The 72,089-nt window shown below is 35.5% G+C and overlaps 2 pseudogenes; both read left to right on the top strand.

Moving 5' to 3' along the window:
- Nucleotides 1-39,052: 39,052 nt before the first annotated feature.
- LOC145788946 (neutral/alkaline invertase 3, chloroplastic-like) lies at nucleotides 39,053-54,442 on the top strand (annotated as a pseudogene).
- An 899-nt stretch (nucleotides 54,443-55,341) lies between these two features.
- On the top strand, nucleotides 55,342-59,627 carry LOC114295806 (alkaline/neutral invertase E, chloroplastic-like; annotated as a pseudogene).
- Nucleotides 59,628-72,089: the final 12,462 nt, after the last annotated feature.

Genomic DNA, 72,089 nt, shown 5'->3' with positions numbered 1-72,089 from the left:
AGTGGCATATGCGTCTAGGCAGTTGAAGCCATATGAGCAGATTATCCTACGCATGATTTGGAGTTGGCTACAGTGGTGTTTGCATTGAAAATCTAGAGGCACTAATTGTATGGGGTGAAATGTGAGATATTCATTGATCATAAAAGTCTGAAGTATATTTTCACTCAAAAAGAATTGAATATGAGGCAAAGGCGATGGTTGGAGCTATTAAAGGACTATGATTTAACTATCAATTATCATCCAAGAAAAGCCAATGCAGTGGCTGATGCCTTGAGTAGAAAGACCCTGAGTAATTTGGCTACCTTGATCACTGACCAAAAGAATATCTTGGAGGACTTGCAAAGGTTGAATATCAAGATTAGATGGAATAACCATGGAGTGCAGTTGGCAAACCTTAGAGTTCAACCCACATTAATTGATAGAATTAAAGATGCTCAGGGAAAAGATCCTCAGTTGCAAAAACTTAAGGCTGAAATGGAAATAGGGCTACAGATGGAATTTTGTATGCATAAAGATGGAACCTTGAGATTTGGAGAGAGGTTGTGTGTGCCTAATGATTTAGAGCTCAAGAGAGAAATCCTGAGAAAAGCTCACAGTTCAGGGTATATTGTACATCCATGGAGCACTAAAATGTATAAAGACTTGAAGATGAACTTTTGGTGGAATAATATGAAGAGGGAAATTGCTCAGTATGTTGCTCAAGGTTTGGTATGTCAACAGGTGAAAGTTGAACATCAGAGACCTACAGGTAAGTTACAACCTCTTCCTATTCCCAAGTGGAAGTGGGAATATATTACCATGGATTTTGTGATGGGGTTGCCTAGGACCTAAGGTGGTAACAATGCTATTTGGGTTATTGTTGATCAATTGACCAAATCCACTCACTTTCTAGCTTTTATGGTAGGGTTTTCCTTAGAGAGGTTTGCAAAATTGTATATCAAGGAGATTGTGAAGTTGTATGGTATTCCAGTGACCATAGTGTCTGATAAAGATAGCAGATTTGTATCTATGTTTTGGAGGAGTTAGCATACAGCTTTGGATACTAGTTTGAATTTTAGCATGACCTTTCATCCTCAAAGTGATGGACAGTCAGAGAGAACTATTCAGACTCTTGAAGACATGTTGAGGGCCTGTATTAATGATCTTGGAGGTTCTTGGGATGAGCATTTGGCCTTAGTGGAATTCTCTTATAATAATAGTTATTATGCGAGCATTCAGATGGCACCATATGAGGCTTTATATGGACGAAAGTGTAGATCACCTATTTGTTGGGATGATGTAGGCGAAAGGAAGTTGTTAGGGCGTGAGATTGTGCAACAAACAGTGGACAAGATCAATCTTATTAGAGAGCGACTTCGCATTGCACAGAGTAGACAGAAAAGTTATGCAGATAATAGGAGATGCGATTTGGTGTTTGGGGTTGGAGACCATGTGTTCCTTAAGGTGTCTCCTATGAAAAGAGTAATGAGGTTTGGTGTTCGTGGTAAATTGAGTCCTAGATTTATTGGACCATTTGAGGTTTTAGATCAAATTGGAGAGGTAGCTTCCAGACTTGCCCTACCACCTTCACTAGTTAGAGTTCATAATGTCTTCCATGTTTCGATGTTGAGGAAGTATATACCGAATCCCAATCATGTGATTGATTATGCACCATTGCAGAGGATTTGACCTATGAAGAACACCCTGTAAGAATTGTTGATAAGAAGGAGTAGGTTTTGAGGCATCGAGTCATCCACTACGTTAAGGTTTAATGGAGCAATCACTCGGAAAGAGAAGCTACTTGTGAACTTGAGGATGAAATGAGACAAAAGTATCCACAACTTTTTGAGACTACAGGTATGTCAAATTTCGAGGACGAAATTTCTTTTAAGAGGGGAAGAATGTAAAACCCAAGTTATGTGTAGGATTATTTTATTGGATAGATTAGTAATTAAATTAATTTATATGGGTCATTTATTAATATCAAAGAATTAGTTATGAGATGGCATTATATTTCCTATTACTTAGATGGGTAATTTTGTAACTTTGTGAAATTAGGTTAATAAGCCCACCTATTGTGGCTTTAAGTCTTGGAAAACAAACAAAACAGAGGCTATGAATTGCTCCATAGGCGGCTAGGGTTTGAGAAGGTAAAAGAAAAAAGAAAAGAAAAAGAGAAGAGAGGTTCAAGCGAGGCTACAATAGGGATTGAAGGCAGCACGTTGGTGATTTTGGGACACCCATTGGTTAAGGTAAAATCTGTCTTTACTGTTAATTATTAAGTTTATGTTGAGGAATTTAACAATCAATGCATTAAGGAGATTTGGAAGATCTATAGGTGCCTACTTAGGTTTTGAGAATTGGGTGCAATGTGTAAGTGTAACTTTGGGTGGGTAATAGAAACAACGGAGTTTTGTATCATGGGTAAAGGTGTGTTTGGCTATAAAGTTGGGTTGAATGGTTTGATCTCTTGGATATTAAAGTAATACATTAATCTAATATAGTGGTGCTTTTGTGGGTGTTTGTAACATGTAAAAAATATTAATTTATTTGAAGTTTTATTTATTAGGTTTGTGTGATTGAAGTGGTGAAATTGGGTGTTTGGAGTTGGTGTTGGAGTGTTATTTCTAAGCGTTTGAGGTAAGTAACCCTCTATCACTGTTGGTTCATTTTTATTCCTATCGAATCGTTTAAAATCATAAATATTTATTTATATCCTTCATGTTCTCTTAAAATAAAATATGGGTCAAGTATAAAACAACATCGAATATTATTATGAAAATTATTTGAATATTTGATGAAACTATTTTGAAAATTGTACTAAACATTTATTCTGAAAATATCGAATGTTTTATTTGAAAGTTGTGTATTGTTTGAATTTTGAACATCACTCTAGTCTGACTATGATTTGGACCCTAGCCAATGGGGGTTATTTATTGGCACAGAAACTAGTTTCTTTTGGGGCTTTACCACCGGCCTACGTGTGGTTCTGGGCCTTGTCACGGGCTAAGTGACCGTAGTCACCAAGACTTGGGTTTTGTGAATTGCATCATTGAACCATTTGAATATCGAACCATCAATTTTGAACAACGAAATTTCATCGAATTACCTCATTGTCTTTTCAATTAAAATGTATTGCTACACTGTTTATTTTCAACTACGAAACCATCTTACAAAATAATTGTTCATTTATTGAATGGTAGCAGAAAATATATTTATTGGTTATCGACTATTTTTTTTGTATACTTGATCCAGCTAATAGTGATGGTTGGTTATTTACTGGGCTGTCTAGCTTACCCTTATTTTATTTTTCAGATTCTGAGGAGTAGAGCTGTGCAGGGTTTTTACTTGTGGGAGTGCCGAGAGTAGGACTATGATTTAAGTATTTGGATCATTATTATTATTATTATTTTTATTAGTGGATTTGGTGAACAATTTCATATGATAAGAATTATCTATTTGTATGGTTTTTAGCATTATGATATTTAAGGATTTAATTTGAGTATTTTACATTGTTGGTTATGTGTTGGACTCTTAGCCTTGCATGCTCACTTAAATGAGTGTGCGGCGTTGTCACGGAGCTTGGGGCGTGACACGTATTCATTTTATAATGCTTTAGTTGCTAATTATTCTTCTTGTGATTACACCCGTCACTGTTCAAAGGTGCTTTCAATTCTTCATGGTATCAGAGCTACTCTCTCTAACGAGTTGATTCACGGCTCCTTCCAATTCTGTATCTTCTCTCATGACTTCAACCTCACTTCCTCCAAATCTCTCATTACTGATTTCAAACCTTTCCTCGTTTATCACCATCAAGCTTGATGCATCAAATTTTCTAATCTAGAAAAATCAAGTGCAGAACATTCTTATTGCTACTAGTCTTCTTGGATTTGTTGATGGAACTATATCATGTCCACAAATGACAATAACGGATTCTTCTGGTTCAGAAAAGGACAATCCTGAATATCTGCAATGGAAGATTATTGATGCACACTTGCTCAGTTGCATTACTGTAACTTTGTCACCTGAAATCTATTCATCTGTTCTTCATCTTCATAGTTGTGCTGAGATCTGGACTGCTTTACATAAGCGATTCACTTCGCTTTCTCGGTCACATATTCATCAGTTAAAGAACAAATTAAACAACATTTCTAAGAAATCAGATTCGATGGAGAATTATCTTTCCAAGATCAAAGCCTTGGTCAGTCAATTGGCTCTTGTTTCTTCCTTTATAGATGATGAAGATCTTGTTTTGCTTACTTTGAATGGTCTTCCTAATGAGTATGATGCCTTCAAGACTACCATTCGAGCCAGAGCAGAGTCAATTTCCATGGAAGAATTGACTGCTCTTCTTCTTTCTGAATCTGTTCATATTGAATCCAAACTTCAGACACTTTCTTCTGAACCTACTATGGCCTTCTCTTCGGTTCGAGGTTCTTTCAATTCTAATCTCAGAGGACGTTCGTCTACCTTCAGAGGTCACTCTTACAGAGGCAATCGAGGTCATTCGTACAGAGGTACTCCTCGAGGCGGTGGTAGATCTGGATCTAATTTTACCACTAACTCTGGTTTTTCACGGAATTTTTATGATCAAGGAGGTTTCTCTCGCAGCAGAGGTAGATCTATAACTTGTCAGATTTGTGGAGGTTCTGGTCACTCTGCATTAGACTGCTGGTATCAGATGGATTCTCAGTATCAATCTTCCTCTAGTTTTCAGCATCAGTATCCTTCTGAGTCTAGCTCCAGAGCATTTGTTGCTGCTACTTCATCAGCTACTCCATCAGCAGCTACTTCTCCTCCTCAAACACCTTGGTACTTGGACTTTGCTGCTACAGATCATATCACACATGATCTTCATAATCTCAGTCACTCACAGCCCTATCCAGGTTCAGATCAGATCACTATAGGTAATGGAACTACAATTCCCATTCACAACACTGGTAAGGGATTGCTTCCTACACCTCATTGTTCTTTTCGATTAAAACATGTTTTACATGCTCCTTCCATTTCTTCCAACCTTCTATCAGTTCACAAATTTACTAAGGACAATAATTGTCTCATTACCTTTGATGATTCAAAATTCGTGATTCAGGACAAGGATTCGAAGAGAACTCTTCATCAAGGTTCTAATACCAATGGCCTCTACCATTTTTACTCTCCTTCTACATCTGTGCCACCTGCCGATCCATTTGTTCATAATTCATACTTTACTACATCACATACACCTGTTTCTTCCTCCATTTGGCATAATCGATTAGGCCATCCCTCATTCGTGAAATACAATCATCTTAAACCATTGTTGACTGTTTCCCAGAATAATGTTTCACAGAATAAAATGGCATCTTGTACTGATTGTTGCATAGCTAAAAGTCATAGACTTCCTTTTCAATTGTCTAATACTACTGTGAATGCCCCGCTCTCTCTTATCCATAGTGATGTATGGGGGCCATATTCTTCTACTTCTGGTTATAAATACTACTTACTTTTGTGGATGACTTTAGTCGATTTACTTGGCTTTTTCCATTATCTTATAAAAGTGAAGTGTGTGATAAGTTCATAGAATTCAAGGCTTATATTGAAAAACAATTTCATACTTCATTACAAATTCTAAGAACTGATGGAGGATCTGAATATTTCACTAATAAAATGAACTCTTTCTTACGTACCCAAGGGATTATTCACCAACATTCTTGTCCTCGCACTCCCTCTCAGAATGGTACTGCTGAGAGGAAACATCGGCATATCACTGAAACTGCTACTGCTCTTCTTCATCACTCATCTGCACCATTACACTACTGGTTTGATGCTGTTGCTATTTCTACTTTTCTTATTAATAGACTTCCCTCTTCAAAGCTTGGACATAAATCTCCTTTTGAAAAGCTTTTTCACTACACTCCAGATTACTCATATTTTCGCGTGTTTGGTTGCCAGTGCTTCCCTTGGCTTAAGCTTTATCAACCTCTCAAGCTCCATCCTAAATCTGTCTCCTGTGTTTTTTTGGGTTATCATCCGTTTGCTAAAGGTTATCGTTGTCTTGATCCACTCACAGGTCGGATCTATTTGTCTAGACATGTGGTCTTTAATGAGCATGTGTTTCCCTTTGCTCATTTGAATACTTCTTCAGTCTCTTCACCCTTACCAACCTTACCTGCTATTCAATCTTTTTTCTGGCCGTCTTTCTTTTCTTCTGTTGTTTCTCAGACCTCTCAGACCTTATCTGGTTCAGTATCTCCTAGTTCCGTGTCTCCTCCTACTTCTTCTTTACCACCTGCTATAGTTCCTATTCAGTCCATTTCTATTGAGTTACCACCTCTACCTCCTTCTAATTCTAATCAGCATCCTATGATTACAAGATCCAAATCTGCTGCTCCTCATCACTGTTTGATTGCTTCCCCTGCAACTGCTACTTTACCTGCTTCCTCTGCTCATTCTGTACCTGCCACTGTAACTGCGGTTGATTCCTACACTTATTCTGAACCTCCTTCTTATAGCGAGGTTTTACTATCTCCTGTTTGGCATCAAGCTATGCTTGAAGAATTCTCTGCTCTTCAGCAACAACATACTTGGTCTTTGGTGTCACTTCCCCCTAACAAAATTGCTATAGGCTGTAAATGAATTTTCAAGGTGAAAAGAAATTCTGATGGCACTATTGCACGGTATAAGGCACGCTTAGTTGCCAAAGGGTACCTGCAGAGAGAGGGTATTGATTTTCATGAGACTTTCAGTCCTGTGGCTAAGCAACCCACTATTCACATCTTACTTTGTCTTGCTGTAGACGCGCCCGAACACCCCGGGGGGATGAGTCCCATTCTGTTCGTTTTGGGCTCACTACAGTTCGGACTCAAATTGTCACGATTCTCAATCTGAACCAAAGAGTCCAAATCCGGCAAATCGTTTTTGAAAATAGATTTTTTGTAAAGAAGTGCCAAACATGGACTGCTTTGCCAGATACAGAGTCGCCACCTAAATGTTTTATTTTGGGGAAATTTAGGAAACCCTGACTCGTTGCCTAAGGCCACATGTCCGTCATCACCAAAGTTGCCTCAGCTCGGGAACTTAGGTACGATTGGGGAAGGTCACTTCGTGAGCACCCCCGCTCGCCCGATCAAAGATCGGCCTCTACTAACCATGATATCTAGTTTTGAAAACATTATGCGTTCTTATTCCGGTTATTAGCCTAGATTTACTATGTAATGCGCACAGTATACAAGTATAGACTGGATCGCCTGAATTGGAACAAAACGTTTCATGTTTGTTTATTTTGAAAATGGTTTGATGGCGCTACCCGCAAGTAGGCTAAGACGTGGATTTGCCACCCTCAGGTGGGGTTAGAAAACATGATTTTGCCACTATCTAGTGGGCTTAAAACTCATAGCCAATGATTTGTTCCAATCCAAATAACCCAACCTTCACCCACAGGCATTCAGGCAGGTATATCACATAAGCATATAGCCGCATGGTAATCATGCTATCATGGCAGTAACTCACACGCATGCAAGGATGCTAAAGCATAAAACTTATCGAGTACTCCAAGCCAAAACAGAAGCTAGGTTAGAAATCCATGCATGATCCTAACTATACAGAAATGCCTAATGCAACACATGCAAAAATGCAACTATAGCAGGCTCGGCTATTCTAAACATGGCATATGAAATGCTATAGCTAACATGTATTCAACTTGAAATTGAAAATACAATGCAGTTAGTTTGATGCGCCCAGCCCGGTGCATGCAATACAGATGAATGCATGCAAACATGCTCTCATACTGTATGCTAATTGAAACATGCCCTAATCTAACCATCATAAGTTGGTAAATAAAAGGGAGAAAGACGTGGGGTTGGAAGACATACATCACACACACGCACACTTATTACAATATTGCCCTCGCGCAGAGGGTTCGAATAAATAATATACAGTCCCGAATAAATAGTACAGTCCGAATAAGTACAAAATCCTAATTAATTAACAAATTAATCTAGGAAAGCAGTAAATTAGCATGCAAGCTAGGGACTGCCTCAACTCTGCTACGGACGATGAATGATGCATGCTCGAGTTGCCTTCGTCGGGAAATTCTCTACGATGCCCCGGTTTGCCTCTGTTTGCAATTGTTCTCGGGATGCGTGCCAAGCTCTGGAAGGCTGCCGATTTCTAATTTGCTGTAACAGAGAGCAACAAAGGGGCATGGTAAAGTATTTTCACATATGTATGCATGACTACTCTTCAGGGAGTGTAGTCCTCGATCCTCGTGCCACCAATCACGCATCTCGATGCATGATGGCCGAGGAGTCGATTTGCACGACTCAATATGAAATGAATGCACATATGGACACAACAAGGCCTAGACTCCATCATGGATAATCCGGAGTGTCGGTGACCAGGAATTGAGACACGTTCCGTCGCTCGGAGTACGAAACGTACCTCGTTTCCTCATGCTTGGGTTAACTCCTATCCCAAACACTATGCAATATGCATGATATGCATGAATGCAACCCTAACATGCAACCTAGCATACACAATGCTATGAAATAGCATACACAATGCACGATGGACTTACACCAACATGAGTGGACCTCAGCCACACTCACATCAGTAGCCATGGTGTGAAAATGAGACTATCGAAATGCGTGCACACATGCACGCAAACCGAGGACCAAACCTAAGGCATAGTGTGCAACTCTAACAAGGCATGGCAAGGCATGAAATATGACATACAAGCATGTAATTTCCAGCACTAAAATGTGATGCAAAATGGTCCCGAAACATGGAAACATGGCACCTGATGCATGGAATGGTCCCGAAACACAAAACTAGGCACATGCATTGACCTATAGCTCTACAAAGCATGCATTATTTGATCATGAAGTCTAAAGATAGAGCCAAGGCAGTCCCAAAACATGAACATTTATGGTTCAAAGCATGGCCAAAAGATGCTAGCATGATGAACTAAAATAGCATGCAAGATTGGCTAGCAAACATGAATTATATGGCAAGTATAGGATGCACATGGAATCTTACCAAACCAGCAAAAATCAGTGAATAAAATATGTGAAAACATGCCCAAATAACCATGGAGATGCAACCAATACATGCAAAAATGATGAGCTCCTTTAGAGGGCCATGCAATGGATTATTAAGCACATACAAGGTGGACACTTATCATGGCATAAAAAACTATGAAAATCAAATATGGTAGTCTTAAAACTCACCAAATTGACCCTGGAAAATGACTTCAAAGTATGCAAGATAGGGTCTCCCTGGAAGGCCAAAAATGACCACCAAACAAGTCAAGGTGAGAGGGGGTCACCCCTCTGATTTGGAGGCTCAAAATAGTGTGCTAGCCACTGAAATTCCACTGGATTTCAGTGGCTAGAAGGCCAAACCAAGCATGCAACAAGAGCTTAGGTGTAAGGCTCAAAATAAGGGACAATCAAGCATACAAGGAAGCATATGACCTCAAAAAAGAAAATGCCCTTAATCAAACATGAATATGATGTCAAAATGAGACTTTTTCTAGTTTATAAAAAATCTCAAAAGTGAACACAAATAGGGCTAATCTATTATGCAAAAATGGCCCTAAAAGAGAGATTAGAGACAAGGGACAGAAGCTGGCCCCAAATAGCAAAGAACCCTTCAACAAAGTTGAAGAGGGGCTAAAAAAAAGGTACTTTACAGTTTATATCAAGTCTCGAAAATAAACACAAGTGAGGCTAAAACAACATGCAAGAAAAAGGCCTAAGAGAGGGATAAAGAGACAAGTGGTAGCAGCTGGCCTCAAACAAGGGAGATCCCTTCAACAAAGTTGAAAAGGGGCTCAAAACAAGACATTTTAAAGTTTATGACCAAGTCCAAAACAGCTCAAAAATAAGACTAAAATACCATGCAAAAATAGGCCTAAAAGAGAGATTAAACACAAAGGGTAAGGAGAAGACCTCAAAAATAAAAAAGTCCTTGATCAAACATGAAGAGGAGCTCAAAATATGACTATTTATAGTTCAGGTAAGAGCTCAAAAATGTAAGCAAAAGGGGCTAAGATATAGAACAAAATAAGGCAAGAAAGAGGGAGAAGAGGACTCACCCTTGTAGCACAAGTCTTCAGCAGCTTTTGGACCAAGAAAAGGTGCTCCTAACCTCTGAAAAATAGCCTCAAGTTGTTGGAATGGAGTGTGGAGGTTGTAGGCTTGGAGGTGGTGTGTAAAGGGTGCATGAACCTTAAGGTTTGGAGGGTTGAATGAGAGATATAAAGGGTGTATGTATCAATGCCTCAGCTGGTTTTTGTAACCCTTCAAAATGGAGCTGGGGTGCTGGCTTTATAGAGGAGAGGCCAAGGGAAAAGGGGGGGGAAAAATAAATTCCAATTTCCCCTCCAAAAGGCAGCGCCTCGAATACAGAATCTGGGGAAAAACAGCTGGCACAGCTGGAATACACTTGGAGAGAGGATCATGGTCGGCCAGGGGTCAAGAGGGTCAATCAAAATTGCTGGCCGGCCACCCCAAAAAGGTGGCCTTCCATGTGTGCACAACACAAATATGTGGTCAAAACCCAGAAAATGTGAACCAGGAGAGAGAAAAGCCAACTTTTTAGAGGGGTTCAAAAGGGTCAGAGACAATTACTGGCTGGCCTATTCATATTGGTGGCCTCCCAGGTGTGTATAACACAAATATGGGGTTTAGGGCTAAAGAAAGTGGCCCAGGAGTGGTCAACATTAGCTTTCTAATGAGAAAAACGGGCGACAGAGAGTGATGAAGAAGTAAAACTGGCTTTTCAGAAAAATTGCTGGCCTCCCACCCTCCTACAAGCTTTCTAACAATGAAAATAAGGTCTCCACCAAAAATGAACCAAAACGGATGCAAAACGGAGGTTCGGGGACCGAAACGCGCGGCCCGGGGCCCTGAAAATGGGCTGTTAAGCACCGGAGGTGGCATTCAACCACGAAGTTGGTCTCTCGGGCCACAGTGTTCCTCAAAAGGGAGGAAATAAGGTCTATACCAAAAATCGGAGCAAACGGAGGTGGTTAGGCGGTCCCGAACCGAGGCACACGGTCGTCGGCTCCGAAAAAAAAAAATCGAAAACAGGGCTCCAAATGGGAAAAATGGCCTACGACCACGAGACGTAGCCTACGGCCACTGAGAGATGATCTACGAGACCTTTCCCTCCCTTCGGGAAGAGAAAACAGAGCCTGGTTCGCAAACCGAGGCAAGGCACGAAAGAGTCCGGAAGTCCGAAGGCAAGGCTTGCAGTCGAGACTCTGAAACTTCTGAATGAGCACAATATGCGATATCACCGAGCCCTCAATCGGTGACGTCTGAGTCTTAAGGTCGGTCAAAAATGGGGTGTCTACACTTGCACTTCACCATAAGTGGGCTCTTAAATAGTTAGACATTTCCAAAGCATTTCTTCATGGTCATCTTGAAGAGGAAGTCTTCATGCTTCAGCCTCCCGGTTTTGAGGATTCTTCCTCCCCTCATCAAGTGTGTAAACTCCACAAGTCCTTATATGGATTGAAACAGGCACCCCGAGCGTGGTTTTCCACCTTTTCTCAATACTTGGTGTCTCAAGGCTTTACTCATGGCAAGAGTGACTCTTCTTTATTCATTCAAAGGGCTGCCACCTCAGTCACTTATTTGTTGGTATACGTGGATGACATCTTGATCACTGGTGATAGTTCTTCCCACATTCAATCTCTCATTACAAAGATGCACAATGTGTTCTCCATGAAGGAATTGGGTGATATTGCTTATTTTCTTGGTATTTCAGACCAACCTACTAGCTCCGGATATCTTCTATCTCAGTCTAAATATGCCAAAGAAATTATTCTGAAAGCTGGTTTGTCATCTTGTAAACCCTGTCCTTCACCTATTGCTGTCAAGCCTAGTGTTCTGCCAAATGCTTCTTTACCATTTTATGATCCAGCTCTTTATCGAAGTATTGTTGGTGCTCTCCAATATCTCACCATTACCAGACCAGACCTTTCTCTATCTGTTAACCAAGCTTGTCAACATATGCATGCCCCTACCATTGAACATTTTGCTGCAATCAAGAGAATTCTTAGATATGTTCAAGGGACCATCACTCATGGCTTGTTCTTTTCCTCAAGTACTTTTGATGTTCATGGGTATTCTGATTCCAATTGGGCAGGTGATGTTCATGACAGAAAATCAACGTCTGGTTATTGTGTCTTCTTGGGTTCCAATTTGGTTTCTTGGTCTGCCAAAAAGCAGGCCACAGTGTCACGCTCATCCACTAAGGCTGAATATCGAGCTTTAGCCAATACTGCTGCTGAGTTAAGTTGGATTTCCATGCTGCTTACTGAAATGGGTATTACTTCTCCTACTACCCCTATTCTCTGGTGTGATAACCTCTCTGCAATAGCTCTAGCTTCCAATCCTGTCTTCCACACATGTTCAAAGCATATCGAAATCGATTGTCATTTCGTCCGCGATAAGGTTCTAACTAAACAGTTTCAGTTGCAATATATTCCAACAATTGATCAGCTTGCTGATCTGTTTACTAAACCTTTTAAGTGTCTCTCGGTTTCAATATCTCAAATCCAAGCTCATGGTTCTTGATCGCCCCATCAGCTTGCCGAGGAATATTGAAGATCCTAAGCTGAAGCAGAATAGCAGTTCAACTGCTTCAACTGATTCTGTTACAACCAATGCTGCAACTGATTCTGCTATAGCAGCTACACCAACAACTGATTCTATCAATGCTGCAACTGATTCTGTTATAGCAGCTACACCAACAATAGAGTCTGTCATATCAGCTACTCTAAGAAGATTCCCGAAGCCTCTACCATCTCAGCTATACAGTGGTCACTATCACTCAGTTGTAACAACTTAGAGCTTACATACAAGTTTATAAATAAGCATTGTAAATCAACATTTATGTATCTCTGAAAAAATATAATACAAAAGGTGCTTTCAATTCTTCAGTAATTGATTTGTTTTGATGTCATTCTCAATGATCCAGTAGTACTATCAAACTTTATTATAGCTAACAGTTGTTTTCACTTGTAGCAAAACCTATATAGAAACTAATGTGCTATTTTTTTATTCGACCATTATTTATAATTAATGCATTCATTTTCTAAACCCTTCAGTTACTGATTATGCATCTTGTGATTAACTCTGTTGCTGTTCAAGCTCATACTCACTGATTTGTGTTAAATTCATTCTTTCTCAAGGATCTGGTATTCTAATGCAATTCTATATGTTTTCTTCTTTCATTGTTTCAAACAAAGGAAGGATATCAGATCAGTTCTCTCCCCAGCTTGATAATTGTTTATCTGCATCAGAATCTATTCAAGAGCCGTATATCCACAGTGGTGTTCCCCCACATTCTACTACCAGTTCATGCAATAATGTTAGTTCAGGAACATGTTCTATAGTGGAAGGGGAATCAGAAAGTACTATTGCTCCTCATAAAGATGATAAAATGCCCATTCCTGCAAAATCAACTTTTGAAGCCACTAATAATGTGCCCTTTGGACAAATTGGTATGCTGGGAGACAAATTCAATAAACAGCAAATTCCAAGGTGGTGCTTATTTTTGATTTCCTATGTGCTATATGCAAGAAACTGCTCTACGAACCTGTAGTTCTTAATTGTGGCCATGGTAAACTTTACTACTTTAAATCGTTATTGTACACAGTTGAAGTCTGAAAAATTATATAATGAAATGTCGGTTTGTTGTCTTCCTTTGTGTAGTATATTGTGAAACTTGTATCATCAGTCCTGACGACAAGGTCCCCGTGTGTCAAGTATGTCTAAGTGAGCATCCAAATGGGAACCCAAAAGTTTGTTTGGTACTGAAACATTTCTTGGAGGAGCAGTTCTCAGAACAATATGCATTAAGAAATGAGGCTGCATCCAAATAGTCTGCTAGTCAGAATGGGAGTCCACCCGCATGTATGTTTTAAGTTTTAGCTGCTTTTTTACATTGAATTTTTGTTGATCTTAGGATACTTCTAATTGCACAATATATATATATATATATATTGATAACCAAGAGTGCAAACTTGGGATAGGTGTGACCACCCCCTAGCCTCACTTATTAGGCAAAGTAGGACGTCAGGACTCTAACCTTATTGCATAATATTTGGGAGAAAATTGTACCAATGTCAACATGATATTTTACATATTCCCCTGTCGATACTGATAGATTATTCAACAATACTCTCTAGATTTTAGTTGCCCATTTATATTCCATTTTGTTATTTTTTGCATGATTAAACCTTGCTGCTGCTAATATGATCAGCAAGAGAATATAATTTTATATTCTCTAGTAAGATGAGATTTTTGTGGATGTTTTGCAAATTTACTCACGTTTTTAGCTTGTTAATGACACTGTATCTGTTGCAGTTGCTAAGTAATCTAAGATACTGTGTAGATCTTTTTGTAGTATCCACTATTATTTTATCCGTGCCTTTATTTTTCTTCTACTCTGATGGGTCCTCAAAGTTGCACTCAAGATCTGGTTGCTGCATGATTTGAAGGAAATTGTATTGCGAATGAATATAACGTAAGCATTTGTGAATCCACTGTGAAATTTTTGTTATAAAAAATTGTATTGGTGATCTTTTCCTGAATGCTTATAGGATAGTTTAGTAGTGGATTGTACAAACATCCACTAATAAGTATTTTTGTTTTTGGGAACACTAAAATTTTATGGAATTGGGTTGGAGTCGGAGGATGCTGCTGCCACAGAGAACAGGCAAGTAAACGAAACAAAATTTATTTTTCTACATTCCTTCTTCTATATGCTCCTTATTGTAGTAGCTTTTATTACATAACATCATTAAAATAAGAACCAAAAAAAAAAAAAACTTTGAGATTTTTAGTTTTCTACATGCTGAAAAGTATTTAATATTCTCAGAATAAACACATCTTTTTTAGAAGTATAAATTAATCCACTGTCATCATTTCCTGCATAACAGTAATAAGACTTGTCTTTATATAAATTTGCATGGGTTAGTTATTCGAGTACAAAAATATGTTTTCACTTATATTCCCTTCTTTGTCATTTTGTATCCTCCAAAGGAAGCAAGATATAAAAGATTAATCATTATGCATCAACCACTATTTTTTTTTTTTTATAATATATTTTTGTGCACTTTACATTTCTGTTACGGTAACTCACAAATACATAAAAAGTTGGATTGACCTGCTTTACCCACACACAAATGCGCCATTAAAAGTTAAACATGCTTTACCCACCTTCTTTGTCAGAAAAAGTAAACATGACGTATAAGATGTGCCGTTAAAAGTTTTTCAGGACACATTGGGAACACTTGACACATTGTGTTGCGGTTATAATTTTTATGAATCCAGAACAAACGTTATGAAGTTGTTTATAAGGAGAAAAGACCTATCTCAATACATGAAGGCGGGTCTCAACTAGATTTTTTTATCTAAAGTTCAGCCAAAGCAGATAGACTATTCAGAAGTAGAAAGACTATTTTAACTTAGTTTCCATTGTTGAAACATAGGTCAATATTGGCATATTGTGGAACAATAGTTAGAATTGATATATACATATGAATGATGTTTTATTTACAAAATGATATTGATAGTCATTTAATTTGTTAATGTTTCCTTTACTTTCTATGTAGAATTTATATTTTTTGTCCAATTTTACAATAAAGTGATGTGCAAATATTTTCAAGAAAAATTTACCTGACATTATTTCTCATTTTCTTTGGTACAGATGGATTATCTCGTGCACAAAGCTAAATTGTATATGACTGATTGGCACTATAAGCATTTTTGGAAGGAATATATATTTTTGGATAGATGTGTATGGAAAAGATTTGGGTGGACTAGTAGTTATATTTTTGGAAAGACTAGTAGTTATATTATTTGGATGAATGTATATGGAAAATATTTGGATAGACTACTGGTGTGCATATTTTTTGATAAATGCGCATGGATAACAATTTAAAACATAATAACAACTAATTGTTATGTTTTAAATTATTATGCTAGATGGATGTGACTTAGATGATTATATAGATTACAAGTGGATTTTTAATTGGAGGAATATGTAGTTTGAAATTACTTGTGGATGAAAACTTATAATAGTTGATGACTTTCATTAAACAGGTTCAATTTGGATGATTTATATTTTGTCGAATGTTCATGATTCAGTTGATTTGAATGATTCTTGTAAATTACATATTATATTGAATGGATTGGATGAATTATTATGAATTATAAGTTTATTTTGTTGGATGTTGGCGACCAAATGTTGATCTTGTATTTTCTGTTTTGGCGACCAATTGATTAGTTGGGAAAGATAACTAATACTTTTGCCAACTAAATAATTAGTCGTTAAAGTCATTAATTTTGGCGACCAAAAAGGAATTCGTCGCTAATAGGTCAATTGCCGACTAAAGTTTTAGTTGCGCAAACATTCTTTTTCACGACTAACATGTTTGGTGGTTGAATGTGACAATTGCTGATCAATCTTTTTGGTCGTGGAATGTGCCATTTGTTGACCAAACTTGTTGGTCATGGAATGTATTGCTGACCAAACTTTTTGGTCGCGGAATGTGACAATTGGCGACCAAATTTGTTGGCCGTGGAAATGGGCCACAATTGCCGACCAAACTATTTGGTCGTTGAATGTGCGAATTGGCGACTAACATGTTTGGTCGGAAAAATATGACTTTTCGCGACTAAAGTGTTTTAGCTACTAAAAGGATTAGTCGCAGTAATTATATATTTAGCGACCAAAAATTTAGTCGGTAAATATAACTTTTTCGCGACTAAAAAATTTTTTAGTCGCTAATTACTTTCCGCGACCTCAATTGGCGACCAAAAAAATTAGTTGCGAATAACTTTTGACGACTAAAACTGGAGTTTTGCCGATCAAATTTTTAGTCGGCAAAAGTGCGAATTCTTGTAGTGATTTAAGACAGATTGTTTTCAAACTCATTTCTAACAACTAGTTGACGCGATCCAACTCGGTATTCGACCTATTAGTTGTGTAATATCAATTATTTATTTATTTATTTATTTTTATAACTGAGTATCCGGTTCAACTTACGCGAATCTTAACTAATTCTGGGACTTACACAAAGTGTCCTTTTATGTGAATCGGGCAAGTGTAACACCCTTTATGATGTGAGAGTTTAAGTTCAAGTCCTACGTCCTATCAATTGATAGTTATATTGCGGACTATTAGTCTGTTTGATCATTGATGATGTAATATTTATCATACTTGTAATTATTCTCTTATCGATTGAACCAAAAAAAAAAAACTCAACATATATGTACACAAATTGTGAAAATAGGGAAGATTCAAGAATTGTTTAATTTATAACAACGTTTTTGTTGATTTTTTTTTAGGTCTTTTAGTGAAAAAGTTTCAAAATTATTTTTAAAAGTAAATAAATAAATAAATTAAAAGAATTTCTTAAATGTTTAAAAAATTTCCTGACGTAAAATTTTTAAAATTTGACACAAATTCAAATTTTTTACTGAAGATGAAAAATTGAAATAAAACGTGACTTGTTTAGCTATTGCAGAAGGGAAAAAAATTTAGTGGTGGTTTAGTGAATGATGAATCATATGTTGGTGCTCAGAATGGAAATCGATATTTCATAAAATTCAATTTAAAAATTACTTTTAAAATTTTGTCATGTAATCAATTTTGACTGTAAAATGTTCTTAAATATGCTAACGACATCTAATATAACCCTTAACAATTCAAGTAGGTCCATATACATTTTTGCCACAAAAATGTTTTGGAACTAGTTGGGCTTTGGGTGGATTTGGCTCTAGGAGGTTTATCAACATTCATCACTGCTTGAAAGGAAAAATTATTAGGTACTTTTTTTTTTTTTTTAATTTCATTCATGTCTTGTTAATTACCAGTCCCATATTTTTTTAATTTCATTCACGTGCGACTATAAGATGTTTGTTGTGTGAGAAACAACCCAAAACTACAAGTTTTAAGGTTTATTTTTGGGTGAATTACACCTGAAACCTTTTTAACTTCTAAAAAATATTATTTTATCCTCTTTATCTATAAACTCATATATTGATCATCTCAAGTATGAAAATTGTAAATACACCCATTTTGAAGGTGGTTTAAAATAGGTTTGTATCAGACAATATACTGATAATATGGTTAAAGATCGGTCTGTATCAAATAATATACCCGTAAACAATGGGTATCGATAGACCCAAATGTTTTCAAATTAAAGCATTTATCATTGTGACTCAACTTCAAAAATACTACAACCACTAGTTAAAATGGAGATTTCTATTTTTTTTAGATAAATTACAAATACACCCTTTAAAATTTGCTTCAAATACGAATTGGCCCCGTGGTTTGAAAAATTTAAATACTCCATTGTTGGAATTTTTTTTTTAAAGTAGAATCAATTGAAAAAATAAAATTTTTCACTGCTCTTCTATACAATAAAATTACATGAATTATTAATTAAAATAAATTTCTGATATCATTAAAACTGTTAAATGATTTGAGGATTCAATAATAAAATGAGTTATTTGTTATGAAAGTTTTGATATTTTTTTTTGGGTACATTGGAATGTGAAATTTCTGATATCATTAAAATTGTTAAATGACTTGATAATTTATTATTAAAATGGATCATTTGTTATGAAATTAGAAACTTCATGAAGTGAGATGTAATTTTTAAAACAACAATGTTAGGTGGCCCTAAAAAATGTGGCTCGAAACACCCAAAACGACGTTGTTTTGGGTGTAAAACAACGTCGTTTTGGCATATTCGGGCCATTCGAGCCATAGAAATTCGGTCCACCAAACATTTTCCTTTTTCAAATTAAAAGGGACAATTCGTATTTTAAACAGATCTTAAGGAGTGTATTTATAATTTATCCTTTTTTGTTTGCTTGGTCATTTTACACTTATTTATACCACCAAGGATCCTCTAGAGTAAAATTTTCCTAAAGTTTCCTAGAGTGCTACATTGTGTGGTTGAGATTTTTTGATGTGACTTGCCAGTAAATCTCAACCACACAATGTAGCACTCTAGGAAACTTTAGGAAAATTTCACTCTAGAGGATCCTTGCTCTATTTATACCTACACAATTTGGGTAGAAGGTTGGTCTATCACAGTTGCAAGAGACTCTAAAAACATTCCTAATAACATCAAACTAACTTCTTCCATCAATGGCATCATCATCACCAGCCTCAATCAATTCCAAATCCACCTCATCTGCGAACAAGTACCCATACCCCGGGGAACTTGACGCGTCGAAGCTTGTCCCCGACAATCTGTCTGCAACAGCAAACAACTACGATCAGTGGAAACAACAAAGGCTCCAACTCATTAAGAATGAAGGCTTGTTCCATTTCATAGACAGCACCAACAAGGCTCCTTCTAAAATTGTCACCGTCCTGAAAAAGGACGTCGAGAACCAGGATTACATATCCTGGAAAAGATCAAACGATCTTTTGCAGAAATGGATCCGAACCAGACTCACTGAAGAAATCGACGAAGAAGTAAAACACTTTCAAAATGCTAGAGTGTTATGGACATACTTGGAGAAACTGTTCAGTAGTAAGCTGCCCAAGCTCGATGTCAGTGCTACTGCAATGGCTTCCTCGTCCTCCTCCTCAATCAATTCCTTCAATGTGTCAGACTTTGTCAAGAAAACTCTCTCAGTCTCTGAAAAAAACTACTCAGGGTGGAGAAAATAGATGTACGAGTTCATTAAGAGTCAAGGCTTTGTTGGTCACATTCATGGCACTGACAAGCCTACAAGTGTCCCTTTCTGGTCCTAGAAAAGAAGAGACACTCAAGTACGGGGGGAATTGATCCGAACCAAGCTTGCTAAAGATATACTCCAAGAGATGGCCGATATAATGCCTGATAGAACTGCTAAAGCGATGTAGGTGGCGTTGAACAAAATCTTTGGTAAAACTGATGTTTTTTTTTTCTTAATTTAAATTTTGTAAATATAAATGTTTAGCACCACCGACTTAAAATTTGGAATTTATTTTAAAAAAAGAATAATATTTTATTTAGATTCATTATAAATGTTGATGTCATGATGTGAGAATTAAATATGAATTACAAATCTAAATTCGAGATACCTGTATGCCTCATTGTGCTGTTGCTGATCGAACTAGTACTGTGGGCACATTAATGTACTCTTTTATCTTCTTTTAGTAATATTGCAGAACTGGTGTAAACTAAATGTCTACACAAATAATCTTGTCGAATCAAGTAAATTTGTGTTGATTCTTCTTTATGTGGTTTATTCGAATAGCAAATTCCTCACTAACTTCATATTTATTACCTTTCTTTATTTTCTGTCGAGCTTTGTTGTAGGTCATTATGTGAGACTATACAAAGCTACAATTAAAGGTGACTGGGAGAGAGCAGAGGAATTTATAAAACAAGAACCAGATAACCTTGCAATGAGGGCTGCCATAAGGGATAACTTAGAAATAGTGCTCATTGTTGCTGTGAAGTCAAAGCAGAGAAACAATTTTGTGAAGAAGCTGTTGGAGATAAAAATGAAGAACACTGAAAACAGAGGCAAAAGCCCAGAAAACAGAGGCAAAGAAATATATAAAATCTGAACTGTTGGGTCCTCTTATTCAAGTTAAAAATACTGAAGCAAATATGCCTATATATAGGCTTACAAACTAAGCTACCAGAACAGAATTTTATGTACCACTAAGGCACTAACTTAGACCACTACAACCACTAGCATAATATCAGCAACAACTACCCAATTGACTAAACAAACTCAGAAAAATACGAACACTACTAACAACCTGAAAAGACCAAGTCAGACTTTGAATCATTCTTCAACACTCCCCCTTGATTCAAAGTTGCAAACGCCAAGGAAAGCTCTGAAGTATAAAAACTTTTCTTTTGACAAAGACTTCGTCAGTATATCAGCCAGCTGCTCATGAGTGCTACAGTACTTCAAAGTTACCTCCTCCTTCACAACCAAATCACGAATGAAATGGAGACGCATATCTATATGTTTTGTTCTGTTATGAAATGCTAGATTTTTTGTCATAAAGATGGTTACCTTGTTGTCACAAAAGATCTCCGTTGCTCCCTCTTGCCTTTGTTGAAGTTCAGTCAACATTCTTCTTAACCATATGGCTTGACAAGCTGCTGAAGTGGCTGCAACGTACTTAGCTTCTGAGGACGACAATGCTACTGTGGCTTGCTTCTTTGAGCTCTATGTGATTACTCCTGATCCAAGAGTAAAAACATTTGCTAAAATACTCCGCCTATCATCCAAAGAACTTGCCCAATCGCTGTCCGTGAACCCACATAATTTGAAATTGAAAACTTTTGAGTACCAAATCCCATAATCCATAGTTCCAGCGATGTAACGCAAGACCCGCTTCGCTGCTCCAAAATGAAGCTTTGAAGGATGTTGCATAAACCTGGAAATCATACCAACAGAAAATGCAATATCAGGTCAAGTGTGGGTTAGATAAATTAAACCACCAACCAAGCTTCTGAACCTGCTAGCATCAGCCATTTCTACCCCATCTTCACACTGCAATTTTTCATTGATATTCATGGGAGTAGTTGCTAGTTTACAATTAAGCATGCCAAATTTATTAAGAAGATCCTTGGCATATTTTCTTTGGGAAATAAAAATCCCATCTTCTGCTTGTTGGACCTCAAGGCCAAGAAAATAATGCAGCAAACCCATATCAGACATTTCAAACTCATGCATCATACGTGATTTAAACTCAGCCACAAGAGAACTAGAAGAGCTTGTATAAATGATATCATCAACATAAAGACAAATAATGATGAAATCATTTTTACCTTCCTTCTTCACGTAGAGAGTGGGCTCATTCTCACTTCTCAAGAATCCATTTTGCTGAAAGTATCCTTCAATTTTGCTATACCATGCCCGAGGAGCCTGCTTTAATCCGTACAACGCCTTTCTCAACTTGTACACCTTTGTTTCTTTGCCTTCAATCATGAAACCTTCTGGTTGAGTTACATAAACTTCCTCTTGTAGATCTCTATTTAAAAATGCTGACTTCACATCAAGTTGATAAACAGGCCATTGTAATTGTGCAGCCAATGCTAAAATAATTCTCACAGTTTCAAACCGAGCTACTGGAGAAAAAGTTTCGTCGAAATCAATGCCATGTTGCTATGCGTATCCCTTCGCCACAAGCCGAGCTTTGTGCTTTTGTATACTTCCATCTGCACCAAATTTTGTCTTAAATACCCACTTCAAACCAATTGCATTTTTGCCTTCCGGCAAGTCCATCATCTCCCATGTTCTGTTCTTTTCAATTGCTGTCAATTCTTCCATAATCGCTCTTTGCCATTCCTTTTTTTTAGATGCTTCTCCATAAGTCATAGGATCTGAAACAGTAAGAGCAAATTGGCAAGACTCATAAATGTCTCTCAAGAATCTAAACTTTCTGGGTGGTGTTTCATCCGAAGACTCTTCTAGAGTGGATGAAGAGTCTCTCCTTGGTGAACTTGGTGACGCCATAGAGGAACCGAATGAACTTGTAGGAATTGGCACTTGACTTTCATTTGGAGAGATTCCAATGGACATAGGAACCTGCTGTTGCATTTTCTCATTAATTCCACGCCAATCCCAACTTGCATTTTCATCAAATACTACATCCCTTCCAATTAAAAACTTGCCACTAAGAGGCTTATATAATCTATATGCTTTGGATTGTGTACAGTAACCAATGAAAATACATTTTTCAAATTTTTCATCAAGTTTATGACGAAATTGAGAATTTACCAAAGCATAAGCAATACACCCAAAAACTCTTAAGTGACTTACAGATGGTTTTGTGCCACGCCAAGCTTCAACCAGAGTTCGATTCATGACTGCCCTTATGGGAGAAAGATTCAATAAATAAACTGATGTTGCCACAGCTTCAGCCTAATATTCATTTGAAAGTCCCTTTGCTTGTAACATGCCTCTTGCCATCTCCACAACAGTTCGATTCTTCGGCTCGGCGATGCCATTTTGCTCTGGAGTGTAAGGAGTTGTCAACTCCCTTTGAATGCCATTTTCTTCACAAAAAAGATCAAAATCTTTGGATAAAAATTCTCCACCTCTATCAGTGCGAAGAACTTTGATGCAAAATCCACTTTGCTTTTCAACTTTAGCTTTGAAGTGCCTAAATTTCTCAAAGGCTTCGGATTTGTTTTCCAAAAAATAAACCCAACTCATGTGACTATAATGATCTGTAAATAGCAAGAAATAACAACTTCCACCAAAAGATTTAGTTTGCATAGGTCTACATAAATCAGCATGAATTAATTCGAGACATGTTGAAGCTCTCCAGGCCTTTCCAACTGGAAATGACTTTCTAGTTTGTTTCCCATTGATGCACCCTTCACATAATTCAATGGAACCAATTTTTAGTAGTCCAAAAACCATACCTTTTTCTTTTAGCAATTTCAGACCCTTGATGTTGAGATGCCTGTATCGCAAATGCCATAGCTTCGAGTCATCTTTTCCACTAACGGCAAAGACAAAATTCTCCATGCTTGAAACTTCCAATGGGAACATTTTGTTTTGAGTCATGTTGATATTGATCAACGTATGGCCTGAGTGCTTGTCTCTAATAACACATGCATCATTATCAAATGAGATGGAATATCCAGCAGCCATTAATTGCCCAACACTTAGCAAATTATATCCCAAATCAGGTACAAATTGAACATTATGCAAGAGCTTTATGTTACCATGGGTAGTTTTAATGCTCACTGTACCTTTCCCTTCAACTTGTATTTCTTTGGCATTTCCAAGCTGCACCTTCAACTTTTGCGTCTCATCAAGCTCTTTGAACAAGGATTTCATCCCTGTCATATGATTTGAACAGCTGCTGTCTACGAACCACACATCGCTTGACATATTGTTAGGATCAAAATGAGTCATAAAAACCTTACTACTTTCTTCTCCATTTTCTGCTGCATAATTCACTTGTTGATCTTTGTACCAACAATCAGCTTTTATATGACCATACCTCTTACAATGATAGCATTGAGCACCATTCTTGTTGTTTCTTCGCTCACCGGACTGCCGTTGCCCGTCGAAACGACCTCTGCCTCTTCCGTTACCACGACCATAACCACGACCATGACCACGGAATCCTCCTCTTCCATGGCCTCTGCTTGTCGAGCTGTCACCTTCTGTAGCTTTGGTGACTATGTCCTTCACTTGAAATGCCTTTTCTTCATTCTTTTCAAGTGATCGATTAATTCTTGTCTCATGTGCTTGCAAGGACCCCATCAGTTCATCAAAGGAAAAAACTGACAAATCCTTAGATTCTTCTATGGCAACAACAACGTGATCAAACTTTGGAGTCAAGCTTCTCAATACCTTTGCAACAACCGTTTCATCAAAAATCTTCTCACCGTACGATCGCATTTGACTGACTATTGTCATGACCTGAGACAAAAAATCAGCAATTGATTCTCCATTCTTCATGTACAAGGTTTCAAAGTCACGTCGTAGTGATTGCAATTTCACCACGATAACTTTTGAATCACCTTGAAACTCCTTCTGCAGAGTTGACCAAGCTTGCTTCGATGTGGTTGCTGCTGCAATTCGTGAGAAGATGCTGTCATGAACAACCTGCTGAATAATCACCAACGCCGTCGAATCTTTCTTCTTATTCTCCTTCAATCTTGTTTCTTCATCAGGATCTGCGTAGCCTTGTTCTACCAAATCCCAAAGATCTTGAGATTTGAATAGGGTCATCTTCGGATACTCCAGAATCCATAGCCTTCTCCCTTAAAGACAGGGATGAGTGGTTGTGCAGCACTCATTGCATTGCCATTGCTGGCCATTGGTTTTTCCTCTCAGGTGTTTCACTCAACTCACGTGTTTACCCTCTCTTCTCACTCTCTCAACCTGGCTTTAATACCAAATTTATTGGAGATAAAAATGAATAACACTGAAAACAGAGGCAAAAACCCAGAAAACAGAGGCAAAGAAATATATAAAATTTGAACTGTTTGGTCCTCTTATTCAAGTTAAAAATATTGAAGCAAATATGCCTATATATAGGCTTACAAACTAAGCTACTAGAACAGAATTTTATGTACCACTAAGGCACTAACTTAGACCACTACAACCACTAGCATAATATCAAAAACAACTATCCAATTGACTAAAAAAACTCAGAAAAATACGGACACTACTAACAACCTGAAAAGACCAAGTCAGACTTTGAATCATTCTTCAACAGAAGCTAGTGAATCGAATGTCACCGGAGGATCTAGCTAAAGGCGACAGAGGTAAAAGGACAGCCCTTCACCGGGCTGCAGCAGTTGGCAATATTGAGGCTGCCAAACTGTTAGTGGAGAAGAAACGATACCTTCCAAATGCTGAGACGGTTCAAAAACGAATACCTTTGTACTTTGCTGCTACTCATCGGAATAATGAAATGGTTACTTACTTGTTGATCATGACTGAAGATGAGGCAAAAGCCAATTACTCATCGCCAAGTTATCAAAAGCCTGACCGGTGGAATTCTAAACCATTTGAGGGTGAATCGGGCTTCAGAATTTTGCATCAGCTGATACTCAACGAATTTTATGGTAAGTAATTAATAGAATTTATCTTAATTATTTGCATTTAGAAAAATCTAACTTTACATTATGAGATTGTCAAAATAGAACTACTTAATTTCTATTATTAACGAAATGTTATATTTTGTACTGTTAATTGCTACAGACATTGCTCTAGACTTGGTTTGACAAAAACCTGAGTTGGCATTCTTCATTCCAAAAAAAGAAGAACATCTTGAATATCTATCTTTGATGGCGATTTCTCAAAAGCCTTCTTCATTCCAAAGTGGATTCTCATCCTTCAATTTCTTCAAGCAGTAAATCTATTCGCGTTAGTGTATTCGTTCTCTTCACACACCTCTCTATGTATCCTATTATGCAATTTCCTCTATCCATGACTCATTTATTTATTTTGCTCGATTTTGTAATGATACGAATTTAGACAAAGATTTGGTCCTAAACATAAAGGTTTTCAAGCTAAAAGAATGAATAATTTAAACATTTCGGACCAAATTTAAACATTGTAATTCAAATATAACTGCTAAATTTATCATTAATAACGTAATAAAGAGTTGGATATTAAAATGATGGGAAATTCTAGAGTGTGTATCATATGCATCTTAGTTACGACATTTGTGATTTTTGATTAGGACTTATTGCGGTATTAATTATGACTCATTGTGATGTGGTTATGACATTATTTTGGTTATGATCCAAGAGTTTTTTTTTTTGTTATACTTTTTTTTTTTGATCAGCAAAAGAAAATCTTTATTGATGGGAACATACAAAATATGAAAGAGAACATCAATAAAGAGGTCCAAGCTCCAGTTGGTAAGAGACCAACAACAAGCAAAGAAAGAACAACAGAACAACAATTAGCAGAACAACATAATGGCTTCCACTTGAACCTCCAGCAGCAGACTACCAAAAGATAACTAACAGATTGCTTCCACTTATACCTTATGTAGCGTTTGGTTATAATGTTTTTTTAGAATGACTCTTATGATATTTGTATAATCAAACCAACAAATGTCATAACTTACATACAGTACATAATATTATCCTTAAATGTTTGATCTTTATCAATCACTAATTGACAAAATAATAGGGAAATTACTTGTCAATATATGGATAAAAAAATATTTTTAAATCAGTGATATTTTGTATAAACATTAATATATAAAATCATAAATTTTTTCATAATTTTCTAAAAAACATCACTGACAATTAATTTTCTCTAAAATAATCTACATCATTATACATAAATTTAAAAATCATGTCTTAAGGTGTCAAGCTTTTTTCAAGATGTAATAAATTTATGACAAGCTATTTCACAGTCAACAAAAAGATAACAACGAGACCACGTTTGGGAATTTGACTATTGTAATTGATTTTTTAAAATTATTTTATGAAATTAAAAAAAAAAAGAAGAAGAAGTCATGTTTAGAATGATTTGTGAATTTTTTTATGAGTTATATTAGGGATTCTAAATATTTTATCAAATCTCTCACATGAATATGAGACCCACACACATGTAGGTTTATGTAAGTCTTACACCCATGTGAGAGATTTGGTAAAAAATTTGGTAGATTATTTGGGATCTATAGTATTTTTTTTATTTAATTTTTTTTTGTTTTTATAGTTGAATAGATAGTTATGAAAGAAAAAATGATTGATTGATGTGTAAGATGTGACATTTTGTTTTTTTAGCTATTTTAGCATTTTTTTTTTCTCTTTATTAACTATTTTAGAAAAAGAATAATGTTAGAGACTCACACATTTATACTTATAAATTCACCCACAATGATGTAGCATGAGAGTTGGGCCCAACATCATTAAGTATGTAACAATAAATCAAAAGTTGACATATATCCTTTTACATCATTGTAGCTAGAATTGTGAATATGTTTTGAGAGTCGCAAACATTTTCCTTTTTTCAAAATGCTAGTTGCCAAACAAGGATTTGTGCTTTGTTATATATGTACCTTGGAGAATTCTATTACACACTCTCATACTATATGCACCTTTTGCTATGTAATTTTCTTCTTTAATTATGTCTAATTTTTTACTTTAGTTATGATATTATTATGCGATATTTGGTTATGAAATTTTTTATATTTGGTTATAATTTTATTTTTTTTAATTATAACTCAGAAAATATAAAATTATATTATTTTCTTTTATAATTATAAAGTGCATATGATACGTAATCTTTCCCATGTACTTTTGTTATTGTCATACGAAAAGCAGTTAGTGTCACAAGTGTGTATATCTGTTTTTTTTTAAAGTTTTTTAGTTGAGTGTTTGAGTCAGTTTCTTTGCAATATTATCTTTTTTATTGTCCATGATACATGACTTTTTTTACTATTGACTTCGAAAAAATTTGAAAAGATACATTACTTATTACTAGTATATCATGGATAATAATAATAATAAAAAGTCATGGATATAAGTTTTAAAATAAATTATATAATGATTAAATAAAATTTTTTGTACACAATTTGAGTAAAAATGCAATATAATGATGATACCATAATCACTGACATGTAATATCACCAATCAATAATAAAACAATACCACATATCAAATATAACTAACAATCCAATAAATTTCATATCTTCATAGTAAATGATAGGATGGGCATTTTGGTACCAACCTCGTTAGGATGATTTAGCCCATTGTGATGCTTTTGCACTTCCTTTTTCTTATTGATGTAATTCGTTTAGCACTTTGTACTTACTTATTCCATCAATAAAGTTTATTTTTTCTAATCAAAAAAAAAATACTTATGTTTACATATCAATAATGATGGATATCACCATTTGCATTGAAATTTTTTCATAGAATTTTTATACGTAATGAAATGGCTTGTCGTAATCTCTTCATTTTCAATCAAAACAACAACTATGTTTATCATAATTTAAAAAATGTCATTGACATTTCACTCTAAATATTATTTTTGTATAATTTTTTATTTGAAATATATTCTTTATAAACATATGTATTAAAAAAATTTAAAATTGTAACACCCTCAAAATAACAACATTAAACCCATCAGATAAGACATGCATTTACATATAAACTAACCACATTCTTTTATTCATTAGAGTTCCATTACATAAGTATTACATGTTAACATCAAAACAAAATGCCCTACGGGCTTACAGCTTTCCAAGTTAACACTTGGTTACAACAAAAAAGTACTAACTCGTTTACACATTAAGCCCTTGGCTTGAAGTTACATATAATACATCAAAAGTTAAGCGACAAAAGTATGTCCGCCTCTAGCCTCCCAGCTATGTCCTTGGAGGTGGCATGCTACCTGTACCTGAAAATGATATTCCCATATAGGGTGAGCCACAGCCCAGTAGAAATACACCAAACCAACCATGAACAATGACTAAAAGATTAGCAATTGATAGATGGCTAACACAGATACATTCACATAAATTACACATTTATGTCATACAACTTATGAGTCTAAGTTACCTTTCATTTTCCCTTTTTCAACAGATAAGCATGCTAGCTCTATCATCATTTCCACAGATATGTATAAAAACTATATCCCACATTCAGATAAGCATATAAGCTATATCCACATTCTCAACAGATATGTATAACAACAATATCCCACATTCACAGATAAGCATATAAGTTGTATCCACACTTTACCAAGATAAGCATATAAGCTCTATCTTCACTTCTCTAGACAAGCATATGAGCTGTATCTACGGAGTTCATCCCCTATCTTCTCCCAACACTATCCGGTTTAGAGGTACATCCCCTATCTTCCCCTAAACCGCGGAGTACATCCCCCATCTCCTCCTCTACACATAACGTATACAAACACATTGGTTCTATATACAATCACTCAATACATATAGTTAATGTATTCTATCAACCGTCAAGTTCCATGACACACTTCATTGATTAGTTTCAGTTTGCCTAATCATCATGCATTGTCTACAACAATCACGACTATCCTCCACCGATAGCCCAAAGCAGTTATTTCTAAACAGAAAATAAATGCACAATGGATATTCAATCAACATTACATTTCCTCATTTCTCACAATTAATTATCCCAATTAATCAAACAATGTAATTAGGCCATTATCCATAATTAACATTTCAACCCTTAGGTTCCATTTTTATTCCATTTCTCTATGCCAGACATGCATCTAGGTTTATTATAAATAAAACCCCAACTTTTGTAAAATTGCACAAAAGTCCCAAACTTTCACAAAATTACCAAACCAACCCCAACGTCTCAAAATACCAAAATTTAAAGACAAAATCCATAGAGAGGAGTAGGATATCCCTACCTCGAAGTTTGAGCCAAAAAGGAGATGAAGACTCGAAGATCAACTTGCTCCAAATCCAAACTTTTTCAGATTAAATCAAAGCTCTCAACGCCCTCTATCTTTTTAACAAAGGCTCTAGGCTAGATTCACACTCTAGGGAGATCAAATCTTAGAGAGGGTGTAAGTTTAGATAGAGAGGGTCTCGGATCTAGGGTTTGATCACAAAAAGAAAGTGAAAAGTGATGTTCAAAATCGCTACTGTCCGCTGATATAAAACACGCTCGCTCGAGCGAAGCCTTTGTCGCTCGAGCGACCAGACACAGAAACTCTCGCTCGAGCCAAGAAGTTCTCGATCGAGCGAAGAAAAACCCAGACCGCTCGAGCCAAGAAAAGTTCGCTCGAGCCAAGAAATACAACTCTTAGGTCCAGAACCAGACGCCATCGCTCGCTCGAGCGAAGCCACCCTGGCTCGACCCACCAGACACGAACCTCACTCTCGCTTGAGCGACAAACTCCTCGCTCGAGTGAAGGTCCAAAAATCTGGGCAGCAACACTAGGCTCCCAAACACAACCAACCTGTAACAAACCTGCCCAACACATCCTATAACTCAAATACGAAGAAAAATGATGCAAACGAGATAATAAACAACTTCCAACATCCACGGACACATGTCCGGATCACTGTTCAACAAGGGTAAACCCGGGATCGCTATAAAAATGCAGAAGGAGCACGTGACCCTGTGGTCCGTCTTTACAATCGCCCCTATCGGGCAAATTTCCAATGACTCTAAGATTTGAGATGTTTAGCCTTTGCAATATTTGACCTCATGACCTTTTGTGGGTATCTCTCTTTTATTTCAACAATTAATTCTCGATGTACATTTAGTTTGGTTTCCTTCATGGGAAATTCTATGATACAAATTCCTTCAAGGGTGTATATCATATGTACCTTATTACGTATATTTGTGGTGTGTTACGTATTTTTTGATAAATGTTACATATTTTTTTGGTAAGCATTACGACAATTTATGGTTGAGAAAGGAGGTTATGAATTTTTATGATAATGTTATATATTTTGTGGTATTGTTACACATTTTGTGGTTAGAAAATGTCTGGACAAAAAAATTTATAACATTATCACAAAAATACGTAATATTACCGCAAAATGTGTAACTTTATTTATGAATTACAAATTGTCATAATTTCTACCAAAAAAATATGTACTATTTTCTACAAAAATCTATAAAATTTATTACAAAAATACATAATAGGTGCATATGGTATCAATGTTTCCCTTGGAGTTAATAAAATTTCCTTTTTTTTTAAATAAATAAATAAATAAAATAAAAATACAATCCATAAGCACTTTTGTTGGCACCATAAATCTGCAATTTTTATTATTATTTATTATTTATATAATTGCACGACATGTGGTATTCTCCTACTCATTTGGAGGTTATGATAAGTTATGATATGTGAAAAGATGATGGAGAATAAAATAGAGAACATGGAGCATCGATTGGAGGTTAAAGGAAGTTATGAAGACATGGAGAGATATGTGGCATTGTAGGAATGAAGATGGAAGAGTGGGTAGTTTTAGGTGGTTATTGGGTAGTTTTAGGAAGTTTTTTCCTACAAATATTTGCCTATAAATAGTCATTCATGGCTACATTGTAAAGGATCCAGAATTCAAATCAAAGACAATTGATTTCAATATTTCTTATCATTTTCCTTATCTTAGGAGTAGTTTAACATACATTTATATTTCGAAACATTTATTTTCAGCATTTTCTTTTCAAAACATTTTATGCACTTCCTTTTCGAAGCATAGGAGTAGAGGTAAGTAATTATTACTTTGATTGTTCACTCAATTGTCTTTCTCCGTCTCTCATTCTTCTTTTAATTTTTCTTTTCTCTACACTTGGCAATTATGAAGTCCTCTTTGTTGAGGCAAAAGAACCGTCAACTCAACCACTTGATAATTGGCTTGAATTTAATCTGTAAGGATTTTTCAATCATTAGTGGCACGCTCACATTTATGATATTTTCCTTCGTAGGAAAAATAAGCCAATAGTTTTTGGCCCGCCCAGTGGGACATCAAGTGTAAGAAATGAAAAATGAATTGGATTTGTCCATTTCAAACAACCTAGAAGAAATTTATTGGTGTAAACAAAAAATTTTGGATCTTCAAGAAGAGATCCACTTTCTTGATGAAATAAACTTTCATCCCTTACAATATTATTTGGTGGAAGAAAAAAGACACCATTTAATTAGAGAAATTCACCAACTTCATATGGAAATTCGCCAATGGAATGATGAGTTATCAACTCTCACTACTAAGTCTTTAACTGAGGCTTTAATGGCCGGAATTGGTGATTTTTTTCAAAATTTTTCCATGGTTAAAAATAACAAAAGCAAAGAGTTGATTTCATCAATGGCTCAGGGGGTTCAAGAGTCCGTTTTTAAAAAGCCAAATTATGAAATTAACATAACGAAAGAGCATGTTCTTGAGCCAAATTTGGCTAAGAATGATGTTCAATGCATGGCTCGGGAGGTCTTAAAACCAATTTTTAGAGAGTCAAGTCATGAAAATAACATATCCATGGGTGATTTTCATAAAGCCATTAATGGCTAACATGGAAAAATAACACACTTTGCCAAATAATTATGAAAATCAATTCAGCAAAAGTTATGTTTAAAACAAACATGGTCAAGAATAATGAACAAGCCACTGTTAATGAATTCAAAATTTTTAACATTTTTCAAAGTGTCAAAAAGTATGAATTTTCATGGTCACACTATACCATGACTTTTGTTATTCGAAATCCATTTTGGATTTGTGGATCACATCAAACGTTGACTTTGATGAAATGGCTAACAAATAATATTTCGTTATTGCAATATATTGAGCCAAAAATATTATTATTAGTTGATCCATAAAACCATCACCATTTGGTTTTGTGGTTACCTTCGAAGCATGTATTAGGACACTTCGAAACATGTTATTCATTGAAATATCATTTTATAGCCATTAATGGCTAGTTAAAATGTCAAACTAATTTCATAGTAATCCAATTCTTTGGATTTGGTTCGAAGAGATGTCGTGAGCACTTTCGAAGGATGACTTTGATCCTTTAGTAACAAATGTGACTTTCGAAGGGCAGTTTTATCATCAATAAACACCTTTGAAATGTAACATGGGACAAGAAAACTTTCGAAATGTGTACCTCCCTTCAAATATATGTAAAATGGCAATTAATTAATTATCAAATAATGCCTATTTTTGGCATGATAATTAGTGGCTTTACTAATAACCATTTTTATACCCATTTGTTACATGAAAATGTAACTAGTGTTCTATAAAAGTTGGTTCAAAAAACGACGACTTTGGTGTCTTTGGAGAATTAATAATTGGTTTAAAGCATGAAATTAATATTTTCATTAATTATGTGTGAACTAAAACATATAAAATTTGAATAACCACAATGTTGGCCAAGAGTTGCTTCGAAAGACTTTTTGCCATAATTTTGTAAGCTTCAAAGCACTCCATCTTGCATCAATAACAACTTTGAAGAAAAAATAGTGATGGTTGTGAACCTTCGAAGCTTTGCCGAATATTTCCAAGGATGTAATTCGTCCTTTGTCGGCACTTTCAACCTTCGAATGATGATTTGGGTCCTCTATACCACCTTCGAAGCTGGTTATTTAGCATGTGTAACAGTTTGCTAAGGTGAAACATTGGCTTTTCCTTGAAAATATGTGGTTATCTTTCAAAGCTTTTTCGCAATAATATCCCTTCAATGCGTATATATATAATTCGCAACATCTAGTCATAATTTCATGCTCATTCGAAACACTTTATTGGTGCTATTATATCATTTGAAGCACTTTGTTGATATTATTTGAAGCACTTTATTGCTTAGATTAGTCATGTGCTTGGTTCGGCCCTTCAAAAATTCAAATAAACATCATTTTTAAGGGCCGCGGGGGGTAATGTTGGCACCATAAATCTGTAATTTTTATTATTATTTATTATTTATATAATTGCATGACATGTGGCATTCTCCTACTCATTTGGAGGTTATGATAAGTTATGAAATGTGAAAAGATGATGGAGAATAAAGTGGAGAACATAGAGCATGAATTGGAGGTTAAAAGAAGTTATGAAGACATGGAGAGATATGTGGCATTGTAGGAATGAAGATGGAAGAGTGGGTAGTTTTAGGTGGTTATTGGGTAGTTATTGCTGGAAGTTTTTTCCTACAAATATTTGCCTATAAATAGCCATTCATGGCTACATTGTAAAGGATCTAGAATTCAAATCAAAGACAATTGATTTCAATATTTCTTGTCATTTTCCTTATCTTAGGAGTAGTTTAACATACATTTATATTTCGAAACATTTATTTTCAGCATTTTCTTTTCAAAGCATTTTATGCACTTCCTTTTCGAAGCATAGGAGTAGTGGTAAGTAATTATTACTTTGATTGTTCACTCAATTGTCTTTCTCCATCTCTCATTCTTCTTTTAATTTTTCTTTTCTCTACACTTGGCAATTTTGAAGTCCTTTTTGTTGAGGCAAAAGAACCGTCAATGCAACCGCTTGATAATTGGCTTGAATTTAATCTGTAAGGATTTTTCAATCCTTACTGGCACGCTCGCATTTATGATATTTTCCTTCGTAGGAAAAATAAGCCAACAAATTTATACTTATCATAGCTCACCTCAACTTTTTGTTCTCTCTCCCTCTTGCAGATGTTCCTGTGAAATTGGAAAACAATGGTGAGCATCATAATGGAGGAGACATTGAGTGTCCTGCGGGCTCTTTCACTTCTGTAGCTGATGCTAATGGTAAAGTAAAGGCATCAACCTCTAATCTCATACCAGCCTCCTCTAATACCCATATTAGTACTTAGGACAAAGTATGTTGTAGTCGTTATAATTTTGGTTTTAAATTTTTTATTTTGTGTTAAATTGGTCTAATTGCTTCAAATTGTTAGTATTTTTCTATGGTAAATGCATATATGAGCGGCATGTGTCATACTTTTAGGAGCAGATTGTAAACTTAATCAATTCAGTGAGTTAACCTTAATTAATTAAATGAAAATTTTCTGTCAAAAGCCATAATGACGTTATCAATTAAATTAAATTGATACAAAATCTAAAATTAAATGTTAAAATTGAATCAATTGAAACTTTTAGAACTAAAATGACATAAGTAACAAAATATAGGACTGCCGATATAATTTAGTCTAATATACTCCAAAACTATTACAGTTGTTGTGGGATGTGTTATTTTTAGGGTTTATAAGTGGCGGACCTACAAAAGAATTGAGAGGGCCATGGCCATAAGTTTTTCAAAATTGAACTATATTAATTTTATATTTCATGACTATTTATAAAATGCATAATGAGATAATTTTATCAAAAATCACTTTGCTAACTCTATATTTTATTAATATGTTATAATGTATAACGATATAATTTCTAATTGTTTCATATGTTAGTTAATAATATCAATTTTATTGAGTCAATAAATTACTAAAAGCCTATTTGATTGGGTGAATTATAAATAAGATTTATATTCTAGTGTTTGGTTATAATTTTTGTTATCCGAATTAGATTTCAATGAATTTTCTTTCTAATGAAATTGAATTTTATTTTTTAATTCTACAAATAATAATGCAAAACAAACTTATAATTGAGATTATATATTTTTGTATAATCAAAATGTCATAAAAAGGCTAGGTGTACTCAAAACTTTACATCTCTAATTCAATTGGTAGGAATTTGTTCAACACTGTTGTTTTTTTCCTCTTTTATTTTAACTGGTTTAATATTGTTGTGCAGTGAAGAAAAGATTGCACGCAATGCTTGTGAGAACCCGAATATACAAATTAAGTAAATAATTAAATAATAATAATATTACAATCTCAAATATTTTAGTAGTGAATCCTAAAGTGCAAGTTAAATAATTAAGGTACGATTTATGTACTTTCAACCTAAAATAATATTTATGGTGGAAATCTCTAATTTAAAGGTAAGATTTATTATTTAAAAAAAAATAGGGGGAAAGTTAGTATGTATACTTCGATTTAATAATAGTTGTATTTTATTTAAATTAATAATGAGAGGAAATATAATAAAATAAAACATAGGATAATAATTTAGAATCTTTTAAGTTTAGATATATATAGAGAGCAACCCTAGTTTTCCTAACAAAAACCCTAACCCTTATTATAATTGTTTTGCACAACACTTTCAACATGTAGCAGCAGCCACGAGAGAGAGAGAGAGAGAAATTTCAGCAACTTTGTGGTTGAACAACTCTAAGGTAACAATGAATTTATTCTTCTTCTATTATAGTTTGTGTTTACATAGTTATGCTGCTTGTGGGTGTTGTGAGTTGTTGGAAGAAAAGGAATGGTTTGGCTGATTGGGTTAGTGTTTTGTGTATATTATTATCATGCAAAATTTTAAAGCGAATTAAGGAGCTAAAGTCATTGGATAAGAATTCTGCGCAAAATCACAAACTTTAAAAATCAAGAAATCATATCAAACGAATGAATTTTGAACTGAAATTTTTATAGTAGATTAACTATATATTGAATTGCATATCTGAATTCTCTCATAATTTTTGGGAGTCAAAATCCATATAAATTGATGCATTCAAATCTGTCCAGAAAATTGGTTTTAAACAGTAAGTTCGGGAGTGTTTTTCTCTTTGGGTATAAATTCAAAAATTATTAAATAAGCATCATTAGAACGGGATACGAGTCTAGTTTTTTACATTTTTGGCGTTGCATTGATTGCTCATGTATACTAAGAGAACCATCGATTTCTTTAAAGTGCTGCAGAAAACAACCTGTTTAGATATAATTAATTGTAGATAATTATTTTGATAAGCAAATCAAGTGAAACCATTTGGATTTGAAACTTAGGATATATTAGTTGATATCTGGAGTGTTTTAGAATTTTTTGAACAACGTGGAGTGGGGTTTCAATTTTCAAAGTTAGCGAATAAATTGGGAAAACTCGTTTAAAATTCTGTTTTATCTTAAAGTTATTTTTAATTAAGTTTTGATTTGAACCCATGTCTTGGGTGATTTTAGACCTTGAAGAACATGAACTTAGGTAATATTTAAGAGTAACGGTGAGTTGGGTTGAGCCGTGTTAGTGCGCTTTAGTTTGGGGTTACTTAGTTTATTATTCATTTTAGTATGTTTGAATTAGTAGTGACGTGTAGTTTTAATACTTTGTTCAGGACACTAGTTGGACTTTCATACTTTATTCGATGATTATATTATTTCGTTTTCAGGTGAGTAGCTTCATGCCACATATTTTTATAAATGTTCCCCTACCCTGAACTGTTGGAAAATTAAATTGTTGTTTCATGACTAAACTGTTTTGATAAATTATTATATTATCAATGGAATCAAATTATTTCTGAAATATGTGTGAACTTGGCATACTGTAAACTATTTTTTTTGGTCTCATCTTTATAATGATGAACTACCATGTTTTGCGAAACTGATGCGTATTGATTATTGGGACCATCTATGTATTTAGTCCAGGGAAATTATTCCACTGTGTGTGGTGACTCTGGCTACTAGAGAACAGATCCGGGTTGGGCCGTGATGACTCTAGTGCACAACGATTGTAAGGAAAAGACCTAGGTTAAGCTAGGTGACCTTTAATCGGATCGTCTTGGAAAAAAGGCCTGGGTTGCCACCCTGAGGATGACTCTTAGTTCGGTATTGGATCCAACAGGGCTTATAGCCTTTAGAACTGTGTGGCATATTACTTGTTATTTCTTGGTACCTAGAAAATTATTGGTGTTCATGTTGTAATCTATTTTAAGTGAAAAATGTCATTTATTATGTCCTCGAGAGACATGAGTATTTTAACTATTGAACTGTGGAACCTTCTTTTTGAAATAGATTCTCTTTACCAAACTGTATACCAATCTAGTTTCTGTGACATGTAGCTTATTTTGGAATTGATCCCTGTTTTCAAAACTGTATATACTATCCATGTTGCTACTCACTGAGCTATCAGCTGACTTAGTTGTTTATCATTTCCAAGTGTTAGAAAGACTTAGAGTGAACTCTTGGCATAGCGGAGACTCAATTGCATGGACCTCTAGGACATTCATTTATTTTATTTTAACCTGTTACGTCGGGTTTTGTACATACATTGTGGTTGGGTTTGATTTAGAATTATTTTATTTTGTGGACAGTTTGTGTGCCATTTAGTATATATTTTTGGAAGTTGTTTATGGCGGGTTTTACCATTTATACTTGTGACATGTCAGTGGATTGATTTTTGATTTATTTATTTATTGGCTATCGTCACATTTATTCTTTGTGATTTTTGAGTTCATGTTTAGGCTTACGTGTGGCTTGGGCTTAGTCCCTGTGGGCCACGGCCGGTCATACCCGGTTTTGGGGTGTGGCAATTATGGTATCAGAGCAATAGGTTTATTGAGTTACATATCTTGCACTTCATCATTTAGACGAGGTCCGAGTCCCTATAGCCTTTAGTAGTGTTTGGTTAAGTTAGTTTTGTTTAAACTTGTGTTGAATCTTTCTTGATTTCAGTTTGAAGGTTAAGAGTTGGCACCTAGATATCTACATGGATTGTCTATTCCTTGTGAGCCTTTGATGTTTGTATTTCCTTGTCTACTCTATTAGGTGGAACAGTAGTATTGGGAGAAACAGTATGTTAGGGAATGATTGTAGATCTTGTGAGATAGAGATGGATGGTAGAATTTTTCTAGTGGATGATTGTAGATCTTGTGAGATAGAGATGGATGGTAGAATTTTTTTAGCGGATTTGATTCCTTTAGAGATGAAGGATTTTAATGTGATTTTTGGGATGGATTGGTTGACCAAGCATCATACCTCTGTTGATTGTTTTAGAAATAGGGTAGTTTTTTCTATGCCGGGGCAACATGAGTTTTTTTTCTTTTAGGGAGATGGGAAAGGGTCTTCTATTTGTTTTATTTCGTCCCTTCAGGCTAACCGAATGTTGAGAAAAGGGTGTCATGATTATTTAGCTTGTGTGGTGAGTATTGAACTGCCAGAATAGAAGTTAGAGGAGTTGGCTGTAGTGAATGATTGTGTTGATGTTTTCCAAAGGATCTACCTGGACTTCCTCTAGATCGTGAGGTAGAATTTTTCACTAACTTGGTCCCTGACACAGCACTTACTTCTAAAGCGCCCTATAGAATGGCACCGTTGGAGTTGAGGAAGTTACAAGAGTTGTTAGTCAAAGGTTTTATTGGGCCCAGTGTTTCACCTTGGAGAGCACCTGTGTTGTTTGTGAAGAAGAATGATAGGTCTATGAGGTTGTGTATTAACAATAGGGAATTTAACAAAGTCATATTGAAGAATAGGTATTCTTTGCCACGTATTGATGACCTATTTGACCAATTGCAGGGAGCTCAGGTATTCTCTAAGATTGACTTGAGGTCAGGCTATCACTAGTTGAAGGTGAGGGATGAGGATGTTCCCAAGACTGCTTTTAGAACCCATTATAAGCATTATGAGTTCTTGGTGATGCCTTTTGGTCTCACAAATGCACCAGTTGTATTCATGGATTTGATAAATAGAGTATTTAAACCGTAGCTAGATAAATTTGTAGTAGTGTTTATTGATGACATCCTAATTTATTCGAGGAGTAAGGAGGAGCATGAACAGCATTTGAGGGTAGTACTTTAGATCCTTAGAGAGAAGAGACTGTATGCAAAATTTAAGAAGTGTGAATTTTGGTTGAGCATTGTATCCTTTTTGGGTCATGTGGTAAGTAAAGATGGGGTATTTGTGGATAGCATGAAGGTGGTAGCAATTATTGATTGGCCGCGACCTACTTCTGTGACAGAGGTACGTAGCTTTCTAGGGTTTGCTGGATATTATAGACAGTTTGTGGAAGGATTCTCCCGTATTGTTTTGCCATTTATAAATGTGATACCCCTGTTCTGTAGTATGCTAATTGGTCCTTAATACGAATGTGATTATGTGTTTTGATGTGATTTTGAGTGCCATTTGTATAGATATATGTGGTTTTGAGTTTCTATCTATTCAGCGTAGGAATATCTATTTGATTATCTGCTTTGGAAATTAAATTGAAGGCCTTATCGGCCACAGAACCCAAAATTGATTGCGCCATTGTGATTGGTGTAATTTTTAGAGCCTACGGTGAAATTTAATTGAAAATTGATTCGGATCAGATTAAATCGATTAAATTGATGAATTAAGTGCCCAAATATTTTATAATGAAATAATGTGTTGAGTGGGATTAAAAAAGGGCCTTATTATAATCAATTCCTCTCCCTTATATCATTTTGGCTGATGCTAACTCAAGAGAGAAAGGAGAGGGTCGGCCTTAGAGAGAGAGATGGAGAGAATTGTGTAGTTTTGGCTCAAGGCTTGGAAATCTTGAAGATTAAGTCCAAGAATTGACTAGAGTTTGGAAGATTAAGCTCCTTGGTGAGTAATTCATGTATTTTAGTTATCATCTTGTGAATTCAAGTTTGAAAGAGGGTCAAGAACATGGATTAGTTTGATCATAAGGAAATTGAGTTGAATTTGTTGTAATGAAGACCCATATGTGCATGCATGTGTGTAATTGCTTTGAATATTGCATGTTTGAGCTCAAAGGGTATGATCCTTGTAAATTTGTAGTTGAAGCTCATGTTTTGATTACCTTTTCATCATCTAAGTTGAGAGTAAGGGTTATATAGCACATGCATGTACAATTCATGAGAATATGAGCTTGAATGCATGAATTTGTTATGTTAGAATGAGTTTGATGGGAGATTGGGGCATGCATGTGATTTATTTGTGAAATTGAGCTTCATTGGGTTGTAATTTGGGGTTTATACCATGTTAGTATAATTATATTTGAGATTTGAGCCATTGCATGCAAGAAATGTTAGCTTGAAGGTCGAATTTGAGCTCAAGAACACAATTTGGGAAACCTAGAATTTTGATGTCCGCTCGAGCGGGGTAATGGCCGCTCGAGCGGGAAAAACGTGCTCCCAGTACTTTTTGCAGACTTGGTGTCCGCTCGAGCGGGTGAGTTCACGCTCGAGCGGGGGAGCTATGTAGACAGGCCTTCCGCTTGAGCGCCCTATTTCATGCTCGAGCGTATTTTTCATGCAACCAGTACTTTTGCAGGCCTTAAGGGTCCGCTCGAGCGGTGGAGTTCACGCTCGAGCGGGGATCCTGTTTTCTGAAATTTTGTTTTTGCATTCAGTGTTTCGTTTTCCATTCTCTTTCACTTGCAAGCACTCTTAGGCATGTGTTAAGCATTGTAAATGAGTGAAAGGGATAAGAACAAGGCCTAAAGAGGAACATGTGAAATAAGGAACGGATTGAATTGTTAATGACCCTTTTGTAATAGTGAAATGTGTAGGGTCGAGCTCTAGGGCGAACCAACCAACCGATCACTGTGAGTAGTATCTTATCAAGATATCTGAAATATACTGTTGTCCAATTGCTCACTTCTATGTAAGTTTTATAAGTCCGTCGATTCAATTGGTGGACAACGTTTTGGCATAAATGAATGGACCGAAGGTTGTTTTGGCATAAATGAATGGACCGAAGGTCGTTTTGGCATAAATGAATGGACCAAAGGTCGTTTTGGCATAAATGAATAGACCGAAGGTCGTGTTGACATAAATGAATGGACCGCAAGTCGTCTTGACATAAATGAATGGACCGCAGGTCGTTTTGACATAAATGAATGGACCGAAGGTTGTTTTGACATGAATGAGTGGGCCGAAGGCCGTTTTGACACAAAAAAATGGGCCAAAGGCCGTTTTGACATGAATGAATGGGCCAGAGGCCGTTCTGTCATGAAAGAAAGTCTGAATGGTCCAAAGGCCAGTTTGTCACTTGAGTGGGCCAAAGGCCAGTTTGACACGAGTGATAGTTTGACATAAATAATAGTTTGACACGAATGATAGTTTGATATAAGTAATAGTTTGACACGAATAACAGCTCGATCTGAATAATAGAATGAATGGGCCAGAGGCTGTTTTGATATGAATGAATGGGCCAGAGGCCGTTTTGACATGAACGAAAGTCTGAATGGCCCAAGGGCCAGTTTGTTATGGAAAGATAAATGGGCCAAAGACCAGTATGTTTGGAACCACAGTCACTTGACCTAAATTATGCATATATATGTTAAATAGAAATATGAATTGGGCCCATGGCCGTTTGGAGCATATTGTTCTACATATCGTTTGTATAACTTCTGTATTTGTTATTATTCACTGGGCTATCACTCACGCTCATTCATGTGTTTGTAGGTGAGCCAAGAGAAGTCCAAACCCAGTCCCAGTGAAGTCTGTCAGGAACAACAAAGGTTTTGGAGAGTCAGCCCTTGTGTCTCACGTACGAGACCCGTCTTTACCATTTTGTTATGTATTATATTTTGTCATATGGGCGAGGACTTTGTGTATATCTGTATATAGTTGAGATGGGTTGACTTAGACTCGAATGATCCTGTTGTGTAGAACTTTTTGGTACTATGTTTTTGTTGTGAGTTATTAACGTGCATATGTATGGTTTGTTTTGATGTGCATATAAGCACGGCTCTATGGACAAAGTTTAAAATTTTTGCTTCCGTTGGCCCCTATACTCTGACGAGTTACGTCTGTTTTGGTTTGAGGCCGTAGGTAATCTCAGGATTACTGGCCGGTTATGTCCTTAACCCATAGGGGCGGGTTCGGGTCATGACAATAAATCTCACTAGGAAAGAGGTAAAGTTTGAGTAGAATGATGATTGTGAGCGTAGTTTCCAAGAGTTTAAACAGAGATTGACATCAGCTCCAATCCTTGCCTTACCTACAGATGGAGGTGGTTTTGTGATTTATAGTGATGCTTCATGATAGGGTTTAGGATGTGTGCTCATGCAACATGGGAAGGCGATTGCTTATGAGTCACGATAGTTGAAAGTACATGAGAGAAATTATCCTACGCACGACTTGGAGTTAGTAGCAGTGATTTTCGCTCTTAAGATTTGGCGACATTATTTATGGAGAGTCATGTGAGATTTACATTGATCATAAGAGTTTGAAGTATATTTTCACACAGAAGGAACTAAATTTGAGGCAAAAAAAAAATAAAAGAGATGGCTTGAGTTGTTAAAAGATTACGATGTGAATATTTTGTATCGTCCGGGAAAGACAAATGTGGTGGTAGATGCCTTGAGTAGGAAAGTAGCAGTTGGAGATGTAGCTGCTTTGTCTATTGAGAGTTGTTTGGTGGAAGACATGAGACGTTTGAGGCTTGAGGTTTTTAGGCCTGGTGATAGGGCTTATTGTAGTCAATTGACAGTTCAGCCGACCTTGAGAGAACGGATTCGTTTAGCTCAGGAGATTGACCCCAGTGTGAGCGTATTAAAGGAGAGATAGTAGAGGGTAAGCATGTAGACTTTGTGGTTAGTGATGATGGGTTGCTTAGATTTTGTAGCCGAATTTGTGTTCCTGTTGGTGGTGATTTGAGGAAGGAGATTATGACGGAGGCACATAGTTCTAGTTACAGTATTCATCCTGGAAGCACTAAGATGTATCGGGATCTTCATGAACATTTTTGGTGGAATGGTATGAAGGTAGATATTGCAGAATTTGTGGCTCAATGTTTGGTGTGTCAACAGGTTAAAGTAGAACATCATAAACCTGCGGGGAAACTACAACCCTTACCTATACCACAGTAGAAGTGTGATCATGTTACCATGGTTTTCATGTGTAGATTACCTCGTACTAGTAGTAATCACGATGTAGTTTGGGTAGTTGTGGATAGATTAACCAAGTCAGCACATTTTATTGCAGTTTGAATGAACTATTCTCTAGCTCGATTTGCACAGTTGTGTGTGAAGGAGATTGTTAGATTGCATGGTGCACCTGTGTCAATAGTGTCAGATTGGGACCCTTGTTTTGTGTCTAGTTTTGGGGTGCGTTACAGTCAGCTATGGGTACTCGGTTAAATTTTAGTTCAACTTATCACCCTCAGACAGATGGGCAATCAGAGAGGACTATTCAAACCCTTGAGGATATGTTGAGGGCTTGTGTTTTGGAATGGAGAGGTAATTGGGATGATTATTTGCCACTCATGGAGTTTGCATATAATAATAATTATCATTCTAGTTTGGGAGTAGCTCCTTATGAGGCTTTGTATGAGAGGAAGTGTAGGTCTCCTTTGTGTTGGTATGAGGTTGGTGAGAGGCAAATGTTGTGACCTAATTTGGTAGAGGATGTTACACAGAAAATTATCACCATCAGAGAGAGATTATTGACTACTTAGAGTAGACAAAAAGGTTATGCTGATCAACGTATGAGAGACTTAGAGTTTCATGTGGGGGATATGGTATTTTTGAAAGTATCACCATCGAAAGGAGTCATCAAGTTTAGAAAGAAAGGGAAATTGAGTCCAAGATACATTGGCCCATTTGAGGTATTAGAGAAGGTTGGTGAGGTTGCATACCATGTTGCTTTACCCCCTAGGTTGGCAGGAGTGCATAATGTGTTTCACGTGTCTATGCTGAGGAAATATGTGCACAGTCCATCGCATGTGTTAGATTATGAGCCGCTTTAGATTAGAGAGGATTTTACATATAAGGAGATGCCTGTTCAGATTTTGGATTCGAAAGAGAAAATGTTGCGTACAAAGGCCATTAAATTGGTTAAGATACTGTGGCATAAGCATCTAGTTGAAGAGGCGAATTGGGAGCGCGAGGACGAGATGAGTGAGAAGTACCCACATCTATTCTCATGATTTACTAAAGTTAGTTTCGAGGACGAAACTTTTCTTTTAGGGGGGGGGGAGAATGTGAGAACCCGAATATACAAATTAAGTAAATAATTAAATAATAATAATATTACAATCTCAAATATTTTGGTGGTGAATCCTAAAGTGCAAATTAAATATTTGGAAGGCCTTTTAATTAATTTTAAATCTAAAATAAATTTATGGTGGAAATCTCTAATTTAAAGGTAAGATTTATTATTTAAAAAAAAATAGGGGGCAAGTTAGTATGTATACTTTGATTTAATAATAGTTGTATTTTATTTAAATTAATAATGAGAGGAAATATAATAAAATGAAACATAGGATAATAATTTAGAATCTTTTTGTCACAACCCGCTCCCCGTACCCAAGGGTTAAGCATCGTGATGGCCAGTAACCGTGGTTACCTCCGGCCAAATCTTTAAACAAATTAATAAACGCAAGCGGAAGAAATATTTAAATAAGGGTACTAAAATAATCATTGGAGCTTCTATTTTTATTACAAAATGTATTGACCAAAAAGGCCGATATTTACATAAAAAAAATACATCAATAAAAGTGCTTTGTGTCTACCCCACACGCTGATCCCGACATGTCACCTGAAAGTGGTAAAAAACTATAAGCTCATGGCAGAGTGAAAAATATTATACTAAGAGTATAAGGCATAAAATTCATCATGGATAATTAGTTGGGCCAAAAAGAGCTGGATATTAAATGCATAACATATAATACAGAAATCATTTGACGTATAATACGGAAATCATTTGAAATCACTATACTTCAGATATTTTACATGTAATACGGAAATCATTTGACATATAACATGTAATACGGAAATCACTATACAACCATAACCACGGTACATCACTAAGTGCCAAGCACTACACTGGTCAATGGATCCACGACAAACACTGGACCACAAAGTGGTCAATCACTAAGCCAATGGTTATTTAAGTCCCCCAAGGCATGGGACTCACTAAGCCAATGGTTATTTAAGTCCCTCAAGGCATGAGACTGTCGTGGTGGTACTTACAAAACATAATTATTTATAAGGTCATAATCAAATATTCTTTAAAAGATAAACAAATATATCCATGGTTTCCTTTTAAACAAATAGGGTTCAGAAATAAAACAACGTAACTGAAACTTTTATAAAACATAACTTTTATTGAAAACATAACTTGTGTAAAACAAATTTTGATAAGTCAAAACATAGGTAAAATATATTTTGGTGACTCAAGGTATAATATAACTCACCTTAACTTTAATGCCTTACCATTCCTTTCCACTTCCAAAGACCCTTTTAACTTCCACTATTTTCTCTCTCTTTCCTTTCCTTTCTCTCTTTCTTTTCTTCTTTCTTTTCTTTCCTTCTTTCTTTTTTTTTTCTTCTTCCAGATTGATCACTCTCCCTATTTATAGGGAGGTGACGCCACTCCTTGGCCAACACGTGGCCGAGCATCTCTCTCCCTCCAGATTCGTCATAACTATATATAGATTCAATCTTATCCTAAATAAATATTTAAGATAATTTCCCTTTGACCCAATATTTTAATATAATTATATTAATTAATTAATTTTTAATTAAATTACACATTATCACATACTAACAGAAAACTAATTATTTATTTTATTATCACACCTAATATTATTATTATTATTTATATTTTGACCCCTAAACTCTTAAATAATTATATAATTTTACAAAATTACACATAATAATATATAATAAATTATTTATTTTCCGAACTGAGATTAAATAATATTAGTATAAATTCTACAAAATAATTAAAAATCTGGATTGTTACACTTTTAAGTTTAGATATATATAGAGAGCAACCCTAGTTTTCCTAACAAAAACCCTAACCCTTATTATAATTGTTTTGCACAACACTTTCAACATGTAGCAGCAGCCAAGAGAGAGAGAGAGAGAGAGAGAGAGAGAGATTTCAGCAACTTTGTAGTTGAACAACTCTAAGGTAACAATCAATTTATTCTTATTCTATTATAGTTTGTGTTTACATAGTTATGGTGCTTGTGGGTGTTGTGAGTTGTTGGAAGAAAAGGAACGGTTTGGCTGATTGGGTTAGTGTTTTGTGTATATTATTATCATGCAAAATTTTAAATCGAATTAAGGAGCTAAAGTCATTGGATAAGAATTCTGCACAAAATCACAAACTTTAAAAATCAAGAAACTATATCAAACGAATGAATTTTGAACTGAAATTTTTACAGTAGATTAATTACATATTGAATTGCATATCTGAATTTTCTCATAATTTTTGGGAGTCAAAATCCATATAAATTGATGCATTCAAATCTGTCCAGAAAATTGGTTTTAAACAGTAAGTTCGGGAGTGTTTTTCTCTTTGGGTATAAATTCAAAAATTATTAAATAAGCATCATTAGAACCGGCTACGAGTCTAGTTTTTTACATTTTTGGCCTTGCATTGATTGTTCATGTATACTAAGAGAACCATCGATTTCTTTAAAGTGCTGCAGAAAACAACCTGTTTAGATATAATTAATTGTAGATAATTATTTTGATAAGCAAATCAAGTGAAACCATTTGGATTTGAAACTTAGGATATATTAGTTGATATCTGGAGGGTTTTAGATTTTTTTGAACAACGTGGAGTGGGTTTTCAATTTTCAAAGTTAGCGAATAAATTGGGAAAACTCGTTTAAAATTCTGTTTTATCTTAAAGTTATTTTTAATTAAGTTTTGATTTGAACCCATGTCTTGGGTGATTTTAGACCTTGAAGAACATAAACTTAGGTAATATTTAAGAGTAACGGTGAGTTGGGTTGAGCCGTGTTAGTGCGCTTTAGTTTGGGGTTACTTAGTTTATTATTCATTTTAGTATGTTTGAATTAGTAGTGACGTGTAGTTTTAACACTTTGTTCAGGGCACTAGTTGGACTTTCATACTTTATTCGAGGATTATATTATTTCGTTTTCAGATGAGTAGCTTCATGCCACATATTTTTATGAATGTTCCCCTACCCTAAACTGTTGAAAAATTAAATTGTTTTTTCATGACTAAACTGTTTTGATAAATTATTATATTATCAATGGAATCAAATTATTTCTGAAACATGTGTGAACTTGGCATACTGTAAACTATTTATTTTAGTCTCATGTTTATAATGATGAACTACCATGTTTTGCGAAACTGATGCGTATTGATTATTGGGACCATCTGTGTATTTAGTCCAGGGAAATTATTCCACTGTGTGTGGTGACTCTGGCCACTAGAGAACAGATCCGGGTTGGGCCGTGATGACCGTAGTGCTCAACAATTGTAAGGAAAAGACCTAGGTTAAGCTAGGTGACCTTCAATCGGATCATCTTAGAGAAAAGGCCCGGGTTGCCACCCTGGGGATGACTCTTAGTTCGGTATTGGATCCAACGAGCTCATAGCCTTAAGAACTGTGTGGCATATTACTTGTTATTTCTTGGTAGCCAGAAAATTGTTGGTGTTCATGTTGTAATCTGTTTTAAGTGAAAAATGTCATTTATCATGTCCTCGAGAGACATGAGTATTTTAACTGTTGAACTGTGGAACTTTCTTTTTGAAACAGATTCTCTTTACCAAACTGTATGCCAATCTAGTTTCTGTGACATATATCTTATTTTGGAATTGATTCCTGTTTTCAAAACTGTATATACTATCCATGTTGCTACTCACTGAGCTATCAGCTGACTTAGTTGTTTATCATTTCCAGATGTTAGAAGGACTTAGAGTGGACTCTTGGCATAGCGAAAACTCGATTGCATGGACCTCTAGGACATTCATTTATTTTATTTTAGCTTGTTATGTCAGGTTTTGTACATACATTGTGGTTGGGTTTGATTTAGAATTATTTTATTTTGTGGGCAGTTTGTGTGCCATTTAGTATATATTTTTGAAAGTTGTTTATGGTGGGTTTTACCATTTATACTTTTTTGATCGACAAAGAAAAATTTCATTAACAGCATGAAATTAAAGGTACAGGAAGATGACATGCATCGAGAGAGATTCGGAAAGGTGGGTTTTACCATTTATACTTGTGACATGTCAGCGGATTGATTTTTGATTTATTTATTTATGGGCTATCGTCACATTTATTCTTTGTGATTTTTGAGTTCATGTTTAGGCTTACGTGTGCCTTGGGCTTAGTCCCTGGGCCACGGCCGGTCATACCCAGGTTTGGGTTGTGACAATGCCTTGGAAAATCACTGAAATTTTTTGTAAGGAGTGTGTGAATATTATCTTATGTTCATGCTAGACTAACAGTATCATTATTATAATTACATCCATATAAGAGTCATTTTTAATTACAGTGCCATGTATCAAGGACATCCGGGAAAAAAAATTGGGACATAAACAAGCTGTTGAGCTTGTCAAATTGCTTTGCGATCAAATTGCAAATGCAAATTACTCAAAAGCAAAACAGATATTTTCACTATCGTTAGTCCAAGCAACATCTGTTGGGATTTATGAAATTGTTCAAGAGATTTTAATATCATACCCTGATGCAATTTCTCTTCAAAACGGGAAAAACCAATCCATATTCCATCAAGCAATCATGTGGCGCCATGAACAAGTGTTCAACCTCATTCATCAAATTGGAAAGTCCAGAACTGTATTTTTGGGACAATGTGATGACTCCCAGAACAATGCTCTGCATTTGGCTGGATTTTTGGCTCCTCAGGAGCAACTATATCGCAGAGCCGGTGCAGCTCTACAAATGTAGCACGAATTGCTATGGTTTAAGATAATCTTTCCTGACTCCATACGATCAAATATTTATTTATTTGATATAAACAGAAGTATTTATAAAATTGGAAAATATCTGAATAAAATATAAATGAAATATTTTCTCCATTTCCCTCACATTTAGGGCTGAAAACAAGCTAAATACAAGGTTGTTTAAGCTTAGTTTGTTAACTTAATGAGCTTAAAATTGTGTTCAAACTTGACTTGTTTACATAATGAGCCGATTTCGAATGAACTTTTAATGAGCCAAACACGAGTTGACCTCAAGTAACTTGAGTTTTTATAGTACATATATGCTTATTGAGCCTAGTAATAAGTTGTTCAAACTTAACTTGAAAATTTAACCGGTTTAAAATTATGTTCAAACTTGGCTTGTTTATATAACGAGTCGATATCAAATGAGTTTTTAAAGAGTCAAATACAAGTTGAGCTCAAGTGGCTTAGTTTGTTTAATACCCCTACTTACATTGTTCTTTTCTTTTTAAATCTGGACTCCAATCCATGATTAAAAAACGAACTCCGTAACATAGTTTCTCATTTGGAAATGGCTTGGTTTAAATTTATACAGGAAGTGGAAAATCGTGCATTGACTCAACACAAAGAAAAAAAAGAACAAAGAGGGAAAGACACCAGCACAGATATTTACTGAAACACACAAAGGTTTGATAAAAGATGGAGAGCAGTGGTTGAAAGACACACAGCCAATGCATCCATAATTGTAGCGGCTCTCATTGCCACTGTGGTGTTTGCGGCTGCCATTACAGTACCAGGTGGAAACAATGGCGATGGCTATCCAGTTTTTTACAAACGAGCATCCTTCTTAATCTTCGGCATATCTGACGCATTCGCTCTTTTCTCATCCATGACTTCTGTGCTGCTATTCTTGTCCATCCTCACTTCTCGCTACGGAGAAAATGATTTTCGGGTTATCATTCCTAGGAGATTGATTTTTGGTCTCATAAGCCTATTTCTCTCCATATTATCCACCATGATAGCCTTTGGTGCCACACTTTATCTTGTGTTTGGGTATAGTTACAAGGCATGGATTATCTTCCCTATGCTTGTGTTGCCTGGTATACCTGCGATTTTGTTCGCGTTCCTGCAATTTCCTCTCCTTGTAGACATGTTCAAATCCACCTATTGTACCATTTTTGTTAAGCAAAATGCTTATATGCTCTACTAGGTCAAACATCAAAACAAATTGGGAGAGTCCATATATATATAATCTTCAGCTCAACAACTGTTTATGTGTTAGTGATTCCTACTCTCCTTTCTTCTCTAGAATTCTCTCGAGCACTTGTAATATAACTTGTGTTATTACTAATAAAAGGAATAAGCTAATATCCTTATAGAATTATATAGAACTTTTTATCAAAATAATGTAACAATGGATATATAGTACTGTAACTTTAATTCACAAACAGAAAAATAACCCATTTTTTTGGGTGGATAGTTCACAATCAAATGTAATATTATTTTTGGGTGTTGGGAAGAGCTAAATACGTAAAAAATTATTAAAGGTGACAAACTCTTCTTAATTGTAATAGTAAATATGTAAAAAATAAAAATAATAATAATAAATAATAAATTTTACGATTTAAAAATTAATAAATATGATATATTATTTAGATTTGTAAAGGAGCTTTACTTGAAATTTCTCCCAAGTTTCTTTGTTTGGTTCCAATTTTCTGAATTTAATTTTCTAAAAATTGAGCTTTTTTTCGTGTTTTTTTTTATAGTGATTTTTTTTTAATATTTTAAGCAAATATTTTACTTTTTAGATGCACCTAACCTAAGTGTACTTAAAAAGCAAAATATTTGTAAAACAAAATGCAAAAAAAAATAAGTACATAAGAATACTAAAATATATTGAATTTTCATATTTTTTTCTCGTATTTTCGGTATTTGGTGAATTTTTTAAAGATTTTTTTCAAAAATATTATACTTTTTAATTATATTTATGTTAAGTGTATCTAAAAAAAATGCTTAAAATATTAAAAAAATCATAAAAAATAAAAAAATATATGAAAAACAAAAATCTCAATTTTTAAAACATTAAATTCAAAAAATTGGAACCAACCATTGTGATTGGGTTGGCGTTGTTTCCACTCATGTATGTTATGTTTGGATTGAGGATTAGAGGAGATATTTGGGAAGATAAGAAAATGAAAGAGAAAGGAAAATCAAGAACTGTCATGTATTAATTTGATTCATAAAGTTTCAAAATTGTGTCAATTTTTTCTTTTAATTTTTTATATATTATCAATTTAATTCAATTGATTACATCCATTAAAAAATTATAAGGAGAACCACCCCTCAATTAAGTGAACGAACAACTTTATTTTACCCCTTAATATAACTAAAATTATAAAAACTTAATTGATGAAAAAGACAAATTACAAAAATTCAAGTATAATTCGCCTATTAAAATGGGTTAGGCTTCTCTCCAATTCATGATTGAACTAGAGCGTATTGTTGGGTTCATGAAGGCCCACCATGAGTTTTGTTTCAATAATCCAAACCATTGAATAGATAAAGTACTCGTCAAGTACTTTATCTCTATAAAAAATCACATTGATCAGATATCGATAGATACTTGGTCGGAACAGATTTCTGTCAACAGTAAATATAATTTTCAAAATAAATTATTGACAACAATCTGTTCTGATCAAGTAATTGTCGATATCCGATCAACGTAATTTTTTACAAGGTAAAATACTCGACGAATTTTACATATTGAACAGTTCAGATCATTAAAACAAGACTTGTGGTGAGCTCCACAGTGGACTGGAGACCAGCTATCACCTATTATAATAGCAAAATCAGCGTCTAAAAACCTTTCCATTCAAGTAGGTCCCCACAATTAATTGCCAGAAATGGAAGTTCCGATCAAATATGTTTCTTTTCAAAGGAAGGTTTTACACGTGTACGGTGTTTACGTGTTCTGATTTTTCTATTACCAGGCCCTATATCTTCAATCGTTGATAACTATGTTGGATGTTTTCAAAAAAACCAAAACAATTATGGGTTAATTGTTTATTTTTTTAATCAACTTAATTTGATCTAAATTTCAAGCAAGCTACAAAGTAGCTTCGGTAATCATTGGTTTCCAGCCATAAGCAAGTTCCATTTGGAAACAATTTAATAGATCAACCAGCACTTATTAGTTGCAATTGTCAGCAGGCTGAAAGTGTGAGTGGAGTAACTGCAGATAATGGAAATCAAACATGGTATGTGGATAATGCAAAGAAATTAGGTACAATTAATTTAATGGTATTGTGAATGGACCTGACATTCTAGACTTTGAGAAGGTTCAAGAATCAAAACAGGAAACAGAAGTCTTTACATCTAATGGCAATGCACCTGCAGTTGAACCAGTCAGAGATACATTGCACTAGGTTTGTGTCGACTCTATTGAGGATGAGGCATGGAAATTGCTCCGGGAGTCTATGGTTTATTATTGTGCTAGTCCTATTGGAACAACAGCTAAGAAGGACCCAACCAGGCCTTTATCCGTGACTTTATACCTTCTGGTATAGCTTACTTATTGAAAGGAGAGTATGATATTGTTCGCAACTTCATCCTTCATACATTGCAACTGCAGGTAAATGGTTCTATTATGCACTTGATCTGACAGACGAATTATTTGCATATCGTGTTTTGTTATGGTTAGAACTCTTTCACTCGTAATTCTGTTTTGGATTTTCCCGAAGTATCAATAGTGCTGTTTGTTGCTATGACTTTTTGTTAATAGTGTAGTTAGTTATTCGAAATGAAGACGTGTGGTTTACTAGTCTTCTTCTTCTATTCTATTACTAGTATGTTGACTCTGTTCATGATTTAAATACATGATCTGAACTTAACCTTTGAAGAAATAAGCTTGCAAATCGAATGTACTGCATTATTTGTCCTTGGCAGTGGTCAAATACCAGTTTGCCTTCAAACTGTTCGTTAAATTGAAATCTGACAGATGGACCTGTCTGGATAGATCTGTTGGCTGAGGTGAGGAGTCTTGAACTAGAGGCCTCTGTTTTTAACTCTCCCTGGGCATGCCTGATGGTGAATGCGTGCATCTGTATAGATTACTTTTGGGTCAAAATGATTTGCTATCGTAAGATGTGTTTTCTCTAAATTTAAAAATAAAAATAAAACAATAAAAACAAAAAGAGTGAAACAAAGGGTCATAGAGCATCGATGACTTAAATCACATAAGATACACTTTCTGAATGCTCATGTTTTTGGAAACTAATTCTAGTATAAGAAAGTTTTGAACAGGATAAACGGGTCATTTTCATAATATTATTTCATTATTGATGACATGTTAAAAGAAAATCACTCTTGCATTTCTTTAAAAAAGGGCAACAATTCTAATGAAACTTGGCCCAAAAAAAGAAAAGAAAAAGAAAACTAGTATGATAAAAAAAACCCTCACCAATTGGAACTATGAGACTTGTACAAGTCTGCATTGTACTTCATTTTAGGGTATGTAGCACACCATGTTCTCATACTTACCAAAGAAGAAAAGAAGGGCATACTGTGTTCTGCTACTTATTAAATAGAAAAAGTAGCGTACCACATCCCCACTCACTAAAGCAATATGCTTTCCATGTAACATAGTTACACAATCCTGTCATGCATTTGTATATAAGATGTATAGTTGAATAATAGAACATTGGTGCCTATGCCAATCTGGATTTCATGTCATATGGAAGCTGAGCATTGAACTAGTCACAAAGACACTGCATATATGTAATCCTTAGTTGTGTATTTGGATCCACATGTGCTTACTTGTAATGCATACAACTGAAATAGTTAATTACGTGATTCAAATATATATTGATAATTTTAGTGTACAACTGTGCATGACTTGTGTAGTCCTTATTTTGTAGAGCTATGAGAAAACTACGGACTGTCATAGTCCTGGTCAAGGATTGATGCCTGCTAGTTTCAAGGTGCGCGCAGTTCCCCTGGATGGTGATGACTTAGCAACGGAGAAGGTATTGGATCCTGATTTCGGATAGGCAGCAATTGGTCGTGTTGAACCTATTGATTCTAGTAAATAAACATATCATTTCAAAAACCGTATTAAGCAAAATATACATATCCTGGTATTAGAATTTTATGCAATTTTTTTTTTTCATTTTATGATATTAATTCCAGGATTGTGGTGGATTATACTGTTGCGTGCATATGGAAAATGCTCTGGAGATCTCTCAGTTCATGAGAGAATTGATGTCCAAACTGGAATTAAAATGATTATGAGACTATGTCTTGCCAATGGTTTTGATATGTTCCCAACTTTATTAGTGATAGATGGTTCTTGTATGGTAGATCGCTGCATGGGGATTCATGGTCACCCTCTGGAAATTCTGGTGAATAAATCATTCATATTATTGTTACTTGGATGTGTTTTCAGTTGCTTTTTAACAAGACATATTGCCTATGCTAATGTCAGAAATGATTGTCCTAGAGAGGTGGTTCTTTTTAGTTGTGGTTGACTATGCTGAAGGTTGATGATTTTAGAGAAGATACAGTGGCGGTCAGATGACTCTCTAGTTAACATTTGAATATGATAAAAAATTTAAATCTAAAATTTGATACAAATCTTGACATCTATGTGGCACTGATTGTTCTTTAGATGTCACCAGCAAAATGTTGTTGATATTTATTTATTTACATGTTGAAATGTTTCTCTTATATGTTGGATATATGTAAACTGTACCAGGGTGGATTTTCTTCTATTTTTATCATCTTTATGCTTAGTAAGATAAAACAATATTATTTTGGTTTGGTAGGGTGTTTCCTGTTTTGCAGGCACTATTTTATTCAGCATTACTTTGTGCACGTGAAATGCTTGCTCCGAAGGATGGATCAGCTGACCTAATCCGAGCACTGAACAATCGTCTTGTGGCATTATCGTTCCATGTCAGAGAGTATTATTGGATTGATATGAGAAAACTCAATGAGATTTAATGCTACAAGACAGGAGTACTCATATGATGCTGTGAACAAGTTCAATATCTAACCAGATCAGATTTCTCCTTGGCTTGTGGAATGGATGCCTAATAAAGGAGGTTATTTAATTGGAAACTTACAACCCGCTCACGTGGATTTCTGTTTCTTTTCTCTTGGAAACTTGTGGTTTGTGGTGAGTAGTCTCGCAACAGCAGATCAGTCACACGCAATGTTGGATCTCATTGAAGCCAAATGGGCAGATTTGGTAGCAGACATGCCATTCAAGATATGTTGGAGGTGTTTGGTCTGGCTTAATTTGAACAGATTATAGCTTTTGGCTTCTAAAAAGCTACTACAGAGTGTTTGGTTGAACTTAAGAAAATCAACTTCAGCTTCTACTTCTTTTTTTGATAGCAAATTTGTTCAAAAATCAGAAGGGGGTGGGAGCAACTTCCGCAAGTGGATTATGCAGAGGGGGAATGTAAATTACTTAAATATCCATGGTGGTTTGACGTATTTACTCGTTTTCGGCGGTGGCAACGAAGTGCGGTGGCGTGTCCCTCTCGACTCATTTCCGATAGTGGCAACTGGTAAAATTGGGATAGACCCCCAATCAGGGCCAGACCCGGTGAAGTTCTTTGCAGAACCGAGAGAGAGAGAGAGAGAGAGAGAGAGAGAGAGAGAGAGAGAGAGAGAGAGTCACCTCATGTGATGTGGTTTGCATCGAATCAGCCCTCTGCAAGTTCCATCTCCTTCTTTGGAACGGCGCTCTGCAAGTTCCATCTCTTTCTTTTGTATATTGTATATTTTATATATTGTATATTTTTGTAATGAATTAATAAATTAAAAAAAATATTGTTGGAAAAAAATATTGTACATTTTTGTAATGAATTAATAAATTAAAAAAATTAACAATTTTTATATTATCAACAGAATAGTGTAATTTACCCATTTTATTTTATTTTTTTATACTAAATTTGTTGGTTCATCTTTAAATAATTAATATGTAAGGAGAGAAGAACAAAAAATAAAATAAAATAAACTGAAGAAAAAGAATAGCAAAAAGTCAAGATCAATTCAATTTACAATGAATAAGGATAAAAAAGACATTTACACAGCAAAAAGTTACTTCACAGCTTATTTAACAAACATCACTTCACAATTTAAATCTATAATCTAACAGGTATACCAAACAAATTAACAACTTTTGATTAAAGTTCTAATCTATAATATTAAGTTATAATCTATAATTTGTTTTAGCAGTTACACCAAACGGTCACGTTATCTTGCTCTTCAAGGTCAGGAGTGGCAAATTATTACAGGCAGTGATCCAAAGAACACGTAATATTTCTACCTTGAAGAAGTCATAGTTCTTCATCCTTTTTAAAAAAAAAAAATAGAAAAATAAAAACAAACAAATTTGTATCTCACCATCCTTGTGGTTTTTGGTGCAGTCCTTGATCCTACCATAATGCAGGTGCAGAGCCTACTTTATTCTGGCAGGTATGCCTTTGATTTTTGGTTGTGCTGCTAAACGCTCATGTTTTATTGCTTCTTTAAGTTTCTTGATTCAATTGATGCTTAACAGAACCATGGTGGGTTGAGTTGAGGGGCCTATTACTGTGTCATATCGACTCCACTTCATTTCTAATTTTTTGTAGGGTTATAATTTGCTTCTCTCTGGACTCATTCCTAATTCCAACTACAGCTGGTTTATAAAACCTGATCTGCTGGTAGAGTGGACTTTCTTCGTGAGTTATTTGTCACATTGTACATGGTATCTGAAATGAGTATGTGCTGCTTCTAGCATCTTTAAGATGCTAGTGATGTTAGTACTACTACCGCTTTTAATGCAGTTTCACTTGTTTGAAACCTAGCCCGCCACCTCTTTTAGTACAACCGCTTTTAATGCTAGTGAGCTCCACCCCACCTAGCAATCCGGTTGGTGCATTTCTATTACTGTCCCACTAATTTGATGAAACATCACATAGCATGGAAATAAGTCTTTTATTAGGTTTAATTTTATTTTTTGTGGGATTCGTATTATCACCAAGTCTCTGTATGTCCATGCTTGCACATGATTCACTACAAGAAAAAACACCTTTGACGACTAAATTTTTAGTCGCCAAAAGTCCTTTTTTAGTTGCCAAAAGTCCACTTTTCACTTTCCCTGACTAAATATTTTAGTCGCCGGTTTTGTCGTGAATAGTTGGTCGGCGGATGTATTGGCAACTAAAAAAATTTTAGTCGGCAAAGTTTTAGTCTTCAGCGACCAAAGAATTTGTCGCCAATAGTCAATTACATTTTTGAAAATTATACATTTAGCGACTAATCTTTTAGTCGCCAATAGTGAATTCTTTTTTTTTATTTATACATTTGCTGACTAAGTTTTTCGTCGCCAATAGTCAATCTTTTGGCGACCACTGTTTTTAGTCGCCAAAAGCATATTTCAGAAAAAAAAATTTACCCTCTACTGTTCCCAAGATTTGAACCACTGACCCATCCCACATTCCATACCTTTACCAACACACTCTTCCCACTATGCCACTACAACATCACATGAATATAATTGCAACATATATTATTTATATATTACTTTGACCGGTATTTATACAAAACTATATATATATAAATAATTATTTTTATTCAATATAATTTATGTAAAAAATAAATTATTTACTAAAAAAAAATTAGATCACTTTTGGCGACTAAATCTATTTTTTAGTCGCCAATCGTATAGTTTTGGCTACTAATTAGTTTTTAGTCGCTAAAAAAATTCATTCCCGCCTAAAAAAAACCATTTTTGGCGACGAAACCTGTTTTTAGTCGCCAAAAACGTCCCATTTTGGCTACTAAACCGAATTTTAGTCGCCAATTGACTGTTTTTAGCTACTAATTTTTTTTAGTTGCCAAAAAGCTTCACTTTCAGAGACCAAACTGTTTTTGGTCGCCAAAACACGTAGAATCGGCGACCAAACTGTTTTTTAGTCGCCAAAACCTATTCTTTTGGCTACTAAATTATTTTAGTCGCCAAAAATTGTCACTTTTGGCTACTAAAAAACCTTTAGTTGCGAAAACCCCTATATTCGGCGACTAAACTGACTTTTAGTCGCTAAAACCCTTATATTTGGCGACTAAACTCTTTTAGTCGGCAAAAATGATCAATTTTGGCGACTAATTCCATTCTAGTCGCCAATTCTACTACTTTCAGCGATGAAAAATCTAGTTTTAGTCGCGAAATCAGCTTTTTGTTGTAGTGATTACTTCATTGTATACGTGCGAAGTTTGCACTTTTTATTGATTATTACGATTTTGATGTAGGAAACATTTTATTTTGCCTATTTTCGTGGTTTCCAAGTGCTTAACTTCAATGGAAGACCTACTCTTTCAATGTAACACAGAAAATGTTTTGTTATTTTTTAGTACTTCAAATTTGTTTTTTGATCATGCATCTTTGAAGAAACACCAGACAATGTTGAATTTGCTATCTATTAGGGCCACTTTAGAGTTTGAGAAGGAACTATGTTATATAAATTTACATCACATCCTTACAACCCTTAATATAACCCTTGTCACATCCCCACAGTCCTCACATCCTCACATCCTCAGAATCTGAGGTCTCTGTTGCTTTAAGATACTTCTGAACCCTCAACATGTACTCTTTATTGGTCAGAACATGAGTTTATACTTTATGATGTTTGCCTTTTTCCTTTCTAATGATGTTTAATTAGCACCGTCCTGGATGACCAGCTGGTTATACACTATTTTCATATATGTGGATCTGCATCATTGTTACACTTGCATATTCTGGGTATAATTCTAGAAATAGTTTAGTCTTGGCAATACTTTATCTTTCTGATGATAACGGAAATTATGGTTAAATGGAGTTATGCTTGTCTAATTTGATTTTTTAACATAGTATATAGTAGTTCCTATGTAAAAATTAGAAACAGTATGTTGTAATAATTTAACTGGTCTTTTGCAGCTCACTGTTGCATGCATTAAGAAGAATAGACCAGAAATTGCTGCAAAAACAGTGGAGGTTGCAGAGAAGCGCATATCCAGAGACAAGTGGCCGGAATATTACAACACCAAAAGAGCAAGGTTCATTGGGAAACAATCGCAGTTGTTCCAGACCTGGTCAATTGTAGGATATCTGGTTGCCAAACAACTCCTTGATGACCCTAGTGCAGCCAAGATTCTGAGCTTGTCAATGTCTTCTTTTGCATGATCAGTGCCAACCCGTGAAGAAAACGCAGTCCAAAGTGGCCAAATCAAACCTGTATAGTGTGAGCAGATTTTGTGAGTCTACCACAAAATTATTTGGCAAAAGTCAATTGATAGTAAAGATGGGTTTATAATATACACCCGGGCGAAGGTTTTAGACTATCTTCCGTTGGTCATTGTTTCTTGGCTATTAATTGTTGTATAGTTTTCATTTTCATTTTTATTTTATTTTATTTTTTTATCTTTTTCTTTGGATGGGTAAGCTTCGATTCAATATCCTATCCATGTATTATTATTATGTTCTCTTGTTTTGCATTGTAAATATCACATTATAGGGATTATGAAACTATTTCTTATTGAAAGCTTTCATGGCAGACGCATCACTATAAAGGATGATTGAACCCATTTCTTCTGTTCGGCGGACTCTACAAAATAAATGGTTTGAATCATCAAGATGATCTGAAAGAGACCGACAATCCTGAAAAATCTTGAAAAATTCTCGAGAAATTCAATTTTAAACAATGAATAGTAATCCTAATCAAACAATCAATAACAAATCGGCACAACGATTTGACGTGGAAAAAAATCACAGTTGAACTCCTCCATGTTGGTGGGAGTGGGGTGCAAACCACTTATGGTGGTTCCCAAAATAAAAAACAAAAACGAGAGAGAGAGAGAGAGAGAATGTTTAATCAGAAAAACAGATTATTTCACTCAAATATTTAAGATACACTGAGGAGAGGAAAAAACCCTCTAACTCTCACACTTTTCCCACTCTCTGAATTCTCAAAACACATAGCTATATATAGATAAAACTAACAATCTGAACGCATTGAATGCAACTACGGCTGAGTCGAAAAACGTGATTTGTAGCCGCTACTTTTGACAATCTTGATTTGCAACCTGCAATCTACTCTTAGGCCGGTTCTTAGGCCGGTGGAAAAACAATCTATAGGTGAAGCAAGATTACTTCACAACATCCCCCCCTTAATCTTGATCACATCTAAATCACATCCCTAGTTGCTATCTGAGTAGCCAACAAGACTGAAATTATCAGTTGGTTTACAGAATAAACCATCATCCACTGTACGTTTGATGTAGCGAAGAATCCTCTTTGCTGCATAAAGGTGTGACTGATTCGGTGTTTCCATATATCTACTAATCAGCCCTACTCCATAGAGTATGTCTGGCCTGGTGCAAGTAAGATAGCGAAGACTTCCAACTAAGCTCTTGAAATAAGTTGGATCCACATCACCCACCTTTGTACCTTTTTTGAGCTTTACTCCACTGTCTACAGGAGTGTTCACTGGATTGCAATTTTCCATTCCATATCTCTTGAAAATTTTCTTGGCATAGCCACTTTGGAAAGTAAAAATTCCATCTTTTCTTTGTACCACTTCAATGCCGAGAATATGAGCCATCAATCCAATATTTGTCATTTCAAATTCTTGGACCATGCTTCTTTTAAAGTCTTTGAACATGGCTGGATTGTTTTTGGTGAAAATCAAATTATCAACATAAAGACAAGCAAGCAACATGCTTCCATCAGCTTCCTTCTTCAAATATAGTGCGTGCTCATATGGACATTTTTCAAAACCATTGTCATGAAAATATTGATCAATTCTAGTATTCCATGCACGAGGAGCTTGCTTCAATCCATAAAGTGCTTTCTTCAATTTGTACACTTTGTCTTCATGCCCATTCTGAACATACCCTGAAGGTTGTTCAATATAGATTTCTTCTTCAAGGAAACCATTAAGAAATGTAGATTTCACATCAAGTTGATAAATCTGCCACTTGTGCTGGGCAGCCAAAGAAATCATTAGCCTGATAGTCTCCAATCGGGCAACTAGAGAAAACCCCTCTCCATAATCAATTCCAGCTCTCTGCTTGTAGCCTTTTGCTGCTAACCTTGCCTTGTAGCGTTGCACTTCGCCTCGTGCATTCCTCTTTGTCTTGTATACCCATTTCACTCCAATGGGTTTGTGCCCCTCCGGTAAACTGGTAAGCTTCCATGTGTCATTTTTGTCACACCCCAAACCCGAGTATGACCGGCCATGGCTCACAAGGCCTTAGCCCAAGGCACACGTAAACCTAAACACGAATCCATAATCATATTGAACAACTAAACAATAGTCCAATAATAAATAACCAAAACTCAATCCAGTGACATGCCACAATTATAAACGGCAAAATCAACCGTAATCAAAACCATCCAAACTTATGCAATATAAACAGTCCACAAATCAAAATAATCCTAAATGAACCCCAATAAAAAATATATATATATATGCACAAACTTGACATAATACTCTAAAATAAATAAATGTCCTAGAGGTCCATGCAATCGAGTCCCCGCTATGCCATGAGTCCACTCTAAGTCCTTCTAACACCTGAAAATGGTAAACAACTAAGTCAACTGATAGCTTAGTGAGTAGCAACATGGATAGTATATACAGTTTTGAAAACATGGATCAATCCCCAAATAAGATATATATCACAGAAACTAGATTGGTATACAATTTGGTAAAAACAATCTGTTTCAAAAAAAAAGTTCCACAGTTCAACAGTTAAAATACTCATGTCTTTCAAGAACATGATAAATGACATTTTTCACTTAAAACAGATTACAACATGAACACCAATAATTTTCTGGATACCAAGAAATAACAAGTAACATGCCACACAGTTCTCAAGGCTATAAGCCCTGTTGGATCCAATACCGAACTAAGAGTCATCCTTAGGGTGGCAACCTGGGCCTTTTCTCTAAGACGATCCAATTGAAGGTCACCTAGCTTAACCTAGGTCTTTTCCTTACAATCGTTAAGCACTAGAGTCATCACGACCCAACCCAGATCTGTTCCCTAGTGGCCAAAGTCACCACACACAATGGAATAATTTCCCTAGACTAAATACACAGATGGTCCCAATAATCAATATACATCAATTTCGCAAAACATGATAGTTCATCATTATAAACATGAGACCAAAACAAATAGTTTACAGTATGTCAAGTTCACAGATGTTTCAAAAATAATTTGATTCCATTGATAATATAATAATTTATCAAAACAGTTTAGTCCTGAAACAACAATTTAATTTTTCAATAGTTCAGGGTAGGGGAACATTTATAAAAATATATAGCATCAAACTTCTCACCTGAAAATGAAATAATATAATTCTCGAATAGAGTATGGAAGTCCGACTAGTGCCCTGAACCAAGTATGAAAACTACATGTCACTATTAATTTAAAAATACTAAAGAATAAGAACTAAGCAACCCCAAACTAAAGCACACTAACACAGCTCAACTCAACTCACCGTTACTCTTAAATATTACCTAAGTTCATGTTCTTCAAGGTCTAAAATCACCCAAGACATGGGTTCAAATCGAAACTTAATTAAAAGTAACTTTAAGATAAAACAGAATTTTAAACTAGTTTTCCCAATCTATTCGCTAACTTTGAAAATTAAAAACCCACTCCACATTGTTCGGAAAATTCTAAAACCCTCCAGATATCAACTAATATATCATGAGTTTCAAACCCAAATGGTTTCACTTGATTTGCTTATCAAAATAATTATCTACAATTAATTATATCTAAACAGGTTGTTTTCTGCAACACTTTAAAGAAATTAATGGTTCTCTTAGTATACATGAGCAATCAATGCAAGGTCAAAAACGTATGAAACTAGACTCGTAACCGGTTCTAATGACACTGATTTGATAATTTTCGGATTTATACCCAAAGAGAACAACACTCCCGAAGTTACTGTTTAAAACTAGTTTTCTGGACAGATTTGAACACATCAGTGTATATGGATTTTGACTCCCAAAAATTATGAGAAAATTCAGATATGCAATTCGATATGTAATTAATCTACTGTAAAAATTTCAGTTCAAAATTCATTCGTTTGATTTGGTTTCTTGATTTTTAAAGTTTGTGATTCTGTATAGAATTTTTTGGACTAAGAATTACACCATTCGTTATACATGAATTTAACTCCTCAGATTTCTTAACAGTATATATATATACAAAATACATAAACCTACAACCTCTCCATGAATGAATAAAATAATTATAGAATAAGGATGAAGAACAAAGAAAGAAGAGAAGAAAACCTAGGAGGGCTATCCTTTGATGATCACACACAGCACAACACACCCAATTCCATCCATAATTAGTTGCAACCTTTTGTTTCTCTTCTCTCTCACGGCTGCTGCTGCTGCTGTTGCTGTTGCTAAGGAAATTGTTAGAAGAGCTAGGGTTTTGTTTTGTTTTTATTTTATACTAGTGGTTGGGTACACCTAAAGCATGTGTAGGTCAAATAAATAGATAAATATACAAAATATATGTATAAGTTATATGCAACTCAAATGGTAAGAGCCTTATTTATTAATTTTGTGGTCTAGAGTTCAAGTCATGCCCTTCTGTCTCTCTATATATATTTTTAATAATAAATCTTGCCTCTTAATTAAAGACTTTCATCATAAATTTATTTTAGGTTTAAAATTAATTAAAAGATCATTCAATAATAAATTAATTTGCACTTTAGGATTCACCATCAAAATATTTGAGATTGTGAAATTATTATTATTTAATTTTTTACTTGATTTGTATATTCGGGTTCTCACAATTTTTCTCAATGGCATGAATTTCTTCATCCATTACTTTCTTCCATTTATCTTCTTGGATGGCTTCTGAGAAAGTAAGTGGATCACTATCTGCGAGTAGGTAGAACAAATTCAGATCTGCTTCTTCTGTAGCTTCATATATCTCCTGCAAATTTCTCATTGGTCTTGGTTGTTTGAAAAAACTATCATCTGATGATGATGATGATGCATCACTTCTGTGAGAAACTGGTGATCTAGGTGTCAGTATTCTATGTGGAGGAGTTTGTGGCTCATCTTGAACTTCTCTTGTGATTTCAACCGGAGCTTTTGATGTTTCATCTTCAAGAATGAGTTTTGTATCTTTAACAACTTCATCTTGATTCCAGTTCCAAGCTTCTTCTTCTTCAAATGTCACATCTCTACTCATGATCACCTTTCGGGTAATGGGATTATACAACTTGTATCCCATTGTTCTATCTCCATATTCGACAAGGATACATTTTTCTCCCTTATCATCGAGCTTAGATCTTCTTACTTCTAGAATCTTGGTGTACACAACACACCCAAATATTCTGAGATGATTGACACTTGGGCTTATGTGAACTCCAAGCTTCTTCTGGAGTCATAGAGTGAAGGCTCCTGGTTGGGCATCTATTTAGTAGATACACAGCACATGATACGGCTTCAGCCCAAAATTGTTTGGGTAGTCCCTTTCCTTTCAACATGTTCCTTGCCATATCTAAGATTGTGCGATTCTTCCTTTCAGCAACACCATTCAGCTGTGGCGTATAGGATGGTGTTGTTTGATGCTTGATTCCATGCTCTTTGCAATAATTCTCGAAAGCATCTGATGTATATTCTCCACCTTGATCTAATCGTAATGTTTTGATGTAGTAGCCGCTTTGCTTCTCTACAAAAGCTTTGAATTCTTTGAAGATGTTGAACACCTCTGACTTTCTTTTAAGAAAATATACCCATGTCTTCCGGCTATAATCATCAATGAAGGTGAGGAAATATCTATTTTGTCCATTTGACATTGGCTTCAATGGACCACACACATCAGTGTGCACTAGCTCTAGTGGCTTTGTTGCTCTCCACTTCACTTCTTTGGCAAAGGTAGTTCTGTGATGCTTGCCAAGAATGCAGCTTTCATAGACCTCATTAGTATGAGCAATATGAGGGAGCCCTTTCACCATATTTTTTCTTGACAACAACTTCAAGCTTCCAAAGTTGAGATGTCCAAACCTCAAATGCCATAGCCAGTCTTTGTCTTTGATGATGGCACTTAAACACTTTGCAACATCATGTTGGATGTTCAATGCAAACATCCGATTCTTGGACATTCTCACTCCAGCGATCAAATTACCATGATTGTCTTTGATGGTAAGATGACAATCTTTCATGCTGATGTCGTATCCTTTCTCTAGGAGTTGTCCCATACTCAAAATGTTGTTCTTTATGGAAGGAACATAATAAACATTGGAGATGTAATCGTGATCTCCATTCTTGAGCTTGATTAGAATGTTACCTCCTCCTTTCATTGGAATCTTTGAGGCATCGCCAAATGAGACTTGTGCCTGTATAGTCTCTTCAAGCTCAACAAATAACTTCTTTCTACCACACATGTGGTTGCTGGCTCTAGAGTCTAGAAACCAGACATTGTTTTGGTTTTCAGTATCTCCATGGTGGACAAACAAGACTGTAGGTCCGGCTTTGTTAGTTTCCTGCTCGGCAAAAAATTTACTTGTTCTCCGGCTTCTGTTGTTGCTCTACTTCAGCATTCATTGCTGTAATGATTGAACTTGTGGAAATTGTAGCACTGAACATTGCTTTTGTTAAATCCTGATTGGTTGTTGTAACCACCTCCTCTTCATCTTGCTCTTCCTCTTGGAGCAAAGTGTGGTTGACTTCTTCCTCCTCTGGCTGGACCTCTTCCGCCTCTTCCTCGAAAACTAGAACTTCGGTTATTGTAACCACGACATCTTCCTTGGCTTCTTTGTGAAGTTCCCCTTTGCTCGTTTCTGTCATCTCTGAAAGACAGCTTTGATTGAAGAGCTTGCTCTAGGGAACTTGAGAGAGTTTTCTTGTTGATCCTTCGTTCATGAATCTCAAGTGTGCCCATCAACTCATCAGTGGTCATGGCACTGAGATCCTTGGATTCTTCTATTGCTACAACCACATGTTAGAACTTGGGATTGAGTGAACGAAGAATCTTCTCTATCACTTGAAAAGATTCCATCGTCTCTCCATATCTTCTTATTTGATTAACAATGGTCAATGTTCTGTTGAAATACTCAGAAATTGACTCATTCTCATTCATGTGCAGCATCTCGAATTCGCCACGTAACACCTAGAGTTGAACTCTGATCGTCTTCTCAATTCCACGGTATGAATTGTGAAGAATACTCCATGCCTCTTTAGAGGTTGCTGCTGCTGAAATCTTCTCAAAGCTTGACTTATCGATGCCTTGATAGAGTAGATACAAGGCCTTTTTATCTCTCTTCCTTGAATCATTTAATGCCGTCTTCTGGGCTTCATTTAAATTTCCTTCATCTTTGAGAGTAGCAGGCTCGTCCTATCCTCAATCCACTAACTCCCACAAATCTTGTAAGGCTAGTAGGACCTACATTTGAATACTCCAATTTTCATAGTTCTCCTTGTTGAGTTTTGAAAACTGGGGTTGAAATAAGTTGTTTGTGTTGGCCATCGATTGTCTTTTAAAAACTGCAAATTTTCAGTATGGAATTTACAAATTATGACCATACAGATGTGTCTGGAATATTCTAAATAGTTGGAAAACACTATTGGATCACCAAAAACGGACTTCCAACGGCTTAGATCAAGCCAAAACAAGTTTAACGGTTCAGATCGGTGAAATCTGGTGCGGCTGAGAAGCACCGGATAATTTTTTCGGATTGGATGACGTCGACGGCTCGGCTTGGCGTTGGATCGGCTTGGTCAGAGGCTTCAGTCAATAGCTTGGAGGCTCAGCTTAGTAGCTCGGCTACAGCTCAGTCAACGGCTTAGCTGACGTCAGCGGATGACGTTAGGTCGTCTGCTGCACGCGCGTGCGACGCATGCTTGCGCATGGGATCAAGCATCTTCTTCCTCTGGCAGCGCATGCGGCGCATGAGCGCGTGGGACCACGTGAGAACGGCGTCAGGTGGCGTGTGTGGCTTCTTCCAATCTCCTTTAGAGACCTTCAATTTGGTGTGATCAAAAATAGATTTCGACCACTTTGAATTATGTGCAAATTTGAGAACCCCCTTCTGTTTTTCTGAAAAACGTAGAAAACTGGCTCTGATACCACTGTTGGTGGGAGTGGGGTGCAAACCACTTATGGTGGTTCACAAAATAAAAAACAAATACGAGAGAGAGAGAGAGAGAGAGAGAGAGAGAGAGATAATGTATAATCAGAAAAACAGATTATTTCACTCAAATATTTAGGATACATTGAGGAGAGGAAAAAACTCTCTAACTTTCACACTTTCCCCACACTCTCTGAATTCTCAAAACACGTAGCTATATATAGATAAAACTAACAATGTGAACGCATTAAATGCAACTACGGCTGAGGCGACAAACGTGATTTGCAGCCGCTACTTTTGACATTCTTGATTTGCAACCTGCAATCTACTCTTAGGCCGGTTCTTAAGCCGGTGGAAAAACAATCTATAAGTGAAGGAAAATTACTTCACAACACTCCAATTGTGATAAAAAAATTATGGGCTAAAGTCCAAAACAATTTCCTAAGAAGACAAAAAGAATTGCACACAAGAACCCTTAATTACCTCGCGAATCTACGCTCGAATTGAACAAAATCCGATGTGCCTTTACCAACACCATTTTCACCTCGGAATTACTTTGCCCAACATTGAATCCACAACGCCAATGTCGAATCTATGACGATAAGCCACTCCATAATCCACCAAAGTTTCAGGCCCAAGTTCCCTAAAATTCACTGATAAACACCTCTCTTTTTTTGTGAATGAAATAATGAAATAACTCTTGATATTTGTCAATATGTAATTTGTTGATCGATCAATTACCTTTTATACATTAAGGAAACTCATATAAAACACCCTCTAATATAAAACACTTTGTATTTTACTCATCTCTGATAATCTGAACGAGTTAAACCCCAAAAATGGCAAACGGCGCACTTTATACTAAGTAGAGCGGCGAAGACTACTGGAGCACACACTTCACTGCTCAAGCAGTTTGACTAAAGGCGGTACTCACATATAGGCCAACCGTTCAAGCGCAACATCCACCGCTCGAGCAGTGAAACATCTTTTCTAGAAGTTCAGAACACAGCCAGAAATACTAGATGAACCACTTCACCACTCAAGCGCACAAAAGACTACTTAAGCGGTCAAACAACTTTGAACTCTTCTTCACTTCGGGGGCGCTATTTAGTATAAAGTGACAAATAAGGAATGTTCAAGTCAAGATACGGAATGTCAGTACAAACTTATCTGCACAAGCACAACTCGAGTTGGATTCACATCTAAACTCTCATAACTCACAGATACAATAGAGTGAATAAAAATACAACTGAATAGTGTTTTGTTCAACGTGATTGCCAATTACAAAAACCTAACAAATCCAACCCCTTTTTTGAAGCATGTGGATCATTGTTCTTCCCTCTCCGAAATACTTAGGCCATGTTTGATTCACAAGATTAATAGTGAAGGTATATTAATAATCCCATCAAATTAGTGAAGTATTCACTATCCAATTAGATTAATAGGATATATTATCCCATTGCCCATTGTTTGATTTGCATTGGATAAGAAAACATATGAATGTATGATTACAACTATATTTATCTTCTTTTCTAATCTTACCATCCATCAAATAATTCTTCACAATCTTTATTTTGTCAAAATTTCTTCATAAACATGGTTTTGAAAAAAAATATAAATAAATAAATAAAAGAAAAATAAAAATACAAAGGCCATGTTTGGTTTTTTTTTAATTTTTTTAAATATAAACTAATTTGATAAAATAAATATCAAAAAATATTTTTAAATTTTTAAAAATTATTTTTAGCCTTCTAAAATATAAAATTATATAAAAATAATAAGTGTTTTAATTTTTAGTCAAGGGTAAAAGTGTCTTTTTATTTTATTTCCCAACTCGTGATATATAATCCCACCCCTATCCCATTACTAATAATTCCACAAATTGTTGGATTAATTATCTATTGGATTAATAATCTTGAAACAAAATTTTAAAACAAAGACAAAATTATTAAGCTCACGAATTAATAATCTCGATCCCATATTCTAATCTTATTAATCAAACATGTCCTTGCTGTTTAATTGGAATGAAACTATTCATCCCAAAGTGGAGATACCAGTATGTTGTTACAAGCAAGACATCAAAAATGAAAAATCTAGAAATCCGCTAGATATTGATTTGTGATTATGTATCAATTTAAAGAAATAAAACAATCTCAATCAAACAATCAAGACAATCGACACAACGATTTTAACGTGGAAAAACCACAATTGGAGCACCTCCAATTGTAATAAAAACACCACGGGCAACAGCCACAAAACAATCCACTAAGAAGATATAAAGGAATTACACAGGTATACTTTCAATTACCTAGCAAATCCACGCCCGAATTGAACCAACCCCTATGTGCCTTTTCCAAGCCTGTCTTCACCTCGCAATTGTCTTGACGATGAGCCACTCCAGAATCCACCAAAGCTTCAGGCTCGAATTCTTCAGACTCTACCGAAGAACAACTCTTTCTTTTGTGTAGAACAAAAAAATAATCCTTTGATGTATACTCTTTAAACAATGAGTTGAATACTCAATCAAAACATCAAAGAAAACTAGCAAAATATCCCCAGATATAAACCTTAATATCCAAGAAGAAGATCTGGAGGAGTAATCCTAAAATCTGACAGAAACACATCCTTATAGAAATTTGAATCGCGATGCTCGTTCGAGGGAAGACTCTCTTGCTCGAGCGAGGAACCAAAAATGCGTGTTTTCCATAAGTGGCTTTGCTTGAGCCAAACAACCTGCGCTTGAGCGTGAAATCATCTCTTTCAGGTTTTTATACGGACGCATCCTTTGCTCGAGCGAGCAAGGGCGGACATGCAACTTCGAATGCAATTTTGCATTTTGCTTCGGGGGCGCTGCCCCTCGACCCCGCCTGGGCGCTGCCCTGGACTCGCCAACGGACGCTGCCCCCTCAACCCCCGCGAGCTGACCGGGCAACTTGATCCCCGTCATAATTAGCGAAGTGGCAATCTTGAAAGTATTAACATCACAAACTTCTCTGCAAGGCACAATTCGAGTTGGATTCGCATCTAAACACTCATACCCTCACTGAAATAAAAAGTGCGAAAACAAATACAACTTAAAGGAGTTTTGTTAAATGGGATTGCCAAGAATAAAAACCTAACAAAAAAGAAAAAGAAAAAAGAAAAAAATCATATGGTACAAAGATCATTAAAGTAAAGAAATCTAACACGCAAGAGGACAAAACAAAAAAGGAGAAACCAGTCTGTCGGATGAGCAAGGCACAAACAAATGGAATCACTCAACAGTGGGACAAAAAAAAAAATGAAGTTTGTAATTCATCAATGGGGTGCAACTCCCTCTATATTTGTATTTTTTTTTTCTTTTTCTACCTCACTTCAAAAAAAAAAATCATAATACAAAGCATCATTAAAGTAAACGAATGCAACACTCAAAGGACAAAACAAGAAGGATAAAAATAGCTACCATGGACAAGGAAGGAATCATACGAAAGGGCTGAGCAAATATAAATTGCTGATCAAAAGCATTGCATTAGACACTGAAATCACATGAATGAAATTAAAAAAATATGGGACCCGATAATTAATAAGAAAAGAGCATGTGAACCGTCCTTTACATGCAATGCAAGGTCTTTTTAGCAGTGATCAATGTTGATAAACCTCCTAGAGCCAAATCCACCCAAATCCCAACTAGTTCCAAAACATTGTGAACCGTCCTTTACATGCAATGCAAGGTCTTTTTAGCAGTGATCAATGTTGATAAACCTCATAGAACCAAATCCACCCAAATCCCAACTAGTTCCAAAACATGTTGGACTCGGTAGATAACATTTCTATGGCAAAAAATGTATATGGACCTACTTGAATTGTTAAGGTTTTATTAGATGCCATTAGCGTATTTGTCATGTGATATCTATTGGTTGTGTTTGGATTAGGTTGGGTTGGATTGCTTCTCATTCGCCAGATCGGGTTGCATCGTGGCTATAACATCATTTTCTTAGGAGTGTCGGCAGATCAGGTGGCTTGCCCGTCCGTCCAAAATTAGGCGGATTAGGAAATTGCATCCACATTCATCCATTCAAATCATTAAAGTCATCCATTCTATCATATGTTTGTTGTTTTAGAAACAATCCAAAACTACTCGTTTTTAATAGTTATTTTTGGATTAATTATACTAAGACCTTTTAACTATTAAAAAAATATTATTTTACCTTCTTTATCTATAAACTCATTGACTCCTCAACTATGAAACTCATATAAATACACTCCTTTTTGAGGTGGTTTAGAGAGGGTTTACAAGGGGTGAAAGTAATATATTTTTATAGTTGAGAAGGTCAAAATATATATGGTTCATATATGAGGAGGGTAATGTAATATTAGCTAATAGTTGAGGGGGTCTTGGTGTAAATAATAATTTTTTAAAAAAATAATTTATTGTTTATGTTTGTAAAAATGATGGATAAAACTTGTTTGATGTTTATTTTTCGTTCTTATAAAATTTTAAATCTCAAAATGTTTTACAGTTAAAGAAAGAATAATTTAAATATTAGGAACCAAATTAAAACACATATCTTCCCTATGCTTATCTTGCCCGGTATACCTGTGACTTTGTTCGTGTTTTGCAATTTT

This window comes from Camellia sinensis, chromosome 1 (genome assembly GCF_055761805.1).
Source record: "Camellia sinensis isolate YWXY chromosome 1, ASM5576180v1, whole genome shotgun sequence".
Lineage (NCBI taxonomy): Eukaryota > Viridiplantae > Streptophyta > Magnoliopsida > Ericales > Theaceae > Camellia > Camellia sinensis.
The sequence above is the reverse complement of the archived record's forward strand: the minus strand, read 5'-3'. Positions and strand labels throughout refer to the sequence as shown.